Genomic DNA, 72,089 nt, shown 5'->3' on the forward strand with positions numbered 1-72,089 from the left:
TCCAATTATTTTAGGTGTGGATTTTCCCATAACTGTTTAAGATAGAAAGGTTGCAAAACTCATCTTATGAAACTTGTACAGTCTTGATACCCAAACTAAGAAAGAACACGAAACAAGAAAAATTATAGACCAAACACCCAAATATAAATGTCAAAATCCAAAATAGAATTTTGGCAAGTCTATGTCAGCAGATTTAGTAACAAAAAATCTGGAGCAAGTAGGGTTCATTCCAAGAATGTAAGGATGCTTTAACACTAAAAAAAACTGGCAGCTTAATCACCACATTAACAGATAAAGAAATACATAATCATTTCAGTAGATACAGAAAAAAATATTTAATAAAATTCAATGCCTATTCATGATTTTGGGGGAGGGCCCCTGGGTGGCTCAATTGGTTGGGCATCTGCCTTCAGCTCAGTTCATGACCTTGAGTCCCACGTTGGGCTCCCTGCTCAGCAGAGATTCTGCTTCTTCCTCTGCTCCTCTCCTTGCTCATGCTCTCTCTCTCTCTCTCTCTCTCTCTCTCCCTCTCTCTCTCTCTCCTCTCTCTCTCTTTCTCTCTCAAATTAAAAAACCCTCTTTTTTGGCAAACTAGGAATGAAGTGAACCTTTATTTAACATGATACAGGATATCAATTCAAAGCCTAAAGAAAATATCATACTTAATGGTGAAACTGTAGAGGTCTTCTCATTAAAATAAAAAACAAGGAGCCCCTGGTTGGCTCTATTGGTAGAGCATGTGACTCTTGATCTTGGAGTTAAAAGTTCTAGCCCCATGTTAGGTGCAGAGATTATTTAAAAATAAAATCTTGGGGCACTGGGGTGATGTCTGACTCTTGATTTCAGCCTAGGTCATGATCTCAAGGTTGTGAGATCCAGCCCAGCATAGGTCTCTTCACTCAGTGTGGAGTCAGCTTGAGATTCTCTCCCTCTCCCACTGCCTTCCCTAACCCCACTCACACACTTGCTCTCTCTCTCTCAAATAAATAAATCTTTTTAAAAATATTTTTTAAAAAAGGCAGGGATACCCACTAGGATTGCTTCTATTCCCCATGGTGCTGGAAGTTCAGGTGACTACAATTAAGACAAGTAGGTGCACCTGGGTGGCTCAGTCAGCGGATTATGTGACTCTTGATCTTGGGGTTGAATGTTTCAGCCCCTCTTTAGGTGTAGAGATTACTTAAAAAATAAAATCTTTAGAAAAAATACTAGCAAAGAAGTAAAGTGCATAAATTAGAAGGGTTGATACCGTTATTAGGAGATAATATAATTAGATTGTCGAAGACAATCTAAGATACCTACAGACAAACAAAAGTGAGCTTGACAAGTGCTGGGTATAAGCTCAATATACCAAAATTAGAAATGAAACAACAACAAATCAGAAATTATAGGAAGAAAAGATACATATGGAGAAAATGAAAAAACATGAATAAATAAAGGAAGACCTAAATAAATGGGAAAATATACTGTGTTTATGGAAGAAAAGGCTTAATATTATAAAGATGTCAATTTCCCCCAAAATGAGTCAATAAATTCAGTGTAGTTATAATAATAAACCCAATGTGGGATGATAAAAGAGCCTGAAATAATCATAACTTGACCATAAAGTTATGATAAACACAACAAATTTTCTTTTATTTTTATTTTAATTCCAATATATATTTAATTTAATTCCAGTGTTATATTAGTTTCAGGTGTACAATATAGTGATTCCAGAATTCTATACATTACTCTGCACTCATCATGATAAGTGTACTCTTAATCCCCTTCACTTATTTCATCCATCCCCCCAACCACCTCCCCCTCTGGCAACCATCGAATTGTGAAAACACTTTAGATGGATTAAAGGACTATTCATGTAAAGCAAAACTTTGCGGTGCCTGGATGGTTAAACATCTGCCTTAGGCTCAGGTCATGATCCTGGGGTCCTGAGATTGAGCCCTGTGTCAAATCCCTGCTTAGCACGGAGCCTGCCTCTCCCTCTTTTTCTGCCCTTTCCCTCTCCCCATCCCCACTTTGCCCCTCCTCTCCTCTCCCCTTCTTCCACCCTCCCCTTCTCCCCCTCTTGTGCTCTCTCTTAAACGCTCTCAAATAAAAAAATAAAATCTTTTTTAAAAAGCAAAACTTTGAAACTTTTGGTAGACTCTAAAGGAAGATACCTTTATGATCTCAAGGTAAGGGAGGATTTTTTTAACTTTCTTTTTAAAAGATTATTTATTTATTAATTTGTGAGAGACACACAGAGAGAGGCAGAAACACAGGCAGAGGGAGAAGCAGGCCGATGTGGTCCAGGACCACAGGATCATGCCCTGAGCACATGGTAGATGCTCAACCACTGAGCCACCTTGACGTCCCAGTATGGAAGGACTTCTTAAACCAAACACAAAAAGTCAAAACCAAAAAGAAATTTTTGATACATTTTAGTTAATTATATTTTAAAACTATTATAAAACAAAATACATCAGAATATGGACAATTCACAGACTGACAGACAATTCACTGCACAGCAATGTATATGACTAAGAAAGGATTAGTATACAGAATATATAATAAGTATAAAAGAAATTAGTAAAGCAAAAAAGAAAACCCCAAGTGAGGATAGAGGAAAGACACATTAACAGGTGACTGATTCACAGAACTGGAAACCTAAATAGACAATAATCATGAGAAAAGATGCTCATCTCCATTATTCACCAAGGAAACGAAAATTAAAGCAGCAACAAGATACCTTTGAACACTGATTGGATTGGGAAAACATTTTTAAAACCCACAGCACCAAGTGTTAGTGGTGATACGTGGAAATGGAACCTCATGCTCTGCTAATAGCAGTGACAGTTTGCAAAACTATGTTGAAGCATAATTTAGCGATATCTAGTAAAGCAGAAGATGTACATCAATGAAGAGCTTGTGATTCTGCTTCCTCATCTCTCACACTGTGTGGAAGAGATGGTCTAAAATTGATATGTCAAGAAAATGGGTCAGATAAAAGTATACTGTCTATCCCGGAGCTTCTCAAGCTTCCACGTGCATACAAATCGCCCGTGGATCTTGTTAAAATGCAAGTTCTGATTCAGCAGGTCTGAGATGGGGCCCAACACTCTATTTAAAAATAGCTTCGGGATCCCTGGGTGGCGCAGTGGTTTGGCGCTTGCCTTTGGCCCAGGGCGCGATCCTGGAGACCCGGGATCGAATCCCACATCAGGCTCCCGGTGCATGGAGCCTGCTTCTCCCTCTGCCTGTGTCTCTGCCTCTCTCTCTCTCTCTCTCTGTGACTATCATAAATAAATAAAAATTAAAAAAAAAAATTTAAAAAAAAAAAATAAATAAAAATAGCTTCTTAAAAGAAGCTCCAGATGATGCCAAAACTGCAGATCCAAAACTTTGAGTAACGAAGAGATAAAGCTTAGGTTGCCAACTCAAATGCCTGAAGAGTCCAGGCAGGGAGCAGAGGCGTAAAGCTGATTAGGTAGGGAACACAGTGAATTACAGAGTGCCTACCCTGAATAAAGAGGGCAGCTTCTATCCAGCTCAGGCTGCATGATGCAGGTTCAGAGGTTCTAATTTCTCCAGAAAGACTGGAAATTTGGTTTCATGTGAAATCTTCCTATTTTAAAAGGTTAACAACTCTTTAGAGGAGAATGGAAAACACTATGTGAGTTAGACACAATGTATCTTTGGGCAAAATATCACCCACTGGCCTGCAGTGTGCAATCTCTGATCTAGACTTAACGTGGTAACCTATAGGAAACCTAAAATCAAGCTGTTAAGAGGTTGCCTCTGGTATGTAGACCTGGGATGGGGAAGGGAGAAGCAGGAGACTTGTTTCTCATCATGAGATCTCTATTGTTTGGTCTGTTACTACATGGGCATAGCTTTGTTTTGTTTTTTTTTTTAATGTTTTGACATAAAAACAGTTACGATTAAATGTATAGTTGTTCCATATTTGCTTTACCCATTCTAACTACAGTTAAGTTCAAGCTTAATCAGAACATAGCATTTAATTATGGTGTTGCTCTTATAGGAACCCATTAACCTACTTTATCACGATCCTTCTGTAATATGATTTCTAGGAATACAACATAGTGAGAAGTAAAGATGACCTGAAGTGAGGGTGTAAAATTAATTAAATTCCATCAACACCCTTCTCACGGATCTTGCAATCAGTCAGTATTTCAGGAAACAAAGAATTTGAGATCCCAAAGCTGGAAGATCACAGATGTTGTCTTGTTCAACACGCCACTGGCACTTAAACCCAGTATTTCCTTAACTTACCTTGTTCTATGTTTCTGATTTCTTTCAGATCATGGATAGTGTAGAATACTGGGTCCAGATCTTAAAATATTTTTTATTAACAATAACAATATTATAATAGTAGAAATAATAACAATAGTAGAAATCATAATAGGAAAAATAACAAATATGGTGCCTAACATTTTTTTGTATACTTACACCATGCCAGGCATTGTGCCCCATGCTTGATGTTTATCATCTCATTTGATTCCAATTGATAGCTCCCTATAAATGACTAGTTACTTACAAAAGGAAGATGTGTCCTTCTCATCTCAGTGCATTGTCTCTGTGGTATTTTTGCCCATAATATGTAATCTCATTTTAATCAAAAAATAACAACAAATGTTTTTGTGAAATAACCGAGGAGCACTTTTTAAATATGTCAGTGTCATAAGCTGCAAATAAAGACTGAAGAATTATTACAGAGTGGAGGAGATTAATAAAGCATGGCAACTGAATTCAGGGTATAATTTCATTTTGGGTTCTGAACCGGGAAAAATAGCTACAAAGGGCAATATTCATTAAAATGACAAAACCAATATGTATTATAGATTAGATGACAGTATCGTATCAATTTTAAACTTCTTGATTTAAATAAATGTACTGTGGTTATGTAAGAGAATGTCCTTGTTCTTACAAAATATACACTGAAGTATTTAGGGATAAAGGGGAATGATATCCTCAACTTGCTCCCAAATGGTTCAGGAGAAAAATACATACACACACACACACGCACACACACACACACAAAATGATAAAAATAAATGAAGTAGATTTGGTAAAATATAAACACTTGCAAGTCTGAATTAATATCAAAACAAAATTTACAAAAAATGAAATCAATGCTACTACTATCCTATACTACAGATGAAGAAAATGAGGATCAGAAAGCTAAATAATTTATACAATTAGTAAGAGGTAGAATCTGAATTCAAACCCAGAGTTACTGATCCCAAAGTCCATACTCTTAACTACTGTGGTATATTGTCTCAAGTTAGCAATTTGTTTTGTTTTGAGGACATAATGTGTACTTTTGAATCAGTATGTGTACTTTTAAATCAGTGCTTTCTTTTTTTAAGATTTTGTTTATTTATTTGAAAGCGAGAGAGCATGAGTGGGAGGAGAGGCAGAGGGAGAGGGACAAGCGGACTCCCCCACTGAGCACAGAGCCCTGATGTGCAGCTTAATGTGATGTGGGGCTCAATGCGGGGCTTGATCCCAGGATCCTGAAATCATGACCTGAGCTAATGTCAGATGCTTAGCTGACTGAACCTCCAGGTCCCCCAAATCAGTGCTTTCTTTAAAGCAACCATCTTAGAATGCTATATACTCACTCAGTTGATGCTCTTGCTGCCATGAGTTCTCTCTTTTTAAATACCAGCGAAGATCAGTTTGCTAGTCACATACATGATACTTCACCTTAATTTTTCACCTCTATCCCCCATATCTCAGTGATATTCCCAAAATGACTACTTTGAAGGGACTACATAAAGTATGTTGTATCTGTTTTCAAACTTGTCACATGACTTTATAGATGTTTCTATTTAATCTTTTCCAGCCCTTTAAATACATCAAGAACAATAATTGCTTTTAAGCTGGTGTGGGGTGACAAGATAATTTGATGCAGAAAGAATAGTCTTTTCAATGGATGGTGCAGGTACAATGGAATATCCACATGCAAAAAAAACTGAAGTTGGACCCCCTACCTCATACCATATACAACCGTTCACTCAAAATGGATCAAAGGCCTAAATATAAGAGCTAAGACTAAAGAACTCTTAGAAGAAAACAGGGAAAAATAATTTTGACATTGGATTAGGCAATCATTCCTCAGATATGAGAGCCAAAGCACAAACAAAAGAAAAAGAGACAAAGGGGACTTCATTAACACTAAAAATATTTGTGCTTCAAAGAACAATGTTGGTGTGCCTGGGTAGCTCAGTCAGTTGAGGATCTGGCTCTTGATTTCGGCTCAGGTCACGATCTCAGGGTCCCAGGATCGAGCCCCATGTTGTACTCCATGCTCAGCAGGGAGTCTGCTTGTTCCTTTCCCTCTGTCCTTCCCCCCTGCTTATGCTTGCTCACTCTCCTCTCTCTCTCTCTCTCTCTCTCTCTGTCTTAAATAAATAAATAAATAAATAAATAAATAAATAAATAAATAAAATCTTTAAAAAAGGACAATGTTAAGAAAGTGAAAAGACAATTCACAAAATGGGAGAAAAATATTTGCAAGTCACATATCTCACAAAACTTAGATCTAGAATGCATAATGAACTCTTACCACTGAATAATGAAAATATAAATAACCCAATTTAAAATTGGCAAAGTAATTGAGTAGATAGTTCTCCTAAGAAGATATGGAGATGGCCAATAAACACATAAAAAGATGCTTAACATCATTAGTCATTAGGAAAATGCAAATCAAAACCATTTTACACCCACAATAATGGCATTAATCAGAAAGACAGTAACAAGTATGGGTAAAGATATGGAGAAGTTGGAACACTTATGCATTGCTGGCAAAAATATAAAATGATGCAGCCCCTTTAAAAAACAGGGTGGCAGTTAATCAAATGGTTAAACATAAAGTTACTATATAACCCAGCGATTCCACTCATAAGTATATACCCCAGATCACTGGAAACATAAGCCCACCCAAAAACCTGCATATGAATGTTTACAGCAGCATTATTCATAATAGCCAAAAACTGAAATACACCAAATATCTGTCAACTGATGGATGGATAAGCAAAATGTGATATATCCATATTGTGGAATATTAATTGGTCATAAGAAGGAATGAATACTGGGGTGCCTGGGTGGCTCAGTTGGTTAAGCATCTGACTCTTGTTTTAGTCTCGAGTTATGATCTCAGGGTTGTAAGATGGAGCCCTGTGCTGCATTCTGCCCTCAGTACGGAGCCTGCTTGGGATTCTCTCTCTCCCTCTTCATCTGCTCCTTCCCCTGCTAGTACTGGCTGGCTCTCTCTCTCTCTCTCTCTCAAATAAAAAAATAAATCTTAAAAAAAAAGGGAAGACAGAATGAAGTACTGATAAATGTCTCAACATGGATGAACCTTAAATACAGTATGCTATGTGGAAGAAGCCAGATCATAAAAAGTCACATATTATACATGTGATTATATGATTCCATTTATATAAAATTTCCAGAATAGGAATGTTTATAAAAACAGAAAAGAGAGTAGTGGTTGCCAGAGGTGGAGGGGAGTGAGTGCTAAGACACATGGGATTTCTTTTTGAGGTGATGAAAATTTTCCGGTGTTAGGTAATGGTGATCAAACGCACAATTCTGTCTATATAGGAAAAACCACTTTAAATAGTGGATTTTACAGGGTACCTGGTTGGCTCAGTCAGTTAAGTGTCTGACTCTTGACGTCAGCTCAGATTATGATCTTGGGGTCCTGGGATTGGGCCCCTCGTCGGGTTCTGTGCTCAGTGTGGAGTCTGCTTGAGGATTTCTCTGCCTCTCCCTTTGTCCCTCCCCTACTTCTCTCTCTCTCTCAACTAAATAAATATATATCTTTTTACCTTCTGAGTTCCCCGTTGGATTCGAAGAGACCCAGGATTTGGACATTCCATTCTCAATTGTTTCAGCGATGGACACATATCAAGCCAGTTAGTATCAATGAGACCAAATTTAGGGACCCTTACTGCTCTACCAAGGAAGGGAATGCTGTCATTGTATTAGGCATTGTAAGATGGAAGTTTCCAGGAGTTTCTGCTAAGAGTCACAAAATAGAAACCAATCCCAAGAAAGTAGCTCTGACGGCTCCTGATAAACAATTTATGCTCTGCATTGAGCCATGCATGAAGTTGGCTCTACCTCTAACATTTGAGCTTATAATGAATTATACATTGACTGTTATGCTTAAGCCACTTTAGGTCTTTTTATGTATTTATTTTTGGCCACTGGCAGTGAAAGAATCCTATATGAAATGGGCTGTTTTCCCAGACTCCCAACCCTATGGCATCATGATTTCAAATCTTCACTCTCACAGAAGGACACTGCTTGGTAAACCTTTCCTATCAAAAGAGGGATAAGTTCCTGCCTGTCCAAGGAGGGACGCCAGGCATTTCCAATGCCAGAACACAAGTAAATTTCAGCTCTTGTGTAACACACAAATAAATGAGTCTCAGTTGTTCCTCTTCATCTGCAAAGCTGGAAAGAAAGTGGTAATGGTACAATGCAGTACGGTGGTTCTGGATTCAGGGGATATTCTCTTCCTATCCAAAAGTCAGAGAGGTTTACTGCCCATAAGGGGAGGGTATACAAAGAGCATGAAGGCCTCAATAACCTGGAGAAAGGATAAATAATTAGTCTGGCTTCCGATAAACTAGTAAAATCCCTACACGAGGAACATCATGAGCTGTCTTTGAGTGTCAACCAGGAAAGTGACTGCTAATAGGTGGCTTAAGGTTTGGAAACATGCAGAACTCCAATTAAAGTAGTCACTTCAGAATAATCAAGATGAAATGTGATGGTAATTAAGTAATCTGAAGCCTAAGTATATAGACTCTTCTGCACCCAGCCTTATGCTCAGCAATCACAGTGTCATTGAATGGTGTCCAATAAATGAATAGATCTGAATGAACAAAAGGGTCAACACACCAGAGGGAAATCGGTTTTTTTTTAAGATTTTATTTATTGGGAGGAGGGGCAAGATGGCAGAAGAGTAGGGTCTCCAAATCACCTGTCCCCACCAAATTACCTAGATAACCTTCAAATTATCCTGAAAATCTATGAATTCAGCCTGAGATTTAAAGAGAGAACAGCTGGAATGCTACAGTGAGAAGAGTTCGTGCTTCTATCAAGAGTTACAAAATCTGGATTACAATTCAATGTCAGAAAGCCAATTCAGAAGCACTATTACACAGCTACTGGTGGCTCTAGAAAAAAGCATAAAGGACTCAAGAGACTTCATGACTGCAGAATTTAGATCCAATCAGGCAGAAATTAAAAATCAATTGAATGAGATGCAATCCAAACTAGAAGTCCTAATGATGAGGGTTAACGAGGTGGAAGAACGAGTGAGTGACATAGAAGACAGGTTGATGGCAAAGAGGGAAACTGAGGAAAAAAGAGACAAACAATTAAAAGACCATGAAGATAGATTAAGGGAAATAAACAACGGCCTGAGGAAGAAAAACCTATGTTTAATTGGGGTTCCCGAGGGCGCCGAAAGGGACAGAGGGCCAGAATACGTATTTGAACAAGTCATAGCTGAAAACTTTCATAATCTAGGAAGGGAAACACGCATTAAGATCCAGGACATAGAGAGATTCCCCCCATAAAATCAATAAAAAACCGTTCAATACCTCAACATTTAATAGTGAAGCTTGCAAATTCCAAAGATAAAGAGAAGATCCTTAAAGCAGCAAGAGACAAGAAATCCCTGACTTTTATGGGGAGGAGTATTAGGGTAACGGCAGACCTCTCCACAGAGACCTGGCAGGCCAGAAAGGGCTGGCAGGATATATTCAGGGTCCTAAATGAGAAGAACATGCAACCCAGAATACTTTATCCAGCAAGGCTCTCATTCAAAATGGAAGGAGAGATAAAGAGCTTCCAAGACAGGCAGGAACTGAAAGAATATGTGACCTCCAAACCAGCTCTGCAAGAAATTTTAAGGGGGACTCTTAAAATTCCCCTTTAAGAAGAAGTTCAGTGGAACAATCCACAAAAACAAGGACTGAATAGATATCATGATGACACTAAACTCATATCTGTCAATAGTAACTCTGAACGTGAATGGGCTTAACGACCCCATCAAAAGGTGCAGGGTTTCAGACTGGATAAAAAAGCAGGACCCATCTATTTGCTGTCTACAAGAGACTCATTTTAGACACAAGGACACCTACAACCTGAAAATAAAAGTTTGGAGAACTATTTACCATTCAAATGGTCCTCAAAAGAAAGCAGGGGTAGCCATCCTTATATCAGATAAACTAAAATTTACCCTGAAGACTGTACTGAGACATGAAGAGGGACACTATATCATACTTAAAGGATCTATCCAACAAGAGGACTTAACAATCCTCAATATATATGCCCCGAATGTGGGAGCTGCCAAATATTTAAATCAATTAATAACCAAAGTGAAGAAATACTTAGATAATAATACACTTATACTTGGTGACTTCAATCGAGTTCTTTCTATACTCGATAGGTCTTCTAAGCACAACATCTCTAAAGAAACGAGAGCTTTAAATTATACGCTGGACCAGATGGATTTCACAGATATCTACTGAACTTTACATCCAAACTCAACTGAATACACATTCTTCTCAAGTGCACATGGAACTTTCTCCAGAATAGACCACATACTGGGTCACAAATTGGGTCTGAACAGATACCAAAAGATTGGGATCGTCCTCTGCATATTCTCAGACCATAATGCCTTGAAATTAGAACTAAATCACAACAAGAAGTTTGGAAGGACCTCAAACACGTGGAGATTAAGGACCATCCTGCTAAAAGATGAAAGGGTCAACCAGGAAATTAAGGAAGAATTAAAAAGATTCATGGAAACTAATGAGAATGAAGATACAACCATTCAAAATCTTTGGGATTCAGCAAAAGCAGTCCTGAGGGGGAAATACATCACAATACAAGCATCCATCCAAAAACTGGAAAGAACTCAAATACAGAAGCTAACCTTACGCCTAAAGGAGCTGGAGAAAACACAGAAAATAGATCCTACACCCAGCAGAAGAAGAGAGTTAATAAAGATTCGAGCAGAACTCAACGAAATCGAGACCAGAAGAACTGTGGAACAAATCAACAAAATCAGGAGTTGGTTCTTTGAAAGAATCAATAAGATAGACAAACCATTAGCCAGCCTTATTAAAGAGAAGAGAGAGAAGACTCAAATTAATAAAATCATGAATGAGAAAGGAGAGCTCATTACCAACACCAAGGAAATACAAACAATTTTGAAAACATATTATGAACAGCTATGCGCCAATAAATTAGGCAATCTAGAAGAAATGGACGCATTCCTGGAAAGCCACAAACTACCAAAACTGGAACAGGAAGAAATAGAAAACCTGAACAGGCCAATAACCAGGGAGGAAATTGAAGCAGTCCTCAAAAACCTCCCAAGACACAAAAGTCCAGGGCCAGATGGCTTCCCAGGGGAATTGTATCAAACGTTTAAAGAAGAAACCATACCTATTCTACTAACACTGTTTGAAAAGATAGAAAGAGATGGAGTACTTCCAAATTCGTTCTATGAGGCCAGCATCACCTTAATTCCGAAACCAGACAAAGACCCCACCAAAAAGGAGAATTACAGACCAATATCCCTGATGAACATGGATGCAAAAATTCTCAACAAGATACTAGCCAATAGGATCCAACAACACATTAAGAAAATTATTCACCAAAAAAAATAAAAGAAAAGAAAAAGAAAATTATTCACCATGACCAAGTAGGATTTATCCCTGGGACACAAGGCTTGTTCAACACTCGTAAGACAATCAATGTGATTCATCATATCAGCAAGAGAAAAACCAAGAACCATATCACCCTCTCATTAGATGCAGAGAAAGCATTTGACAAAATACAGCATCCATTCCTGATCAAAACTCTTCAGAGTGTAGGGATAGAGGGAACATTCCTCAACATCTTAAAAGCCATCTACGAAAAGCCCACAGCAAATATCTTTCTCAATGGGGAAGCACTGGGAGCCTTTCCCCTAAGATCAGGAACAAGACAGGGATGTCCACTCTCACCACTGCTATTCAACATAGTATTGGAAGTCCTAGCCTCAGCAATCAGACAACAAAAAGACATTAAAGGCATCCAAATTGGCAAAGAAGAAGTCAAACTCTCCCTCTTTGCTGATGACATGATACTCTACATAGAAAACCCAAAAGCCTCCACCCCAAGATTGCTAGAACTCATAAAGCAATTTGGTAGCGTGGCAGGATACAAAATCAATGCCCAGAAATCAGTGGCATTTCTATATACTAACAATGAGACTGAAGAAAGAGAAATTAAGGAGTCAATCCCATTTACAATTGCACCCAAAAGCATAAGATACCTAAGAATAAACCTAACCAAAGAGGTAAAGGATCTATACCCTAAAAACTACAGAACACTTCTGAAAGAAATGGAGGAAGACACAAAGAGATGGAAAAATATTCCATGCTCGTGGATTACAAGAATTAATATTGTGAAAATGTCAATGTTACCCAGGACAATTTACAAGTTTAATGCAATCTCTATCAAAATACCATGGACTTTCTTCAGAGAGTTGGAACAAATCATCTTAAGATTTGTGTGGAATCAGAAAAGACTCCGAATAGCCAGGAGAATATTAAAAAAGAAAACCATAGCTGGGGGCATTACAATGCCATATTTCAGGTTGTACTACAAAGCTGTGGTCATCAAGACAGTGTGGTACTGGCACAAAAACAGACACGTAGATCAATGGAACAGAAGATAGAATCCAGAAGTGGACCCTGAACTTTATGGTCAATTAATATTCGACAAAGGAGAAAGACTATCCACTGGAAAAAAGACAGTCTCTTCAATAAATGGTGCTGGGAAAATTGGACATCCACATGCAGAAGAATGAAACTAGACCACTCTCTTGCACCATACACAAAGATAAACTCAAAATGGATGAAAGATCTAAATGTGAGACAAGAGTCCATCAAAATCCTAGAGGAGAACACAGACAACACCCTTTTTGAACTCGGCCACAGTAACTTCTTGCAAGATACATCCACGAAGGCAAAAGAAACAAAAGCAAAAATGAACTATTGGGACTTCATCAAGATAAGAAGCTTTTGCACAGCAAAGGATACAGTCAACAAAACTAAAAGACAACCTACAGAATGGGAGAAGATATTTGCAAATGACGTATCAGATAAAGGGCTAGTTTCCAAGATTTATAAAGAACTTATTCAACTCAACACCAAAGAAACAAACAATCCAATCATGAAATGGGCAAAAGACATGAAGAGAAATCTCACAGAGGAAGACATAGACATGGCCAACAAGCACCTGAGAAAATGCTCTGCATCACTTGCCATCAGGGAAATACAAATCAAAACCACAATTAGATACCACCTCACACCAGTGAAAATGGGGAAAATTAACAAGGCAGGAAACCACAAATGTTGGAGACGATGCGGAGAAAAGGGAACCCTCTTACATGTTGTTGGGAATGTGAACTGGTGCAGCCACTCTGGAAAACTGTGTGGAGGTTCCTCAAAGAGTTAAAAATAGACCTGCCCTATGACCCAGCAATTGCACTGTTGGGGATTTACCCCAAAGATTCAGATGCAATGAAACACCGGGACACCTGCACCCCGATGTTTCTAGCAGCAATGTCCACAATAGCCAAACTGTGGAAGGAGCCTCGGTGTCCATTGAAAGATGAATGGATAAAGAAGATGTGGTTTATGTATACAATGGAATATTACTCAGCCATTAGAAACGACAAATGCCCACCATTTGCTTCAACGTGGATGGAACTGGAGGGTATTATGCTGAGTGCAGTAAGTCAATCGGAGAAGGACAAACATTATATGTTCTCATTCATTTGGGGAATATAAATAATAGTGAAAGGGAATATAAGGGAAGGGAGAAGAAATGTGTGGGAAATATCAGAAAGGGAGACAGAACATAAAGACTCCTAACTCGGGGAAACGAACTAGGGGTGGTGGAAGGGGGGAGGAGGGCGGGTGTTGGAGGGGAATGGGTGACGGGCACTGAGGTGGACACTTGACGGGATGAGCACTGGGTGTTTTTCTGTATGTTGGTAAATTGAACACCAATAAAAATTAATTAAAAAAAATACTATAATAAAAATACACAAAAGGGTTATATAGATCATAGCATAGACAAAATAAAATGTTTCAAATATCAAAAAAAAAAAAAAAAAAACTCCTAACTCTGGGAAACGAACTGGAGGTGGTGGAAGGGGAGGAGGGTGGGGTTGGGGGTGAATGGGTGATGGGCACTGAGGGGGGCACTTGACGGGATGAGCACTGGGTGTTATTCTGTATGTTGGTAAATTGAACACCAATAAAAAATAAATTTATTTAAAAAAATAAAAAATAAAAAATGTAACACCCTTTGTGATAAAAACTATCAGCAAACTATGAATATAGTGGGAAAAAAATATTTTATTTATTCATGAGAGACACAGAGAGAGAGAGGCAGAGGGAGAAGCAGGCTCCATGCAGGAAGCCTGATGCAGGACTCTATCCCAGAACTCCAGGAACAGGCCCTGAACCAATGGCAGATGCTCAACTGCTGAGCCACCCAGGCATCCCATTCCAGAGGGAAATCTAAGGAGTCTCAAATAGGCAGTGTTCATCCCCATGAAGTCCAGGGTACAATGGTATCTTATGTAGGTAGAAACAGAGGAGCATGAATATGGATATGGTTTTCAAGGCAGTAGAGATATAGACAGAGACCTAGCTCTGTGGGCTTGATGAACGTGCATTCACCAATGGACTATAGACCTACTCACAGTGTGGGGCCCAACCTTGGACTCTATTGCATTGAACAAGGTAAATTTCACCTACTGTGGCTCCTTGGCAGCCAGCCACCTGGCTTTCATCTAGGGATAACCTCTGCATCTGTCATGTGCTAAGCTAGCCCTAGCGTTGCAACTACTTGAAGCTAGGTACCAAGCATGAAAAAGCTGACCATTGCATGGGGGAAATTTTCAAAAAAGCAGAAACCAGGCTGGCTAATCAGTGTATATAATTTTTTGCTCTGTGATTCCTCTTTCTACAATCTTCTTACATAGGGAGCACTTGAAAGAGGATTGGGTGAGAACATCACCCATGCAGAAATAATTCTAGGCCCTTTGTGGCCCCCCTAGAGAAGGTCCAGAGGGCCTCCCCCCATCTCCACTGGGCACACCACCTTCACATAGGCACTGCTGCATCCCCCGTTCTAGATAAAAACACATTCCAGATAAACCAAAAACAAAAACAATCTTTCTATTTCCAACCCTACTAGGGCAATGCCAGGCCTTACTTTGCTCTTTTGTGTGGTTACACTTTCTTATCAAAGGAAAACAGGGGCCTCATTGAGCTCTATGTGTCAGTTAAACTAGAGAAAGGGAGTGTGGTCCCCCCTCATTTATTCTTTTTTTCCCTTTTTTTGATGAAAAGGTCAACAAAAAAAAAATGTTTGCTCAGAGAGAAAGGATATTATGTAAATAATTAGCCCATTCCAAGATTATGTTGTGCATATATATAGTACAGTAGAGAGCTGAAAGAGGACTAGCATTTGCAGCAGGACTGGACAGTTTATGACTTTGAGAAGTAGGAACTCTCTGTAGCTCTGCTTATCTGGAATGCATGCAGAATGGCTTGTACTGGCTTAATGGAATGAGGCCCCCAGCCTCGATCTAGATCTTCAACTTGGGAAGAATCAGGAATCGGTGAAGGAGGTCTCAACTGCTATTGCCATACTGAACGGAACAGAATCTCTTCATCGATTAACAAGGAGGCTGTGTTACCTAATTAGGTAGGCTCTCCGGGTGGCTGGCATATGTACCAGTGCCTCCGCATGGGAACAAAAAGAGAGAGCTCGAGAAGAAACTTGGATAAAGCATTTCTGGAATAGTCAGGTTGAATCAGCTTGAACCAACACCCCGGGGGAGTCTGGCCGGGCTAACTTTGATGATGCTTTCTTTCTCTGCTTTTATAGGCTCAGCTACAGCTTTCTCATCTATGCTTTGGGTCTTCTGAGATTGTCCGAAGCATCGAAAGGTAACAATACTGAAGTCCATACCTGACTGTTAACCCATGTCTCTCTAGGTGAAAACGGGAATATTTATCCAAAAGTCTTTGTGGTGTTGTTGTTGTTGTCTCTCAGGGTTGTCCTCTCCTGCCAGAGAAGACAGTGCTGATATCGAAGGCCAACGAAGACTGAAAACTGGGTCATCCATCAGTGTTTCGAGGGCATCCAGAGTCGTAGATTTGGCACTGCATCCGTGAGCCAGCCGCCAGTGAGAACAGGTGTCTGACACCCCCCCCCCCACCTTGTCCACGGCCTCCTGGACCTGCGCCGTCCCTAAACTCTTCCAGGTATCCTTGGGGTCTAATGTCAGTTTCAGTTCCCAGACCTGTTGCTTGATACCCTCCCTCCTTCAAGGAGGAGCTTTTTGCTAGCCTCAGCTCAACTCACACTGGCCCTCTGGGATCACTTCTGCTCTCTCTGCTCCAGGTCAACTCATCACCCGATCCCGAATCGAAAGCACAGAACATTTGGAGAGGGAGGAATCATGGAAAAGGACATTGTAAGTCACAAGGAGGCTCTGGTGAGCCAAGCAAGCAACACAGACCCAGGCACCGCAGCAGCAGAGGCAGGACCCCTGCCCGAGGCTGAGAATCCACCTGAAGGTGCCCCAGCGGCTGCAAGTAGTGGGGTCGATGTGGGGCAGGAAAGCACCGGGCTGGGAGAGAATGAGGAGATGCAGGATATGTCTGTTGTTAGTATGCCTCCCATCGTGGAGGCTGATGGTGGCCCGTGCCCAGAGGGAGTTCTGGTTCCAGGCGACGTGACCCCACAGGGGGCTAACCCCGAGGGAAATGCAGGGAAGCCAGGCAGCGGGAAAAGGAGGAATAGAAAGCGGAGCACGATCGTGTATCTGCCCTGGCCTCTGACACTGCAGACTCGAGCGTCTTCTGCAGCCCGCATGCTGGGCCAGACTCGCATCCTGGGGTCTCTGTCGCTGGCTGATACTGAAGACGAGGTAGTGTATGAAACCAGTGAGCCAGGTGGGGACAAGGAGGCAGAGAACACAGCCGTTCTCTCTCAGCCTCAGGAGGCACCTGCTGATGCCCTGTGGCCAGCAGCAAGTCCCGTTGAGCCCCCTCTTGAGGATGCATCCCTGGCAGCCAATGAGGAGATAAACAAAGGGCGGAAAAATAGACGGAAGGGGAGAAATAAAAAGAACAGAAGGATCATGGCTAGTCCTTGGCCTCTGACGGTCCAGGCTTGGGCATCGGTCACAGGCTCAGATCAGGCAGAGACAGCTTCAGCAGGGGATTCATCACTTGATAATGATGGGACCAGTGTGGAGGAGCATAAAAGCCAGGGTCCAGAGGGTGAGGAGGATAACCCATCAGCCAAAGCTCTTTATCAAAGTGCACAGGAGGAGGCCCCAGACTCATCTGCCAATCTGGAGCAGGCCTCAGGGGAGGAAGGGGAGTCCCTCATTGTGGACAGCGAGGGAGATGGAGAGCAGAGCGGACACAAAAGGAGTACTAGCAAGGAGAAAAGTGTCTTAGCTCACCCTTGGCCTCTGACAGTACAAGCCTGGGCATCATTCAGAGCAGCAGATTCAGTTCAGGCTCAGCCTCAGGAGGAATCTTCTGCTGCAAGTATAGGGGTGGCTGTGGGGCAGAAAAAACAGCCTCAACTGGAGAACAGTAAGGAGGAAGCAAAGTCTGCTTCTCCTTGGCCTGTAAGGGCCCAAGCTAGTGCCCCCTTCTCAGAGTCAGCTCAGAGGCAGGTTTCATTGATGGGGGCTCCTTCACAAGACCCCCAGTCAAAGGTGAGCCAAACCGGGAGGGGGTGCCAGGGGAGGTGTAAGGAGCAAGTTCAGGGCGATGCAGAGCAAACTGTGGAATCTGGTCAGGAATGGAGAAGCACCGAGAGATATCCAGAGGATCAGGACTTTTGGGAATGCACAGTGGTGAATTTTGCTAGGCAAGTCGATTGTCGCTATTGTGGGGAGCTCTGCTCACAAGAGCGGATGGAGTCTTTGACTGTGACCAAAACCCACACCCACATGGGTACTTGAGTGATGAGAATGCAGGGACCAGAGAGGGAGAGGGCTGAATCTCAGGCAGTCTAGATAGGTAAATGGGGAGGGTTCTGAGATGCAGAGGAGAAAAGAAAGAGACCTAAGATCACTTTGGGTCCTGCAAGGGCCACCATCTACATCTGTTGGGAGAGAGGTATTTAAAATGCTACATTTTGAGAAAAGGCAGGCTCAATTTGGTAAATTTCCCAATTGGTAAATTTCCCAGTGACATGGCAATTTTATTCTCTGGATGGATGGGGAGTTTCTTCCCAAAATAAGTTTTAGGTTTCTGGAGAACTGACACACACAGGGTCACACTTCAGAGAAGCAAAAATGCTTTTTTCTCTTCTTTCCTGTAACACTTTCAACATTGATAGGAAAGGTGTGCTACCTGTAGCTGATAAACAGTATTAGAGTCTAGAAAATAAACCAATGACATGTGTATTGGAGCCTGAGAATACTTGGAAAATAGCATTGTATATTGCATGTTAGATTGTAAACTGACTTAATGATTGCATTTAGTTCTAAGACTGATCAGTTTACAGTTGCTGAGAATGCAGGCTCTAGAGCCACAATGCCTGGGATCAAAACCCAGCTTTGCCACCCACTATGCATTGTTCCTCTGAGCAAGTTATTCTTCCCTTCTGGGCCTCAGTCTATCCCATGGGGTTAATAATAGCACCTGATTCATAGATTGCATGATTCAATGAGTTAATACATGTGAAGCACTTAGACTAGTATGTGGCATATAATAAACCCTCAGACACTAATCACCTATGATTGCTCTAACTTTCAGCACTAAATGTCATGAAAGGGTCTGGCACTGTGTATTATGTATCTTGAAATTTATACAAATGGCAGTTCATATGTGAGGCAGAAGGCAGAAGACAATGCCTCCATCTACAACGGTGGTAACAGAGTCTTAAAGCCACGGAGCAAAATGCTACTCAAGGGGGAGAAGCAGACAATAAAATGATAGCTATCTTTCCGAGGTGTAGGATCTCAACCAGGGCAGGGCAGCGTGCAGCAACAAAGGCCGGGAGAGAACATGCTCCTGCGTTAATATCTGTTACTGCGGGAGGGTGGGATCGCACACGGGCCACCTGCCCGTGTTGCCGCCTCCTGATCTGTTTCTGTAACTTCCAAGGGCCTACATCACCGCGTCATCAGCAAATAATCAAAATTCATGAAGGTGGGCAACAAGGACAGGGAGACTTCTCCTCAGTGGACTTGGAGGAGTCACCCAACGTGGGAGGCGCTCAGGGGGCTGGACAGTCCTCCCCAGGGAGGACTCCCCAGCCCCCGGCTGCTGGAAGGAGGAGAGGCCCAGGTGCCTTGGCCTGGGGCTCAGCCCACCAAGAAGCAAGGGGGAGGGACTTGCATTTTTCTCCAACAACCTGTGGGATCAAAGGTGGGAGCTTACTCTTCTGCTCTAACCTACCCTTGCCTGATTTGGCAGGGACCTTGCCGCTCTGCCTGTACTGTTGCTACCACCTGCCACGTTTGTTGAAACCTTCCCTGGAAGCTTCACTGGACGATGCAGCTGGGCCTATGCTGAGAGTAGAGTAGACTTTTGTAGTGGCCCTTTGGATAGTTTGGCTTTGGGGTGGATTTAGTTAAAATAATATCCTGATGCATCCCCTGGCAACATCGCTGGGGTAGAGCTATATTCGTGGCAGGCTCTCAGGGGGACCGAAGTGCCCCTTTTATGTGCCCTAGATGCTCTAGCAGGCTCTTTGGGAACTTTTGGAGAAGCGTCTTTGTGAAGGGGCAGGAGGGACTTTTCTGATGCCTGATTATCTTCCTGCCCCAAGGGATCCAGCTACACTCTAATCTCACTTGAAGGGGAGAGTTGTACCCCCTAGTTGGGCTACATGCCTTGCTATGAAACCCAGAGCCTTAAAGACGAGAGACTGTATATATGTATGATTTGGGGCCTCAGAGCCTCTCTACCCCCCCTCTCTGAGACCTCAGGGCAGGGCTCTCTGCTATGCATCAAGGTTAGAATATGGGGAATGAAAGAACTCCAGTGAAGTGGAGCTTTGGGAGAACAGGCACAAAGGAGTCCATGATCTCTTTCTCCCAGGTGAGTCCTCTCCTCTACTTCTCCAACGTTAGTTGTAAATTCCAGGCAGGAGGGCTACTCTGGGCAAGGGGATGAGCAGGGGAAAGGGAATAAGGAGAAGCTGGTTTCCCAGTTCTTGGGCTGGTCTAAGTGCAAAGCTAAAAGAGAGGGTAAAGGGGGTCTGGGTTCCCTTCGTTGTCCAGCTCAGCTCACCAGGGTAAGAGAGTCAAATTGGATTTGGATCAGAAGCGCCGATAACTGTAAATAAAGATTGCATTTGTCTGAACCACTTCCTGTGTCATATGAGTCTTGGGATACTTTAAGTGTGATGGTAGGCAACTGACAAGAGTCTGGCTCGAGTGTTGTGGAGGAAACCCAAGCATCTGAGAAGCACAACTGGTCTTGTAGCTGTCCTTCATCCTACCACTACCATAGCTGGTTCTTTAAAAAGGTAGCAGCCAGGAGAAGCAGGGTGGTCCGAACAGTCCCCAGTGAAATTTACAAAGGCAATATGATGGAGTCGCTCACCAAGAGACAAGCCTTTTAACTGAGATCTCTTGGCACAACACCTTATTTTCCCTGTTCCAAAAGGAAACCATTCTGCCTGCCTTTCTTCCCTAAGAAGACTTCACATTTCCAGCCCTGTCTCCCATCTGCCCCAAAAGAGACCTAGTGTCCCCCCAAACACTCCGTGGACATCCTCACCTGCAGGTTTTCCACAAATCCTCCCCTATGCCTAGCCTGCCTTTGTCTCCTGGAACATCATTCTCGCCCCATTTTTGAATGCAAAGCCCTACCAGACTTACTTCCAGCCCAGGGATGCATTTTTCGTTCATTCATCTGGGGCTTTCTTTTGCACCTGAACCAAAGCTGCTTACACTGTTGCTTCAGGGGCTCGGTGAACATTTGTGTTAAGTATTCTTGCGGAATCTATATTGTTCTAAAACTCAGGCAGCCACTTGGAGGTCACTTCCTATATACATGAAGTGGGCCAGGTGCCCAAGGGCATCTTTGATCTCATAGCTGGGTAAAGAAATTGCTGGACATCATTTACTTCCCATAAAATAAATGCTCCCTGGGGGTGGGGGAGAGGGAATCTGGTGAAACACAATGGCTCTTTCATGGCATTTACCTTAACTAATATTCCTGAAGTACCCAGAGTTTATATAGTTCTTAACTCCCAAGAAGTTCACAGTGTTCCTTGATATCAAAGCACCTGCTTGGCTCAGTCCATAGAGCCTGCGACTCTTAATCTCAAGGTCATGAGTTTGGGCACCATGTTGGGTATGGAAATTACTTCAGTAAAATAAAAGAAGGGATGCCTGAGGGGTCTACCTTTGGCACAGGGTGTAATCCCAGGGTCTCGGGATCAAATCCTGCATCGGGCTCCCCACAGGGAGCCTGCTTCTCCCTCTGCCTATGTCTCTGCCTCTCTGTGTCTCCTGAATAAATAAATAAAACCTTTAAAAAATAAATAGAAGATAATAAAATCTTTTTAAAAATTCATGCTATCCTTAGTATATGAACATGACATCAATGACCCATTAGAGTAGCATGGTCTTTGGAATTGTTTTGCCACTAAGGATAAGGCTACACCCAATCTTTAAGTCTCTTATTCTTTGTTGACCATGGGCAGCCATCTTCCAGCCAGGATTGGACCTCGAAGGGAGCAAATCTAATTGAGCCACAAAGTCCTCTTCCATGTCCCCAAGGTCTAACCACCTCAGCTCACCAGCCAGAAGTACTTCTCTCTCTCAGGGCTGTTAAGTTTTTCAATTCCTCACATGACTCCAGGAACTTGAGCTCTTGACTCTGACCATCTGAATTCAAATCCAGACTTCTTACTAATTTGGGCAAATTACTTAACCCTTCCATGCCTCAGTTTCTCTATTTATAAAATGAAACTAACAATAGTGCCTATCTTCTAAGATTGGTGTGAGGATTTTTTTAAAGGATTTTATTTATTTATTTGAGAGAGAGAAAGAGAGAGTGCAAGAAAGAGAGCACGAGTGGGGGTTGGGGTGGAGGGAGAGGGAGAAGCAGACTCTCTACTGAGCAGGGAGTCTGATGGGGTGCTCAATCCCAGGGATCCAAGATCATGACCTGAGCCAAAGGCAGGTACTTAACCGACTAAGCCACCCAGGTGCCCAAAGATTGTTGTGAGGATTAAAAGGGAAAATGTGTCAAGTGTCTGGAGTAATGCTGGCCTGTGTTTAAGTTTTCATGTTGGCTACTACTCTTATTCAGTATTCTCTAATGACGAAAACAAGAGCAGAAGTATTTTGCCCTGAGGGTTTTGGTTTGCCCTATACCCTGGTGCCAAGCTCTTCCCCATCTTCATTTGGTTGTCAAAATAGGTTCCTTGACAATCATGTAATGCCCAGCCCCAGCCATCACCCCTTCCCATCCTGACAACATTACTCAAGTGCTTTTGGGGGGATTGGGCACTGCCATGCTGCAAAGAAACATCAAAGAAATATTGTCTCTTCCCTCGATGAGCTCAATATTTACCTTAGGAAATGAGCCAAAAGGAAGTCTTTGGCACCATACATGCCTTATCACAGTGAGCACAGCCAAAACCCACTGGGCCTAAGCAGATGCAGGTACAGCCCCAGAGCGTGATTTTTACCCAAAGATAAGAAAGCCACAATAAGGGACGCTTGGGTGGCTCAGCAGTGGGGTGTCTACCTTTGGCTCAGGTCATGATCCCAGGGTCCTGGGATTGAGTCCCACATTGGGCGCCCTAAGGGGAACCTGCTTTCCATCTGCCTATGTCTCTGCCTCTCTCTCTGTGTCTCTCGTGAATAAATAAAATCTTTTTTTTAAGCCACAACAAAAGGTCTGGGAGATATCTTAGAAGACATTCCTAGTTTTGTTTTGTTTTGTTTTTTGAATGAGGGATCTGGTTTCTTAACAAAGTGAGAAAAATCCACATTTATTAATTACCCCTAAATTATGCTGGATACTGTGAGAATACCTCTACACTTATTTATCTACCTACCTACCTATTTCTTGTTTCAGCAGGGTGCTGGGCCCTTGAAAAGTTTCCAATCTAACAAAAGTCTTCAAATAATTTTTTAATGTGACAAAAGGACAAACTATTGCATGACTGCACTCATACGTGGCATCCAGAACAGTCAAATTTATGGACAGAAAGTAAAATTATGATTACCAGGCACTGGGAAAGGGGGTAGGGAGTGTTCATGTTTAAAGGATACAGAATTTAAATTGGGGATAATGTGGGACACCTGGGTGGCTCAGTGGTTGAGCATCTGCCTTCAGCTTGGGTCATGATCCTAGAGTCCTGGGATCCAGTCCCATATCGGGCTCCCCACAGGGAGCCTGTTTCTCCCTCTGCCTACATCTCTGCCTCTTTCTCTGTATATATGTCTCATGAATAAACAAATACTCTTTAAAAAAACAAAACAAAGGTTAGGAAAGGAATGCTTGAAAGATCAGTCTGTTAGGTGTGTGCATCATGGTTTGAAAGGCGACAACGTGGAGACATAATGAGAAGTTATTCCAAGCAGATCTTTCTTCACCTACACATGGTTCATTCAGAAAAGGGGTTGGCCCTTGGTCAATAAGACTCACTCCTGCTGTTCAGTCAAGGAGAAAAATTTGAATGTATTACATCTAAGAGCCAAACATTGTGTATTGCTGGATGAAGATGTTTGATCTTGGAAGTTTGGAAATAAGAGTGATTTTTGTATGGGTGCCTGCATGATTCAGTTAAGTGTCTGACTCTTGATTCTGGCTCAGGTCTTGATCTCAGGGGTGTGAGATGGAGTTCCATGTGCGGCTTGCACTGGGTATGGGGCCTGCTTAAGAGTCTCTCTCTCCCAGGACTCCTGGGTAGCTCAGCAGTTGAGCATCTGCCTTAGGCTCAGGGTGTGATCCTGGGGTCCTGGGATAGAGTTCCCGTATAGGGCTCCCTGCAGGGAGCCTGCTTTTCCCTCTGCCTCTGTCTCTCTCTCTCTCTCATGAATAAATAAATAAAATCTTTAAAAAAAAAAAAAGGAAAGAAAGAAAAAAGTTCCATGCAGGCAAGCAACTTTTGTCCTGCTTTTTAAGAGGAGCAGGATTTACCACTTCAAAATACATCACTTGGCATGAGGATTGTTTGAGCTACAGGCGATCACAACCCAGCAGATTCAGGAAAAGCTTTCCCTCCCCCTCTACCACTGAAATTTCCATCAGAAAGGGGGCCTGTAGCAGGGAGTGAGCTCTCACCAGAAACATTTTTTTACCTAAAGCAACTTACCTACACACCAGGGCAAACTTTGTTTTACAAACATCCTCTCTTGTCTTCCTGGCCTTCCTCTCCCTCAGTATCCCCAGACTTCTTCCCCCTTCCTTATATCAGGATGTTGTAGGGCTCCCCCTGTATGCACATAATTGAATTTGTTTTTCTCCTGCTGATCCGTCTTAAGTCAATTTAATGATTAGACCAGCCAAAGAACCTAGAAGAGAAACAGGGACAATGTTTCTGCCCCTCCACATTTCTTTTCAGAAAGCAAAGGTTGGTTGGAGTGGATAAGGGGTGAAGAGGCAGGGGTTAGGGTGTATCCTTCCAGATCATCTCTCTCCATGGGTGGTTAGCCCATCCTCCCTCTGCTCACCCTCTCAGCTGACGGGGGACCACCTCGGGACCATGTCGTTAGAGCCCCTAGGACTAAATCCCACTAGCTGGCTTCAGCGGGTTGCCCAGATGCAAACCAAAGGAGTGGGGGAGGGTGAAGAGAAGGCACTGGTAGCTCTTCCTCCCACCCCCGCCCCCTGTTCATGTTCCACTTGGCCTTTCATGCCTTTTGTGCCCTGCATTTCCATTTGGGTTCTTCCTTCAGGATTCCTTTCTGAGGGGACAGGAGCGGGGTGGGGGGCGGGGGGGCTCCTGCTGCCAGAGGTTTGTTCCCAGTCTCCCACAGCAGCTCGTCTCCTCAATGCCTCCGAGGTAGCTCAATTATCTCGGTTGTTTCAGTTTGGGCTGCAGAATGAAACCAGCGGGTCATGAATACACAGAGGATTTATCACTTAATAGCTGAACCGCTTGGGTCATTAAGGAGGAGGAGAGAAACAGCGAAGTGATTGTTAATCTTGCAGAAAATGTAACATGGAGATGGACATTTGCTTCCAGTTGTATCCTTGAAGGCTCCCCTCTGTGAAAGGAGGTCTTTTGTTTGGCCTCTTTGGCCTTGGGGATCCGAAACACGGTTTGGGGCTTCTGCTGGTTGGGGGCGGAGGATGGGGCAAGACCAGACCAAATGGTTTGGAACTGTAGACACCAAGCTGTGTACTTGGTTTGGAACTGTAGACACCAAGCTGTGTACTTTTGGTTTTTGCATACCCCCTTTGGACTAGCCTCCAGCAAGGCCTGCTCCGAAGGTATTTGCATTCCTGAAGAGAGGCAGAGACATAGGCAGAGGGAGAAGCAGGCTCCCTGTGGGGAGCCCGATGCAGGATTTGATCCCGAGACCCTGGGATTACACCCTGTGCCAAAGGTAGACCCCTCAGGCATCCCTTCTTTTATTTTATTTTATATACCCAACATGGTGCCCAAACTCATGACCTTGAGATTAAGAGTCGCAGGCTCTATGGACTGAGCCAAGCAGGTGCTTTGATATCAAGGAACACTGTGAACTTCTTGGGAGTTAAGAACTATATAAACTCTGGGTACTTCAGGAATATTAGTTAAGGTAAATGCCATGAAAGAGCCATTGTGTTTCACCAGATTCCCTCTCCCCCACCCCCAGGGAGCATTTATTTTATGGGAAGTAAATGATGTCCAGCAATTTCTTTACCTAGCTATGAGATCAAAGATGCCCTTGGGCACCTGGCCCACTTCATGTATATAGGAAGTGACCTCCAAGTGGCTGCCTGAGTTTTAGAACAATATAGATTCCGCAAGAATACTTAACACAAATGTTCACCGAGCCCCTGAAGCAACAGTGTAAGCAGCTTTGGTTCAGGTGCAAAAGAAAGCCCCAGATGAATGAACGAAAAATGCATCCCTGGGCTGGAAGTAAGTCTGGTAGGGCTTTGCATTCAAAAATGGGGCGAGAATGATGTTCCAGGAGACAAAGGCAGGCTAGGCATAGGGGAGGATTTGTGGAAAACCTGCAGGTGAGGATGTCCACGGAGTGTTTGGGGGGACACTAGGTCTCTTTTGGGGCAGATGGGAGACAGGGCTGGAAATGTGAAGTCTTCTTAGGGAAGAAAGGCAGGCAGAATGGTTTCCTTTTGGAACAGGGAAAATAAGGTGTTGTGCCAAGAGATCTCAGTTAAAAGGCTTGTCTCTTGGTGAGCGACTCCATCATATTGCCTTTGTAAATTTCACTGGGGACTGTTCGGACCACCCTGCTTCTCCTGGCTGCTACCTTTTTAAAGAACCAGCTATGGTAGTGGTAGGATGAAGGACAGCTACAAGACCAGTTGTGCTTCTCAGATGCTTGGGTTTCCTCCACAACACTCGAGCCAGACTCTTGTCAGTTGCCTACCATCACACTTAAAGTATCCCAAGACTCATATGACACAGGAAGTGGTTCAGACAAATGCAATCTTTATTTACAGTTATCGGCGCTTCTGATCCAAATCCAATTTGACTCTCTTACCCTGGTGAGCTGAGCTGGACAACGAAGGGAACCCAGACCCCCTTTACCCTCTCTTTTAGCTTTGCACTTAGACCAGCCCAAGAACTGGGAAACCAGCTTCTCCTTATTCCCTTTCCCCTGCTCATCCCCTTGCCCAGAGTAGCCCTCCTGCCTGGAATTTACAACTAACGTTGGAGAAGTAGAGGAGAGGACTCACCTGGGAGAAAGAGATCATGGACTCCTTTGTGCCTGTTCTCCCAAAGCTCCACTTCACTGGAGTTCTTTCATTCCCCATATTCTAACCTTGATGCATAGCAGAGAGCCCTGCCCTGAGGTCTCAGAGAGGGGGGGTAGAGAGGCTCTGAGGCCCCAAATCATACATATATACAGTCTCTCGTCTTTAAGGCTCTGGGTTTCATAGCAAGGCATGTAGCCCAACTAGGGGGTACAACTCTCCCCTTCAAGTGAGATTAGAGTGTAGCTGGATCCCTTGGGGCAGGAAGATAATCAGGCATCAGAAAAGTCCCTCCTGCCCCTTCACAAAGACGCTTCTCCAAAAGTTCCCAAAGAGCCTGCTAGAGCATCTAGGGCACATAAAAGGGGCACTTCGGTCCCCCTCAGAGCCTGCCACGAATATAGCTCTACCCCAGCGATGTTGCTAGGGGATGCATCAGGATATTATTTTAACTAAATCCACCCCAAAGCCAAACTATCCAAAGGGCCACTACAAAAGTCTACTCTACTCTCAGCATAGGCCCAGCTGCATCGTCCAGTGAAGCTTCCAGGGAAGGTTTCAACAAACGTGGCAGGTGGTAGCAACAGTACAGGCAGAGCGGCAAGGTCCCTGCCAAATCAGGCAAGGGTAGGTTAGAGCAGAAGAGTAAGCTCCCACCTTTGATCCCACAGGTTGTTGGAGAAAAATGCAAGTCCCTCCCCCTTGCTTCTTGGTGGGCTGAGCCCCAGGCCAAGGCACCTGGGCCTCTCCTCCTTCCAGCAGCCGGGGGCTGGGGAGTCCTCCCTGGGGAGGACTGTCCAGCCCCCTGAGCGCCTCCCACGTTGGGTGACTCCTCCAAGTCCACTGAGGAGAAGTCTCCCTGTCCTTGTTGCCCACCTTCATGAATTTTGATTATTTGCTGATGACGCGGTGATGTAGGCCCTTGGAAGTTACAGAAACAGATCAGGAGGCGGCAACACGGGCAGGTGGCCCGTGTGCGATCCCACCCTCCCGCAGTAACAGATATTAACGCAGGAGCCTGTTCTCTCCCGGCCTTTGTTGCTGCACGCTGCCCTGCCCTGGTTGAGATCCTACACCTCGGAAAGATAGCTATCATTTTATTGTCTGCTTCTCCCCCTTGAGTAGCATTTTGCTCCGTGGCTTTAAGACTCTGTTACCACCGTTGTAGATGGAGGCATTGTCTTCTGCCTTCTGCCTCACATATGAACTGCCATTTGTATAAGTTTGAAGGGAGCATAATTTAATATTTTTTTATTTGAGCAAGAGAGAGCACATGAGAAGGGGGAGGGGCAGAGGGAGAAGGAGAAGCAGAGGACCCCCTGAGTAGAGAGCCCCATGTGGGGCTTGATCTCAGGCCCCTGAGATGATAACCTGAGGCATCCAGGACCCTGGATCATGATCCAAGCTGAAGGCAGATGCTTAGCCGACTAAGCCACCCAGGTGCCCTTGGGGGAGTATAATTCTTAAACGCTTTCTCTTTTCAGCACTAAATTTCATGGAAATGTCTGGTGCTGTGGAGTTATGTGTTCTAATAACCCCTCAGGTCTTTTTTGGATGCAAAAAAGTACCTCTACCCATGTGCTGAAGTTGGGAAAATGTTGAATCTGAAACATTTCCTTTGAACTGATGTTTAAAGTCGGGGCATCTTTAGCTATGTGGCTTCCAAGTCACCGATGTCACAGTGCCTACTGCAGTCTACTTCATGATCTTCAACTTAGGCAGGTTTGCCTAGGGCTTTCTGGTTTTAGTACAAAAAGTCCTGTCTCTCAGGAACTACCTCAGTCCTGGGGAAGTCCGAACGTTGGAGAGATCATCTGTTTCATCACAGAAGAGTCCTGCATCTCCAGAAACCCTTCAGTCCCAGGCAAACAGAAATGGTTGGTCACTCTCCAGAAGATTCCGTGGAAGAATTGGCTTATGGCATTCATTTCACCAAGGGCATTTGTATTTTAATAAATGTGTCTTCTAAATCATTAAGCCTTCACAATCCAAAGGAATGAGGGCTAATAATGGAATCACAGGTAAGGGACAAGCTGGTGAGAAAATGATCCCGCCCCACCTCTACCCCTACCCTTGCCTTTCAATTCTTATTCAATTGACTGCATATTTGGCCAGCTCTTTCCTGCTGGCAACCTGCAGTGCTCTATTGCAATCGTTGGGAGCCCTTACCCTCAGGGTGCAGGTCTCAAGCAGGAACTTGCATCACAGTCACCTTGAGGGCTTGTTTGTTTTGTTTTGGTTTGCCTTTTTTGTATATTTTTTTAATTGGAGTTTGACTTCCCAGCATATAGTATAATACCCAGTGCTCATTAAAAACAGATTCCTGGTGCAGTCCCCAAAGTTTCTGATTCAGGTGGTCTGTGTGGGGTCTGAAATGTGCATTTCATTTTTAAAATTTTATTTATTTATTTGAGAGAGAGAGAAAGAGCATGAGCAGGGGAGAGGAGGCAGAGGGAGAGGGAGAAGCAAACACCCTGCTGAGTGGGGACCCTGAGAGGGGGCTTGATCCCAGGACCCTGAGAGCATAACCTGAACAAAGACAGCCACTTAACCAACTGAGCCACCGGGGTGCCCCTGAAATGTGCATTTCTAAGGAGTTCCCAGGTGATACTGATGCTGGTGGTCCCTTGCCCTTACTGGGCACCATGGTGTAGGGGTTAGGAGGACAAACTGCAGGCCCACTGCCCCAATTAGGATCCTTGCTTTTAGGCGATTTGGTTTCACAGCCTCAGCTAGTTAACCTCTTGTGCTTCTGGTTCCTCACTGATAAAAATGCAGATAATAACAGGACCTCTCTCGTTGGATTTTTCTGAGATCAGGGAGCAGCACCTGCCTGTAGTAAGCTGTGTAAGTTTTTTTTAATAATTTCCCCCAGGCTTGTAAGAATGGATCAGCTATTTTTCTTCTTTAGACTCAAAGCAAGCTGCACTTTGTACTCCTACAAGCATTCCTGCCATGCCTGGCCACTGGGCTGGGTTTGCAGCTGCCCTGCTTCCACCAGATGCTGACTGCCCCTCTGGAAAAGATTGGCTGAGTTAACATTCAGTATTCTCTCCATCCCACCCTGCAGGCTCTTAGAGAGCTTCCAGAATGTTTTCCGGGAGAATGCCTAGCAGTGTATCCAGAGCAGCCCCAAGTATTTGAATAACACATGGCCCTATAAACTCTACAGACAAAGCCTGAATTGTTATGCAAGAAAGACCACTTAGTTGAAATAGACACACGTGGACTTCCTTGTCTATGGAGAGAAGTGTTTATTATAGCAGGATGCAAACATTCAATGTCTGTGTGTGTGTGTGTGTGTATGTGTGTGTGTGTGTATGCGTGTGTATGTTCCCGGTCTCCATGAGAAGGAATCATGTGGCCCATTATCAGAGAAGGGCAACCTTCCCCAGGATGAAAAGAATATTTCTTCTCTTCTTCTAAGAGGTAGAGTTAGATAACTGAGTTTTATGAACACTCCAAGGAAGATAAACCTGTTTTCTGTTTTCATAGATTCAGGCTCCAGTTTAAACAAGCCACTGAGGCTCTCCCTGGTGAGCCCTAAAGGTCTATTGCTAATGTCAGTAAGAGAGAGAAGTGGGTCTGCTGGGAATAAATTGCAAGCCAGAGAGTGCATGGCTGGGGTGAGGGTGGAAGACACCATTTAGAAGCAACACACGGGCAGTCTGGGTGGCTCAGCAGTTTAGCGCCGTCTTCGGCCCAGGTCCGTGGTCCTGGAGACCCAGGATCGGGTCCTGCATCAGGCTACCTGCATGAAGCCTGCTTCTCCCTCTGCCTGTGTCTCTACCTCTCTCTCTCTCTCTCTCTCTCTCTCTCTTTGTGTGTGTGGGTGTGTCTCATGAATAAATAAATGAAATTTTTTTTAAATGCTTTAGAAGCAACACGTTTGCCAACTAGAATTTAAACCTATGTTGCTGGATCTTAGGAGTTGGAAACAAAAAAAAAGAAGCAGCCCAAATTCCAACTTTTTTTTTTTTCACAGCAGAGGTTTTAATGGTCACTCTAAGGGATATCGTACATCATTCAGAGCCCAGCACACGCCCCCACCCCTCCTTCTGCCGAAGGAACAGCCAGGTGTCCTCAGACCCAGGTTCTGTGAAGGGGAGCCTGCCCCTGAGCCCCCAATTCCAACTTTTAACAATATCTCCTAACCCTTCCATGTTGTCAACCTGCTGTAGTCTTAAAAGAATTATCATGTGAGTCAAACAAATATGTCCACTGCATGTATTTGCTACCAGTATATGACCTCTGGGGTATAATGAGAAAAAAGACACAAGGGCTTTTAGCATGGATGGTAAATGGGGTTAGCAGCAGGAGGCAGGAGAGGCTGTGTGGTTGGGGGCGGGGAGAAGGGATCAGGAGCCCATGTACGATCCTTGCATGGAGTAAGCGCTGCTCAAGAGAGACAAGGTGAGTGGGGTCCTAAGGAGGAGCTCTGTGGGAGGCACCATCTCTACTCAAGGGACGTGTTGGATCTGAATCCTTGCCAACTGACCATTCCATCTTCAGTGGTGGGGAATAATAACAGCTAACATTTACTGAACACTCATACTGTGTCAGGCATTGCCCTGAATGCTTTGCATGTATGGCTTAATTTAATCATCACAGGGCAGTCCAGGTTGCTCAGTGGTTAGCACTGCCTTCAGCCCAGGGCCTGATCTTGGAGACCTGAGATCGAGTCCCACGTCAGGCTTCCTGCGAGGAGCCTGCTTCCCCTTCTGTTTGTGTCTCTGTATCTCTCTCTCCTTGTGTCTCTCATGAATAAATAAATAAAATCTTTTTAAAAAAATTAATCATCACACTATTTCTGAGAGACTGGTCTTCTTGTTCTCCATGTTTTCCTTCATTTCACCCATACCCAACTCTTGCCCCAGTTGACTTCATGGAGCAGGAGCTTTGCTCTGTCTGGACAAGCCCCCCACAAGCCATTGTACTGCTATGAGCAGAATGTTCAATTGGTAGCTACCATGGATTTCATGCCAATTCTAAGAAACCTAGGACTCCTAGCTGGGTGTTGCAGGGGAGCTCCCGAACCTGTTTTCTGAAGCAATGAATCAAACATGTGAGAATGCCAAAGTTGAGACAAGTGGCAAGTAGCTATACTATTATCCTTGTATCTCCTTTTGTCTTAGAAACCAACAGCAGAGTCCCAGAGGAGTGACCTACCAGAACAGTCAGCCTTGATGGGTGGGAAGGCATAGATTCTGCTCTGGAAAGTAACTTCATACGGGACATTGTGGGGAGGGATCTGGGGAGACCAAAGGACAGCACAGAGATGCTAGGGACCCAGAGCTGAGCAAACTACAAAGAAAAGCTAGAAGGAGGCAAAGACAAAGCTGGCCTGCTACGTGGCTTTTCTAAAGACCAGTTTTATATGGATGCCATTATCCTGGCTGGGAAAGAGCCACAGAAGGAAATGATCTAAATGCTGGACTAGGGCCTCCAGGCTCTCTGAACCTTTTTTTCCCCATTTCTTTGCGTAACTACAGTCACAGAAGCAGAAAAGGGGATTGTGAATCTGGCCTAAGTTCATGGTTTATCATTACCTAAATATATATTTACCGAAGGCCAACCACACAGGGCTTTTTAAAGTTCTGGGCGATGTCCTGTCTGATATTTTCTTAGGAAATGAAATTGTTGCTTCATCAAATGAGTTATTTATTGATGGAGAAAAGTAGCCAGCAGGACCATTTCCCCATCTTGCTTAGTTACTTTTACACACACTCTAAATTTGTATTTATATAACGGCTTAGGACTAGTAGTTAGTTACTAAATAACAGGAAATTCTGAAAAGGTTTCAGTATATATAGGATACCAAAACTTTTTAGCTAGAGGCAGTTTCATATTCACTTTATACTGTTGAGCTAAATTCGGTGGGTTTTCCCCTCTGAACCCCTGAATACAGGTACTTTGGACTCACACTAGTTAGTTGGTCATTCAATAGCATTTGTTGGGTACTTAGTATTGCCATCATTGTGCCTAATAGCAATAGCTACCACTTATTGAGGTGCCTGGATGGCACAGTTGGTTAAGCATCTGACTCTTGATTTCGGCTCAGATCACAATACCAGGGCCTGGGAGCTAGCCCCACAGGGCTCCCTGCTCCACTAGGAGCCTGCTTCTCCCTCTCCCTTCACCTGCTGTTCTACCTGCTTGTTCTCTCTCTCTCTCTCTCTCTGTCAAATAAATAAATAAAATATTTTTTAAAAGATGGATACAAGTGGTGCTGGCTGTCTCAGTTAGCAGAGCGTGCAACTCTTGGTTTTGTGGTCATGAGTTCAAGGCCCACATTAGGCATGGAGCCTACTAAACAAACAAGCAAAATGGAAACAATAGAGGTTTCCAGTTATGGAATAAAAGGTAGAGCATGGAGAACATAGTCAATAGTATTGTGATAGCAGTGTATGGTGATAAGTGGTAGCTTCACTTGTGGTGAGCACTATATAACATGTAGAGAAGTTGGATCACTATGTTGTACACTTGAAACTAATGTAACACTGTGTGTCAATTATGGTTCAATTAAAATTTTTTTGATTTCTTTTTTTTCATGAGAGACACAGAGAAACAAAGACATAGAGAAGCAGGCTCCCTGCAGGGAGCCTGATGGGGGACTCAATCCCAGGACCCTGGGATCACGCCCTGAGTTGAAGGCAGACGCTCAACCCCTGAGCCACCCAGGCATCCCTAAATTTTTAAAATTTAATGAGTAGGCTGGCTCAACCTGTAGAGCATGCAGGTAGAGCATGCAACTCTTGATCTCCCGGGCATGAATTTGAGCCCCACGTTGGGCATAGAGTACTTAAAATTCTTTTTAAGAAAAGAGTAAAATTTAATGAATACAATAATAGTACTTCTCACATTGGTTATTGTGAGTACTTAGTTGGTTAATATAGCAGTGCCTGACATCATCATCATCATTATTGAAATGAAATAGGACAATCCGTTTCTATCTTCAAGAAACTCGTAGTCTTACCAGCTAGATAACCAAATACAGCACAAAATAAGTTGTGAGACCCTTTGCAAACCAGCACATCAACAACAGTAGACTTGGATGCAGTCTTGTTTCTGAAAGTTTCTCATTTCCTGTTTTGGTGACTGTAAACACTCTCTTGATGCCTTCTATCAGGGATCCACAGCAGATGTGGTTTATTTGTCCTGCACAGTGTTTCATTGCTTATTTGTTTTTGTTTTTCAATTTAATATATTTAGGCAAAGCATGCACGTTCCCCCTTACCGTAGGCATCACTGTTCTCTACTACCTTGAACTTCCAATTTCTCTGCGTAGCCTCTGAAGGCCTTCGAGTTTGAAGTTGCTGCCCTAGTACCTCTACCCAGAGTCTTCATCAGGGACCAGCTTCCCTGGAGGAACTCTTGACTCTTCTATCTGTAAGCATCAGCTTGATGGTCTACCCACCCTTGGCACTGGCCTCCCATTTTAATCTCGTCTCCTATTATTCCTCAACTCATGCTCTGTGTTCTGACCATTTTGGACTCCATTCAGTTCTTCAAACAAATCATGCTCTCTCTCACCTCCTCTCACTAGCACCCGTGGTTGTCTCTGTTTGAAACAGTCTTGACCCCACTCCATCAGCTAAATTCTTCTTCATCCTTCAGGTCTTTTGCTTTGATGTCACTTTATCCAGGAACATTTTTCTGATACCTTAAATAAATATAAAGAGCTCCTCCTCTGAACCCTCATATCATCCTGCACTTCAGTGTCAGAGACTGCCTAGTTTCTCAAGAACCTCATTTCTTTCCTGGGCAGAGGGAGGTCGCATTTCTCAGCTTCTCTTGTCATCACATTGGCTTCAAGTCTCTTTCTAGTGTGGCTATAAATCATGTTATAGAGTCCATAGGCTGTCTTTGCTTATTGGCCTACAGACTGTCAAGGACCCACTGGTAGACTCTGAAGGGGGCAGTGAGTCTATGGAATAGTGAAGCCATACAACAGAAAGAGCCTGAATACTGAGTCACTACTTGGAAGACAGCTACCCAGGAGAACTGCTAGACCTGCACTGGCCGGTGACATGAATGACAAATAAACTTTTATTGTGTTGAAATTCTTAGATGTGAGGATCATTTGTTACAGCAGCTAGAATTAATTACCTTGACTAATGTATCTTTCTTATGTCATAGTACCTAATAACCCTGATTATGATTGTGTAATTGCCTATTTCTTGGCTTTCCTAGCGGCTTAAATGTAAGTTCCACCAGGGCAGAACGTTTCATCTGGTTTGTTGTCCACTATCTAGAGCGCCCAACCCTTATTAAATACTCAACAAATATTCGGTGAATAAATAAATGAATGAGCATTTTATTACTTTTAAGAGCCACATTGAAAAAGTGCAAGGAGCATACCATGCCATCAGGGCCATGCCACTCAGGGAGTAGGGATAGTTGCCTTGGAAATTGCCAAACCACCAAGTGATACATTCTGGATCACAGCTCTGGAATCAGCCTTATGAAGGTCATCCCATCCCAACTTACCTCTCTGTTAACCTCAGCCACTGTCCGTCTAGCCTTTCCACCTCAGCAAAGTCTCTTGTCAAAGTCACCGAAGACCTACATGTTACCAAAATCAGTAGTGTCCTTTTTGCCCTCATCCAACTTGACCTTCTAGCAGTGTTCAACAGAGATAACTTTCTCCCCCAAAACTCCTCTCTCAGTATCTGTGACACTGTACATTTAAAAAACTCACCTATATCTTTGCCTGCTCCTTTTTCATCTGTTTTGAAGGCTCCTCTTCTATCCAATATCCAAATTTTGGGGTGCCCTGGCACCAGTCCCTCAGGCTTCTTCTGTATCTGCACTCTCCACCTAAGCGATTTCCTCTATTACTACGGCTCTAAATATCATCTATATGCTGATTTCTTTCATGTTCATGTCCCCAACCCACAACTCTCCTCTAAATGCCAGACTCATGAGATCTCAGAGGCATTACACGTAAGATGTCTAAAATATTACTCTATCAGAGGCACCTGGCTGGCAGTAGAGCATGTGACTCTTGATCTCAGGGTTATGAGTTCAAGCCCTACATGAGGCACAGAGCTTACATTTAAAAAGAAAAATAGGGGATCCCTGGGTGGCTCAGCGGTTTAGCGCCTGCCTTTGGCTCAAGGTATGATCCTGTCCCAGGATCAAGTCCCACATTGGGCTCCCTGCATGGGGCCTGCTTCTCCCTCTGTCTCTCTGTCTCTCTGTCTCTCTCTCTCTCTCTCTCTCTCTCTCTCATGAATAAATAAATAACATATTTTTTAAAAATAAAAATAAAACATAAAAGAACTTTCCTTGCACTTTAAATGAAGTCCATACTCTTTCAATGGGCTTCAAGGCTCTGTGTAATGTGTCCTTTCCATACTTTTCCCAACTCCTCTTGAGTCACTACTTCAATCCTACTAGTCATACTGTCTCCTTTCACATCTATGAAAGAGTAAGCTCTTTTCTGTCTCAAGCCCCTAACACTTGCTGAACCTTCTGCCTAGAATGTGCTTCCTTTCCCCTACTCCTGGCTGCATTTCACCAGCCCAGCTCTTTCATAAAAGCATCTCCACAAGCAAGTCCACCTTCCCAGACCACAATTTCCCTCATTCTCCGCAATGGCTCTCCTGTGTTTTCTTCACACACTTGTCACAGTTTGAAATTCTTGATTTATTACATATTTACTTGTTGATAGTCTATCTCCCCCCCCCTACAGTACTTTAAACTCTAGAAGGGCATAGACAAGGTCCCTTGGGTGGGTCAGTAGTTGAGCATCTGCCTTTGGCTCAGGGTGTGATCCTGGAGTCCCTGGATCAAGTCTCACATCAGGATCCCTGCATGAAGCCTGCTTCTCCTCCCTCTGCCTATGTCTCTGACTATGCGCGCGCGCGTGTGTGTCGCGTGAATAAATAAATAAAATCTTAAAAAATAGAAGGGCATAGACAGCATCTGTTTTATTCTCTCCGTGTATTACGAAGTACCTAACACGATCCTTGTCATAGTAGCTACTCAATAATATAGGTCAAATGAAATAGGAAGCATTTCCACCTAGCTTGTGTGATTTGAAGAGGATGATGATAAGGTTGCCTCCAATTTCATTCTAAAAAGTTTTTTTTCTCTCTCTCCATCCCATTCAACTTTATAACAGCATGTGAAACCCCTGGGCCAAGGCACTGGCTGGTAAACTACAATCTCCTGGCTAAATCTGGCCTGCCACTGTTTTTGCGTGTCTGAACTGAGAATGGTTTTTATATTTTTTACATGATTGAAAAAGTCAAAAGAAGAATAATATTTTGTGACATGTAAAAACTACATTAAATTCAACTTACTTATTTATTGAAACACAGATTTATTGGAATATAGCCAGTCAATTCATTTACAAATTGTCTATTACTAATGTCATGCCATAGGAACAGAGTTGAATAGTTACAACAAAGACTGTATGGCCTAAGATATTTACTATTTGGCCCTTTACAAAGAAAGTATGCCACCCCTGAAATGTATTGAAGGGTCCTGTTAAAATGTACAAGTTAACTGTAAAAAGTAGCAGAGCGAGACATTGTCTATCTGCCATTGACACTCAAGCTTGAATTTGATTTTTTAATCAAATCTGGTGACTGTTTCAGTCACCCATAAAGGGGCCTAAAAAATGGGTTATCAATATAAAAAGAAGTTTTATTAGGGGAAAAGAGTAAGATAGGTCCAAAGCAAGTATCCCTTACCCTCTTTGGGGACAAGAGTTACACTGAAGTTGTCCTAAAATATGAAGTCATGAGGGAGGGCCCAGGAGAGAGGACAGTGGTACTTAGGGAGGAGCCTGATGAATGGATACTGAGAAAGTGGAGGTCTGCCCATGCTTGGTGGGAGAAAGAGAAAAGAATATCTTCTTGCCCACATCTCCTTCTCATTGCTTGATACTGGGTGTACCTGCAAGCCACAGAGAAAGTAGCCCAGCAGAGGCTAAGGCCCGGCCATGGAGTGGCTCAGGCTTTCTGCTCATGGTTTGCACCTGTGATGAACTTGGTGGGTACTTGGCAACACTCAGGCTGGGGCACAGTCTACCTGGGAGGGTGAGTAGAGGGTTGCTCAGAGGCCCATGGAGAATCAGGAAAGCCTTGAGTCCCTGGAGGACAGGGGAAGGGCAAGGACCAAATGTCTGTAGCACCGCATTCACTATTTCGCTCCTTGCTCTCCTTCATTGAAATCCTCCAGATTTAGGTGTCTAATCACCAGTATGTGAAATATCTCATTGCTGTGAAGCCCTCCGGGACTCCCCCAAACTCCAAACTTGATGGTTGGGGTTGGAGCAGAGGTTCTCTGCCCTCTCCCTGCTCCTTTGTTACACCAGGGGAATATAATGCCCCTGGGCCTCTGGGGGATTTCTCGGGAAAGCTAATGAGCTACTGCATTAGCTGAGTATAAGTACCACCCAGGCAATTGCCCTGCATGCCCACACACTGACACATCTTCCCCCCCTCTAGGCAAATTATTCCTGCTTCTCAGCATGAGTCACCACACAGTAAGAGCTACCACAAGCCAGATTTCTGCGTCAGCAGCTGCAACAGGCTGTTTTTCTTACAAAGGGCGAGGAAACAGGAGAGAGGGAAAAAGAGAAGGTACAAGCGGGGAATGGAACAAAGTGCACAGACCACAAACCAAAGGGGTGACTCTGGTCTTCTACTTCCTACTGGTGTGGAGGGGCCTTTGATGTGTTAGGCAGCCTTCCCCCTTGCTACTCAGTTTCATTTCCCTTACTCTTAATATTTTGTATGTTCCTTTGTGATTGAGGAGTTTATTTTCTGATGTGGTGTTAAGGTCTCCTCCGAAGGGACCCCCAAAACCATCGTGGAGGGGATGTAGGGAAGGAGCCCTATGAACATTCTTTCAGACCTAAATAGGTGGCATCTAATCCCGTGAAGTTAAAAGTATGGTTGAAACAATGAACACGGTAGTGAAGTCGAAGCACAGGGTGGAGAACTCACAACAGTGATGAGACAAGGCAGGCTGGAAGAGTCCCTAACCCTGATCATAATAGCATTAGTAATTATTAAAACACTTAAGATACACACACACACATATCCATATATAATGTGTTTCATATAATTTTCACAACAACACAATGATATAGGTACTGTAATTAATGCTGTACCCTAAGTGAGAAAAGCCAGAGCTCTCAGATAAAGCAATTGCCCCAGCGTCTATAGGCTACTAATACACAGAGCCAGAATTTGAGCTTAGGGGACTGGCCCTGGAGTCCATGCTGTTAGCCACTAACCTGCTAGTCAGAGAAAGCATTAAGTGCTTGAATATGAGTCAATGTGCTGACCCTAGATCTGAGAAAACCCTTTGATCAATCCTGTCTTTTCAGGGCAGACATTCTGACAGGTAGCTCTGGGGAGAAGGAGGAAAAGAGAGAAGGAAGTAGAGCATGAGATGCTGTGCATTGCCACTTGTCCCCTGCCCTACCTCCTATGCCTAGGCATGTGCTTCACTTTGGCTGGGATTGGCACAGTGGAGTCTGGCAAAAGTGTTGGAGGCTGGTACTGCAGCTTTCAAAACCTCTTGGAGTGAAAGCTTCAAGCTTCCTGTGTTTCTTCATGTCTATATCATGGATTTCTTGCTTCCTGCCATCTGCCATTCTCTCTCATGTAACATGGTTTTGTGGGCCACGCATACTCCTGGAGGACAGTATACAAAGTTTGAGCTCAGAAGGGAGGCTTTTTGGTAGAGACAGTGAAAGAGGAAGTGACTCACAAATGAAATTTTTCAGCTGCTCAGAACATTCTGTCTGATGCATTTGACCACTGATATATAGTAAGGAAGGATTCTACCACTCCCATATTCAAAAACAAAGCTGCCTGGGGCAACTATCAAGTTTTCCACTGAAACAAAGTTCACCATCAGGAACCTTCTGGGATTGACTCCTGGCCAAAATTGCAGCCATCTGTGGTCCAGAATCACATTGTAGATTGAAGCCATAATGAAGGAACTTTGCTTCACCAGCACAACCCAGGAGCTATGTTAAATATTCTATGACAGGTCAGGTCCTGGGACGCAGCCAGTCTACTTGCAAGGAAACAATAATCATTGAACACTGCCTTTCTAGCATGGAAAAATGGATGGCTGTCCCATATTCACACAGCTGCATTATGATACATTTAAGTGGGACAACCACAAGCTGAGTGGACTCAAGAAGGCTACAAAGAAGAGCCACGTTATTACTTTGAAACACAGACTGGAGTTGCCAGAGAAAAGTGCAACAGATGGAATACTAAGTATGCCATAATAGGGACCAGGGCTGCTGCTCTTCCTAAGAGCATGGAGAAGACCAAGAGACAAAGAGCTTCAGTGAAATGCTACACCAAAGGGCAACCTTCACATAGAAAGTGTGGATGATATTCATGGTTCATGGGTATGGATCTGCATACATAACTACATAAGGGATATATGTAGTAGCTTGAGAGACAAAACAGTGATTACCATAAAGAGTATCAATGGTTACCATATGGTGTAATAAAATTAAATTACGATTAAACTGAAATGCTGACTGAGCACCAACTATAGACTTTGCTAATTTCAACTTTGTCATAACAGAAATGTTACAAACCAGCTATTATTTTCTTCTTTTAAAGAAAGACTTGTGATCATCATTAAAGAGAAGGAGAGGGGCACCGGCTGGCTCAGTCAGAAGAGCATGTGACTCTTGATCTCAGGGTTGTGAGTTCGAGCCCCACATTGAGTGTAGAGATCACTCAAATAAATAAAACTTAAAAAAATAAAGAGAAGAAAGAAATAAAAAGAAAAGATGGGAACTAAGAATATGAAGCAAGGTTCTTTTATAATGAAGATTTGGGGGGAAAAAGGTAATACTTTTGACCTACATCTACCTAAAATTTTCTGCAAAGAGTGTTACAGGGTTATTGAGATATCTATCTGACAAATTGCCCTACCTCTCCAGCCTAGCATACCAGAGGTTTCAGAGGTTCTTATCCTGGGGTTTTAGAGGGCCTGTGAACCCCTTGAGATTCTCTGCAGAAGTCTGAATGTTTATGTGTGTATTTTCAGATGTGTGCCCATTTTTCTGCAAAGAAGGGTTGTTCCTCTTTTTATTTTTTTAAAGATTTTATTTATTTATTCATGAGAGACACACACAGAGAGAGGCAGAGACGTAGGCAGAGGGAGAAGCAGGCTCTCCTCAGAGAGCCCAATGTGGCACTCAATCCCTGAACTCCAGGATCAGGCCCTGAGATGAAAGCAGAGCTTAACCACTGAGCCATAGAGACATCCCTCCTCTTTTTAATATTAGTTGGATAATCTTGATGTTGGTTAATATTCTTGCCTTTGACCATAACATGTTTATGATCAGTATCACTAGGATATACACTTCTGGCCAGAATAATACCCATGGAAAAAACAAACATAGAAGATGTAGACTTAACAATTTCTAGAGTATGAAGCTGATATCTGGGTGTGTGGCTCAGTAAGAATAATTTGTCCCACTGTATGTTTCCATTTCATATCTAGTTGGGGAAGAAGATAAACCTACACCTAAAAATCACCTAATATGTGCCAGACAGTACTATTCAATTTATTGATTCAACAAATATTTATCGAGCATGTGCAATATTTATATACACTATTTTCTTTCCTAAGCCCTATATGATAAATATTATTTCCCATATTTTATGGGCAAGGAACTGAAAGTTCAGATAGGTTAAATAATTACTCAGGATCAAACAGATAATATTAGAGGAGCAATTTGAACCCTGGCCTTGTAGGACTCAAAGCATGAGTTGCTACTCTTGATTCCTTTTTACAAATGAAAAAACTGAGGCCTATATGGGCAAAATGGTTGACCAGATGTCATAAGTAACAAGGTCCAGGGAAGTATTCAGGGCTGCCTCAGGCTTCTGTTCCCCGGGTAAGACCATCTGAGAAGCCGGCACCCATAACCCAAATCTGGAGCTCTGCCAAGCAATCTGGCACTGCTCAGGTTACCTTCCCCAAAGCAACCATGCCTTTATGCTCTTGTTTCCAACAGAACTGATGCTAGTAGATTATAGGCTTCCCTGGGTGAAGTGATAAATGGTTTCTCCAGCTTGCCAGCTGTCTTACTGAATCACCCAAAACAGACTTTCCTAACAGGTCAAACTCAGAAGAGTCAGCTGTTGGCAATGCTATGGTTTGACCTACCACTAGGTTGTGATGGAGGAGTCTGGCTTTTGGCTAGCCATTCGCAATGCATAATCGATCAGTCTCTCCCCTTTAGCTGCCCTGTGGAAATGTTAGACAATGATATCTGTTGGGTTTTTTATTATTCTTATTTTCTTAAGATTTATTTATTTATTTGATAAAGAGTGTGTGTGGGCATGTAGGGGGAGGAGGGGTAGGGTAGAAGGAGAGGGATTGAGAGAATCCCAAGCAGACTCCCCACTGAGTGCTGAGTGTGGGACCCACTCGGGGGTGAGATCACGACCTGAGCAAGAGTCAGATGCTCAACCAACTGAGCCACCCAGGCACCCAGATACCTGTTGTTTGTTTGTTTCTAATTAAGGCTGCTTGTAGTCCAAGTCACTCCTCCACCCACCAGAGCTGTTAAAGGGTATAGACCTTGACCATCAAAGTTCTGTGGGTACCATTATGACCCAGGAGCCCTCATACAGAGGAAATAGGGGAGAATATTTCAGGCCTTTTCCTGAGAATATGGGAGCTTTATACTGCTTCAGAGATCAGACAGAGCTATTAGCGCCAACTTCCAGAGGCTCATGGTGAAAGGCTTGGCATAGCAATCACATATTCTGAGGATCAGAGTCACATGCCCACACTCACACCCACGCTTCTACTGCACCCATGGCAACAGTAAGGGCACTGAAATCTTCTGTCTCCTACATATGATAGCAGTTCCAATTTGCCAAGTGTTACTTCTCTGCTTTTTGCAGTCCCTGGAGTCTTCTGCCTCAGTTCTCCAAGCAAGATTCCAGGGAAATGTAGAAAGGAACTCTTGTGTCTTCACTCCTTAATATGAAATGAAAAGAGTGGGAGTTACTATGATCTGCAGAGAGTTTGCCCAGGGCACTGTGCCTCCAAAAGAGGGTTCTAAATCACAGGGCAAATAAGCAAGAAGGTAGGAGTTAGACATTTCTTGGGCTGAGGACATCACTGGCACACTTTGGAATGTTGACCAGTTACAGTATCTTTATCATCAAGGTAAAAATACTCTGTTTACTGTACCATATCCTTTTTGACTCTAAAATTCCTCAGACTCGGGACACCTGGGCGCCTCAGATTTTTAAATAAAACCTTTTTAAAAAATGTCAGAATCACCATGATATCATTGCCCAGAGTAGCTGGTTGAAAAACCAATATGCACATTATTTGACTGGGCCTCAGTTTTAAAATTAGGTGTTGGAACAACTTTATGGAGTAATGGAATCCAAGTCTCTCCTTTTCTAAAAAAAGATTTTATTTATTTATTCATGAGAGACACAGAGATAGAGAGGCAGAGACATAGGCAGAGGGCAAACAGGCTCCCCACGGGGACCCCGATGCAGGACTCCATCCCAGGACCCCTGGATCACGACTTGAGCTGAAGGCAGACACTCAACCACTGAGCCACCCAGGTGCCCCAAGTCTTTCATTTTTGAGAGGAGAAAGTCAACCTGCCTTTTAACCTCTACTTCTCCAAAGCTATGTTTCCTGCAGAGATGGAGGGGAGGGAGATTTATATATATCTTGGATGCTCTGGAGATTCTTTTTCAGCATCTCTGAATCTAGGTTTAATGGTAACTGGTATTGCATTCTATCCTGATGGCCATCTGAAGATTCCAGTGGCTAGTAAAGAGAATCAAGTTCCATTGTCTAGACTCCATTTTTAAAAGGAATACATACTCATTGTGTGTCTTCTGGATACAAGGCACATTGTCTCCTGAACATAGGTCTGCAGATATATTTGTTCTCTCTCTCTCTCTCTCTCTCTCTCTCTCTCTCTCTTTGGTAGTTCCTTTTATCTTATTTGCTCTTTCTCACAAACAGGCAAGAAGAAATAAGGATGAATGCCACTATGTGTAGGGAATATCCATTTTAACTTTCTCCTCACCATATGACTTAGAGAATATTTCATGGAAATTACCCAGGCCTCCTGGAAGAAGTAGTATTGGCTCTGATTCACAGGAGGCTTTTTAACTGAATTGTACAGTCAGTGAAACAACTATTTTTAGCATGAAAATCCAGGATTTTCCAAACCTAGATACATAAGAGTACTTTTATCTATGGTTCTGATAACATTGATCAAATACAAGAAGAGTGAGTTTTTCCCTCAGATAAATTGCATATCTGAATACTAAGTATATGTGCAATTTTAATTATGAACCCAACATTGACGTGTCTTTGTCAAAGCCTCTGGGGACATTTTACTGGAAAATATGAACCTTGAAGTCGCAATTCACATCATTTATGCAGTTGGCAGGCAGAAATTAGACTTGAAAGCCAGGAGTTCAGGAACTCTGAGTATAGCAAAGACTGCAAGCGTCTTTCAAGTAGAAGAACCTGGTGGGGCAGGAAGGTACCCACCTTGCCTCATCCTACTATTTTGCCAAGATAAGCACTTCTTTGACAATCAAGGGGAAAGGTCAAATGACTTCTGGGTAAGGTTCTCTTAGAAGTTAATTCTTTGGCCACACTCTTTGCTTTCGCAAGCTCATTGTGCAATTCCATAATTCAAGAGAGGCGGCTGTTGGAGAAATGTCATGGGACCCCACTTGAGTCTGTAAGTGTAGGAGTTCTACTTGGTGTATTCAGACCAAGTTCCAGGAAGGAAAGATGCCTTTAATTAATAGAATTCTATTAACATGTAAGCTGAGCCTTCAGGTTCAGAGGAAAAATGAGTCATGAGGCAGTGTGGACAAGATGCCAGCAGTCTTCCATGCACCGCCACCTTTCTTCTAGATTTTTTTCTTGGTAATTCCTTGGCATAAGGACTGATAAACAGACAGAAAGAGATGTCCTTGAAAGGTGTGCACCATGTCTTTGTGTGAAGCATCTCATTGCACCTCCTCCTTACTTCCTCCACTCTCAGCTATCCCCATTCTCCCCTCTCAGCTTAACCCTGAAAAATCACCTATTGGCTAAAACCATGAGTTGCTTGAAAAGCAACCCCTGAGGGGATCCTTAATGCAGTCTGATGTCAGATCAGTTAGCTCATTATTCTTAGAATGGTGGCAGACTTAGAACACTCTGCTAGGTGTTCAGACTCATCTTTCTCGGTAGCCCTGGAGCCAATACTACTCAGAGCCTGAGGCGTATCAGCTCAGGGCACCAAGGAAGTCAAGGAATCATTCATGTTCATTACACATCAGGGTCCAGGAATTTTGTTTCCTCTCTTTGTCCAAACCTACTAGCATCTGCACAAGGATAGTTCTTCACTGGTATGCCACCCCCCATGAACCGTGTGTCACATACCCTTCCCCAAAAGGAGGTGTTTATCCAAATTGAATGTGGCAAATAAACATTAAGAGGAGGATTGGGGGCCCAAGAAAGGGAGGGCTCTCATGAAGGGGTCTATGGAGCAAGAAGAGGAAGAACTCAAAGGAAGGGGAGGATGCCATATTTAAGCAGCCAACCTCAACTTAGCTACTGATTTTAATGTATTCATGGGCACATTAATCTTTTTTTTTTTAACTTCTGGCTGGTGAAGCATCCAGCTTCTTTGCCCTCACCCCACCTCCATCCCACCAACCACCTGGTCTCTGCTCCTGGGTGGGAACTCCCAGAGTGCAGGGTCAGGGCAATCATCCCATTAGCCATACCCTGGGGATGGTTTGGGTCACTGCCCTTTCAGAAAGGCAGAGCTCAAGAGAGGAAGGATTGGGGGAAGAGCCAGAGAAGATGAGAAAGAGATTAAGGGCACGGGAGGGGGATGGGCTGCCATATGGCAAAAAGGAGGCATGATTAAAAAGATTAGCTGTCTTTAGGTCAGAAAGGCTAGGGGGTGGGAAACATATTAGAGAGCTATAAAATTACAAAGTGCCTCATGGAGTGAACAATGGATTCTAATAGATTTAATAAAGGAAGAATTCCCTTTAAATTTATGAGGTGAGTTGAAGCCAAATCAAGAAAAGTCTGATTTTACACCATGGGGAGGAAATTTAGGGAATCAATTACCATGATAGATGGCACAAGTTGGCAATATAGATCATCAAAGACATAGACTCACCATTCGCAAACCCACAATGGATTATTAAAGGAATGGTGGGGGGACCCCCAAAAGGCTGACCTCAGGACTCCCTCGACCCAATTGCTGGAGCCCCTGTTAAAGATAAGACCCCTGAGCTGAAGAAGGGGGTCTGGCCCAGCTTTTTCCATTCTCAGGTTCTTGTATAACATAGTGAAGGCCTGTTTGCACTCCCAATACCTTTGGTTTCCATATTCGGGGGGAGTATCGAGCTACTGAAAATTATATCTTCTAGATAGCTTTTTAAAGATTTTCCAAATCAGGGGTGCCTGGGTGGCTCAGTAGGTTAAGTGACCAACTCTTGATCTCAGGGTCATGGGATGGAGCTCCGAGTTGAGCTCCATGCTGGGAGTGGAGCCTGCTTGAGATTCTCTCTCCCCCTCTTCTCCTCCCTCTTAAAAAATATTTTCCAAATCAGAGTTCTGCAATCTACTATGTTATAAATAGCTTTGAACTTGGAGCCATAAACATCAGTTATACAAACATCCTGGCCTCGGTCATAAAAGTGATTAATCGGAGCCCAAAATGAAATCATGGTCCAAGACATAAGAACATGAATAAAAGTGGAAACCTACAACACACTTGACTTTTGCTAAAGTGAAGGGAAGGTTTGGGGGCAATTACCTGGCTCTTTGGGAAACCCCACAGGCAAATTTGAGCCAGGCTGATTCCAGAAGATTCTCCTCAGGAAACTGTCACTTCTACAGGTCACAGGGAGATGAGTAGCAAATGGAAAGACAAGATTCTCACCTTGTCAATCTCTCTGTCTCTCTCTCTCTCTCTGTTTATCTGTCTCTCTCTCTTTTTCACACACACACACACACACACACACACACACACACACACAGATACATGGGCAGTGGGCAATGCCTGCCATGGGGGAATGATGAGAGAGGATACTCAGTGAGGAACTAACTACTTCTAGGCAGTTTAATTCTATCCTGTCATAGGTAATCCCAGAAATATGTCTGCCAGTCAATCAGACAGCACTCAGAGCTTCTGAATGGCCCCAAACACATCCACGATGGTTATGATGCCCTTTCAGGGTTGACTGAACTCTCACAGCATTTAGATGTAATGGAAGAATTTGAAGATTTTCCTTGAGACTGCTTTGAGATTGGCTAGCACATTTTTTAATCCCTTAAAGTGGCTGCCCAAGGAGATGTTAAAAATGGATGGATAGTTTTGTGTGAATTTAAGGAACCAGCAGGGGGCTGTCGAATGTGCAGTTTTACTTTGCTCTTCAGATTTATTGCCAAAGGCAATGCCTTTGCTGGGGGGCAAAACCAGTTAGTTTCCATGACTGAGACCGAGCAAGCTGTTAGGAGCAATGCCTGAATATTGTTGCTGAGAAAACACAATTTTTACTAAGAATTCCAGGAAGCCAAGATGTTTCTGGGTAATGTATAAATCACAGAGAAAACAAGTCTAGTCTTTTCAGACTAAATGGCACCTCTACGGTGATGTGATAGGTTCAGTAGACCAGGAGGCCTTGTTCTCTTCAATCTGCTTTAAATTGTCCATTTAAAGACCAAATGCTGGGTGCCTGGGTGTCTCAGTCAGTTGAACATCTGCCTTGGGTTCAGGTTATAATCCTGGGGTCCTGGGATCTAGTGCTGCTCCCTCTGCTTCTGCCCCCTCCCCCTGCTCATTCTCTCTCTCTCCCTCTCTCTCTCTCTCCTCTCTCCTTCTCAAACAAATAAATAAAATCTTTAAAAAATTAAGACCTAATACTGTATCAGAAACATCCTCTCTGAATCCCTCAAGGAATGAATAAGGGAAATAAGCTTCTATCCTTGGATCAAAGCTATTAAAGAGTAGCCTCCTTGTGACCTAGGTACTTTCTCTCTTCAAGAGGGAGTTCTTCTCTTTCTGAATGAGAAGACTTCTTGAAGCCAGCTTTCTTCCTGGCACCATGCATTACCAGGAGTTCTATGTGCAATGGGAAACACACTTCTATTAACTTCATGTCTTCCTTTCTGTTTCTGACATCTTTATCTTCATAGGTAATATGGATCCTTAAATAAAAAAAATATTACTTGTGCACACTCATGAAAACATGGAGCTATACACACAAAATAGGCACACACATAAAAAGTGTAAAGAAGAAAATTCTAAGTGGCTACACACTCACTATTACTCTAAAATTGCCACCATGTACCACACAGTGGTTTTAGTTTTTTTCAGATTACCGACTCTGCCCTTTCACATTTCTTTTCCCCATTGGGTGGCAAGCGTCCTGAAATGCCATCTCAGGATGCCTAGGTGGCACAGTGGTTGAACTAGCTCATCCCAGCTCACAAAAATGTACTGTTAAACTTTCAGAAAATGTGTTAACCAGTTGACATCACTTTGATGGCTTGAAATTGGCCAATGGGAGTGAGGAGTATTTATACAACGGAGATTCCTCCAGTGGGTTGTCAAACATTTATCAGCATACCATTGCCTCTTTGCACCAAGGGACATGGGGATAGGGACAGCAGTCTCTCCCCATCATTGCAGTTACAAAAGGCAATCTCTATTTTTTAAAGATTCTACTTATTTATTCATGAAAGACACAGAGAGAGAGAGAGGCAGAGACACAAACAGAGGGAGAACCAGGGTCCCTGCGGGGAGCCCTATTCAGGACTTGATCCTAGGACCCCGGGATCATTCCCTGAGCCAAAGGCAGATGCTCAAACACTGAGACACCTAGGCGCACCTCTGTTTTTCTTTCAATCCAAGTCTAGGTGGGTGGCTGGAGTAGAGGTGGTGATAGGGCCAGTTCAGCTGAAATGGAACGTCTATTAAGTAGCCCTAGGGGAGGTAGCTGGCCTCAACAACTGGGGATGATTAGACTGGTTTTTAAGATTTTATTTTTAAGTGATTTCCACACCCAATGTGGGGCTCTAACACTCAACCCTGAAATCAAGAGTCCCATACTCTACTGACTGAGCCATCCAGGCATCCCTACTTATATTATTTTGAATGGCCACCTACCATTTCCTTGTATCAATACACTATGCTTTGTAATCAATCTCCTCTAGGCATTTTTATTATTTCCATTTTTTCCCTATGTTTAACCATGGTATAAAGAACATACTTGGGGATGCCTGGGTGGCTCAGCAGTTAAGCATCTGCCTTGGGCTGAGGACGTGATCCCAGGATCCGGGATCGAGTCCCACATCGGGCTCCCTGTGAGGAACCTGCTTCTCCCTCTGCATATGTCTCTGCCTCTCTCATGAATAAATAAAGTCTTTTTTAAAAAGATCGTACTTGTACATAAATCTTTGTTTGACAAATAAGCCCTCAGTAAATGTTGGCTATTATTAAAATGAGGTGGTGAATATAATAATAATGACGATGATGATGATGATGATTTTAAAGTGGGCTCAGCTCAGAGCAAAGGTGATATTTTTTTCTTTTCTTTTTTTATAAATTTATTTTTTATTGGTGTTCAATTTGCCAACATATAGAATAACACCCAGTGCTCATCCCTCAGTGCCCATCACCCAGTCACCCCCACCCCCCGCCCCCCTCCCTTTCTACCACCCCTGATTCGTTTCCCAGAGTTAGGAGTCTCTCATGTTCTGTCTCCCTTTCTAATATTTCCCTCTCATTTTTTCTCCGCAAAGGTGATATTAAACAGCCCTTCACCCTTTGTCTTTCCCATCAATACCCTTAATAGTGGCACTCAGTATTCTATCCTCCAGGCAGGAAATTGAAAGACCCCTGTCTGGGGATTTAATTGGCTTAAGAGAAAAGGCCTTCAGATACTGAATGAAATGGCTAGGTCCACCTAAGTATGTAAGACCCACCAGTCAACAATTGTCCCAACACACACACCACATATGTATGTGTGCACGAGTGCACACACACACACACACACACACACAGATTTTTCTGTTGTCTCACTCCCAGTATGAATGAATAGTTAAGAATAATCAAACACTGGAGGGGGCACCTGGCCAGCTCAGTCAGGGGAGCATTGGATTCTTGATCTTGGGGTTGTGAGTTCGGGCCTCATATTGGGCATAGAGATTATAAATGGATAAACTTAAAACAATTTTAAAAAGAATAATCAAACACTGGAGAAAAATCTTTGACAGGGAAAAAGAGATTAAAACAACAGTGAAAAAAGAAACTTGAAATAGAAACAATGCAGGGAGGTGAAGAAACCACAATACTAACACTATAATTAATATCCTCAGAGAAGTGCATAGGTGCATTGTAAACATGAAACATTGACTGATGCTAGAAACATAAAGGAAACACTGAGAACAAGAATGGCTTCTTGAAAAGTCAGCCTATTAGAGTAGAATTGTTTTTCTAAAAAGTTTTTATTTTTTATTTATTCATGAGAGACAACGAGGCAGAGACATAGGCAGAGGGAGAAGCAGCCTCCCCGCGGGACTCAATTCCAGGACCCCAGGATCACACCCTGAGCCAAAGGCAGATGCTCAACCACTGAGCCACCCAGGCGCTCTGAGTAAAATTGTTTTTAATTCATTAAACAGACAATACATTTAACTACCTCTCCCTGGATGCAGAACAAAATGGCAAAGAGGTGAGAAATAGAGACAGGATAAGAGAATTACAGAACCATTATTTATCAGGATTCCCAGAGAAAAGACAGGAAAAAAACGAAGGAGAAAAAAATAATCAAAGAGAGAATAAAAGAAGTCTTTTAACTCACCTGGAAAAAAATGAGTTACTAGATTTAAGGACTAAGTATCCAGTATAATGACTATAGGACACATGCCAAAGCCCACTGTCATGAAATTTCAGAGTACCAGGGATAAGGTCTCAAATATTCCTTCTCAGGAAGCCATTAGAATATGTGCTCCAACAAGACAAGGGAGTGGTCAGAAGAACACAAGGGATCCAGGAAACAGAGGGTCAAGCAGGACACTAATGAAGCAAATTTCCAGGATGAAGATGGAGGGAAAGCCCAGGGTAGAGACATGTTAGTGAAGGGTTCTGGAAGGATGTCTCCAGGAAAAAGATGGAACTAGCAGATTATCTGATGTGTTAACCATATGAAGAAGGGTTTTAGAGGATGTTTGTTTGGTAAATTTAGGGTTGCATTTGTAGTGATAAATGCACACAAAGTAAACGATTATTAACTCAAAGAGGAACAGGAGAATTATGTATATGTCAGGAAGGAAAGGGGTTACAAGGGAACTAAGTCATTATAGTCCATAAAGGAAGTGGATAGCTCTTGTTTAAAATGGAAAAATCAAGAAATAGCAGCATTCCAGCAGAAATAGAGTACACTGTAAATCAGGAATTTAGAGACAAATAGCAAAACAAACCCCAAAACCAACCCAAAGAAATGAGAGTGGTTGCCTCTTGGAAGAGAGACACAGAAATTGGGAAGAGTGGATGTTGCTGTTTTTTTCAGTAAGGACTCCTGGTATTGATGAAATGAAGGCAGAAGAAATGTAGCTTAAAATCTCCTTACAGCACGCAGCCCACTGATAGGTCCCTGAAACATGCAGAGTGTGACCTTCCTTGAGGAACTTGGGGCTCCCTTAGTGCCTTCATGTTGAAAAGTAAACTTATGGGGGCACCTGGGTGGCTCAGTGGTTGAGCATCTGCCTTTGGCTCAGGTCGTGATCCCGTAGTCCTGGGATCAAGTCCCACATCAGGCTTCCCTCCGGGAGCCTGCTTCTCCCTCTATGTCTCTGCCTCTCTCTCTGTGTCTCTCATGAATAAATAAATAAAATCTTTAAAAAAAGAAAGTAACCTTATCTTGGTAGCAGCTGGCCCCTCAAGATCCAGAAAGCCTTGCTTCCAGATTCCTTGGAGACTTGCGCTATCCCTAACCCCCACTAATTCAAAAGTATACAATCAATCACTCCTCACAATCCCAGTATAGCTTTTTCTGCCCACAGGTCATGTTCCACGAGTCAGGGACGGGTTTGGGGGTAGGTAGGAGAGACAGAAGGCCCCCTGACTCCCCTGACTAGGCTCCAGAACTATTCCTGGCAGGTGGAGACGCTGACACAGAGCAGAACAAGAGATAAAGGAACGGACCAAGATGGCACAAGAATCTCAGGGCCACAAGCTTCTCAGTTAGTTATCAATAAAAGACTGCCATTACAAGCCTTCAGTGGCAACCCATTCAGGATCCCCCTCACTCTAGAGAGCTTTTTTCTTTCCTTCCTGCACCTTCACTTCATAAGCTTCCACTTCATTTCACCCTTTTGTGTCTGTGAGATTCATCCTTCCACTCCATGAGACAAGAACACTGTAATCCTGCAAACAGTATGATCTGTTCAACAATGCACATGTATTGCTTTGATAATAGCAATAACCACTGAGAAGGGTTTTGTGGGGTTTAAGTAATGTGACTCAGGTAAAACTCTAAGCAAACTTCTTGGAGAGTATATGTGTTCCTATCGAAACTCCCACTTACAACAGGCACTAAAATGTTTTTATTTAAGTGCCAAGTTGTATAACATTAGCTCAGAAAGCTATAATCAGGAAGGTTAATTGTCTGTACATTTGTGTTCAAGTTCGTGGGATTCTTGGTCTTTTGGCCATTTTGAATTATTAAGGCTACTTCCTATCTTCTATTCACACACAAAATTGAGAGCTTTGCCATCGTTTCCATTATTCTTTCCTCGTAAGTGCATTTTCTCTGATGCTGGAGCCAAGAAAGATATCTATGTTTTTGTTCCTCTGACATTTAGCCCCAGTAGTAAAAGACACTATTGCAAAATAAATGATGTGGCTTTGTTTTGTAGAGCATATGAGACCTTGCTTCCTTAAAGTAGATGTCTGGGGGGGGGGGGGGACACCTGGGTGGCTCAGTGGTTGAGCGTCTGCCTTTGGCTCAGGTCGTGATCCTTGGGATGGAGTCCCACATCGGGCTACCAACAGGAAGCCTGCTTCTCCCTCTATGTTTCTGCCTCTCTCTGTGTGTCTCTCATGAATAAATAAAAATATTTAAAAAAAATAGAGGAATCAAATCAAATCAAACCTAATCAAGCTGAAAGTCTCTTTGCCTATCATCCAAACTGGAAAAACAAAAGCTGAAGGAAGCCCAAAATGACCAAAAAAGACTTTTTCTGCCTTCAGCCTGGTAAAAGGAAACCTTGCGTTCTTAATCGCCTGTGGTTTCTCACTGAACCCCTGGCGCCCACTAGTGGCACGCCGCGCACAATGTCCCCAAGTTTCTCAACATTTTGAAAATAACAGTGCAGGGATCCCTGGGTGGCGCAGCGGTTTGGCGCCTGCCTTTGGCCCAGAGTGCGATCCTGAGGACCTGGAATCGAATCCCATGTCGGGCTCTCGGTGATGGAGCCTGCTTCTCCCTCTGCCTCTCTCTCTCTCTCTCTCTCTGTGTGACTATCATAAAAAAATATTTAAAAGAAAGAAAATAACAGTGCAGTTCTAATTTGAAGTGGGGGAGAATTCTTTAGAATGCAGTCGTGGTGTTTCTCTTTTATTTCTTTTTAAAGATTTTATCTATTTATTTATTTGAGATAGAGAAAGGGAGAGCAAGAGAGAGAAAATACAAGCAAGCAGGGAGAGGGACAGAGGGAGAAGTTGACTCCCCAATATAGGGTGCTATCCCAGGACCCTGAGATCATGACCTGAGTTGAAGGCAGACGTTCAACTGACTGAGCCATCCAGGCACCCCATGGTGTTTCTCTTTTAAATCATGACTCAGTTCAAGGTGCCAAATATTTTAGGTGTGTTTGTCCATAAAACCCTTATCTGGGAGTGTGCTTTAGATTGGAATTCTCTCCATAGACAGATAAAAATAAAGGGCTGAGAAGGTACCAGTAGTTACATCCTCAGAGAGTGCCAGACCACATCAATAGGAGCCACACAAGGTCTCTGAAACTCAGAGTGCAGATTGAACCAGGCAGCTCATGGATGACTTTGATGTGCAAAATGACATGTTACAGCCTGCACTTAGGGACTTCTGAGGAAAGTCATTCCGAGTTATATTAATTATTCAGCCAATCATTTTTACAAATTATTTCAAAATGAAGTCATGTAGATTGGCTCCTTCTAACTGAATGCTTGAGAAGGATTTCCAAGATGTCACAACAGCCAAATTTTTAATGAAAAGACACAGAACCCTCTAATATGGATCACCATGCCACATCTCATCTGAGGAAAAAGGAAAGAGCATTTCTAATCCCAGTAACTCCTTGTGTGAAAGTTCTGGTAAATGCTTAATCAAAAAGAATGACTCCCCTGTTGCTTCATGTGTTCCTCTATTTTTTCCTTCTAGTACTTTCCTTCTTTATATCTTTTACTATCTGTTGCCACTCCTTTCCCTATGCTTCCTTCAAACCAATTCAACTTTGTTTCACATGGGTTGGGTTTAAGGGTCAAGATTCCAAGTTTCCTGAGACACCACTCCCACACAATCAACTAATTAACATCATCAATAAATAGCATATTCCAGAGGATGTGTCGAAGTAACTAGAGTTACCATGGTTTCAGAGCTTCTAGGAAGGGAGTCGCCTTTCATGGCTCAGCTCTGAAGTATGCTCCCAAACATGCCCAATTTTGCTTTCTCCTTGGCCTACACTGTACTTACTAAAGCTCCCACTTTGCCTAGACCTCAATCAATATTATCTTGTCTACATTTCTTCATACTTGGCAAATGAATACAATAACCTATGGTATGCAATAGTGTCCTGTGCCCATCATGTGCCAAGCACAGAACACACTGGAAAGTTTTAATGAAGCACAGAGAACCATTTTAGCAGTGGGGATCATCCAAGAAAACTTTCAGCTAATGAGCTGAGGAACTTTGGGGAGCTGCTTTGGCCTTTTAAAAGATGTAACCCTCCCATAGCCTAACCAAAAAGGTCTGCTACCTCTACCTTCCATGGATCCTAATGAGGACAAACATAATCAAAAGGGAAAACCAACAGAGAAACAGAGCCCAGGTCTCCCCCAATACAACTGAAAAAACCTAGGGATTTAAAGGTATAAAACTTGCCTGTTTTGAAATCTATGCTTACTTAGAAAATATACCCACTTAAGCAAAAACTATATTTTTCCTGTGCCTTCTAAGTCTTTGATATCTTCTCCCAGAAGTGATCAGGGACAAATGAACTTGATTGGCCTTTTCCTCATTTAAAGAAAAGTAGCAGTTACTGAACTGGTTATGGAATTCTGGGATCAGGTTCAGTCTGTTCAGACTGAGGGGTCACCTACTTCTAAAAAGGTGCTGAGATCAGCTCACTTTTCTATGACTTCTACAGCACTTGAGCTGCTCTGTCTAGCAAGAGTAGAATCCTAAAGGGCTTTCGAACCCTCAAAGAAAGACTCAGCCACGCTTAGAAGTTTAATTTTGGTAATTGTCATACAGGATGCAAGTAGTCCCCAGTTTACAAATAGAACCAGTTCCAAAAATGTCTTAGGAAGCCATTATTTTGAACTCAAATCCCATTTTCCCAAGAATCAATGATATAGATGATGACTAGGTCCAAGTCCAGCACACAAGAGCTTATTGTACCTTTAATGTGGGTGGAATGCAAAATCTTGGCTAAAGAAGTTGCAGAAAAGGTGGGCTTTGCAGCCAAACCAATAATTAAGTGAAGCAGAAAGAAAATGAACAATTCTTTTTATTTTTCCTTTTTTTCTCCCTCAAATTGTAGTGCTTGAAGAACAGCAAGTCTAATTACAGGAGGATGAGGAATTTGGTAGAGATTTTTGTGGCGATTTCAGTGGGGAGTTTTCTGGGCTTCTTGAGATGCTGTGGCACTTGCTGATCCTGGTGACTATCCTGGTGATCCTGGTGATATTTTACTGTTATCCTTCCTTTAGTATTTCAGAGTTAGGTTCATGGTACTCAAGAGTTGACCCCTATTTCTTGTTGGGGCAGCTAAATGAGATGACAAAATACAAGCCTCTTGCACAGCACTGAGCCCAGAGTCTGGGCTCATCCAAGCCCAAAGTTTTCTTGGATGATCCCCACTGCTAAAATGGTTCTCTGTGCTTCATTAAAACTTTCCAGTGTGTTCTGTGCTTGGCACATGATGGGCACAGGACACTATTGCATACCATAGGTTATTGTATTCATTTGCCAAGTATGAAGAAATGTAGACAAGATAATATTGATTGAGGTCTAGGCAAATTAATGAACACGGGGTGACTCTGACCTATGGCAAAAAAAATTAATGAACACGGGGTGACTCTGATCTATGGCAACAGATATGAAGTCTGGATCTGGGCAGTATTTCCCAACAGATGGTTCACCAATCCAGGATTTTACATCATTAATGGCAGTGACAGTGCCTTTTCTCAACTTCTGTTTACAAAGTCAGTAAATTAGTGCTTTTAAAAGCACTAATTTTAGGGATCCCTGGGTGGCGCAGCGGTTTGGCGCCTGCCTTTGGCCCAGGGCGCGATCCTGGAGACCCGGGATCGAATCCCACGTCGGGCTCCCGGTGCATGGAGCCTGCTTCTCCCTCTGCCTGTGTCTCTGCCTCTCTCCCTCTCTCTCTGTGTGACTATCATAAATAAAGAAAAATTAAAAAAATATATTAAAAAAAAGCACTAATTTTAGAAGAGAACTGTTGGATAGCCTTTAGGGCAAAGCCAGTGATCCCATGTGGCAGTTAGGGGAATGGATGTTGATGCCCAGACTCGCATCGCTCAGCTAGTTTATCACTTAGCTACTCATTGAAGGCTAGACTTGTGGTTTGATCATTATGATTTTAAGTAGTTCTTTATTTTAAAAAATATTTTATGTATTTATTCATGAGAGATACAGATACAGAGAGAGAGAAGCAGAGACATAGGCAGAGGGAGAAGTAGGGCCCCTGCAGGGAGCTTGATGTAGGACTTGATCCCAGGACCCCAGGATCACGACCTGATTGATCTTAAGGCAGACACTCAATCACTGAGCCACCCAGGCACCCCTTAAGTTGTTCTTAATTATAGTCCTGTATTGGTCCATTTATACCTACTGTGGATTGTTGGCTAACAGACAAGTAGCATTAGGTAAGCTGCTGTTTGAATTAGAAGTGAGAAAGGATGATGACAATTTTGAAAATGTGTCTTTTATGGGCTGAATTGTGTTCCCCCAAATTCACATATTGAAGTCCTAACCCCCCGTACCACAGAATGTGGCTGTACTTGAAGGTAGGGTGTTCTCCAGAAGTAATTAAGTAAAAGTGGAGCCATCAGGGTGGGCCTTAATCCAGCACGACTGATGTCCTTATAAAAAGAGGAGATCAGGGGGTTCCTGAGAGGCTCAGTTGGTTAAGTGTTTCACACTTGATTTTGTCTCAGGTCATGATCTCAGGGTCTGTGCTGACCATGGAGCCTGCTTGAGATTCTCTCTCTCCCTCTCCCCCTCTACCCCCCACATACGTGTGCATTCTCTCTCAAAAATAAATTAATTAGGGATCCCTGGGTGGCGCAGCGGTTTAGCGCCTGCCTTTGGCCCAGGGCGCGATCCTGGAGACCCAGGATCGAATCCCACGTCGGGCTCCCGGTGCATGGAGCCTGCTTCTCCCTCTGCCTATGTCTCTGCCTCTCTCTCTTTCTCTGTGTGACTATCATAAATAAATAAATAAAAATTTTTTAAAAATGTAAAAAAAAATCACGTTAAAAAAATTAATTAATTAATTAATTAATTAAAAAATAAACTGGAACACAGAGGGAAGACTATGTGAAGACACAGGTAGAATATGACTGTCTACATGCCAGAGACAGGATTCAGAAGAAATCAACCCTGTGGGCACCTTGATCGTAGACTTGTAACTTCCAGAACTGTGAGAGAATGTTTCTGTTGTTCAAGCGCCCTGACCTTCCTAGTCTATGCCACTTGTTATGGCAGCCCTAGACAACTAATACATTGTCTGAAGCTGCTCTTTACTAAATTCTAAGATCACAATATCTGATCAAAACAATATGAACAGTACGTTAAGCTATCTCTCATACTTCTAAATTCAATGGCAAAACTCAAAGTATAGGGACGATTGCATACAATTTGGCTCTATGCTTTTGTGGGGGGCAAAGAATAAACACATTTGCTCTGTAATTTGTGTACAGGGTGTGGAGAAATAGCAGTGTGATTTTCTAATGTCATCACTTAGAAACAAGATACTAAAATCATATAAATAAGGGGATTTACTTTTACAGTACAAAATGCAAGAATTTTCAACATCACAGCATGAAAACCATTTTTTGTCTCATTTTGGATGCCATTACCCTTACTTAAATTGCTTTTGACATTTTCATATATATTCGGTCTCTGAAAGAAACATACTGTAATGTCATGTTTAAATGCATTTGTCAATAAATCGTGTTTTGCTTTGCATACTTTAAACAGCATGCATCATTCAAATAAGATAAATCAGTTTCCTCCCATATTTTGAATAGTATGAAAGATCACATTAAAGTGTGCTTTAAGGGGATCCTTGGGTGGCTCAGCGGTTTGGCACCTGCTTTTGGCCCAGGGCGTGATCCTGGAGTCCCGGGATTGAGCCCCACATCAGGCTCCCAGCATGGAGCTTGCTTCTCCCTCTGCCTGTGTCTCTGCCTCTCTTTCTCTCTCCGATATACATAAATAAAAAATCTTTAAAAAAATAAAGTGTGCTTTAAAATATGATCTTTGGGGATGCCTGGGTGGCTCAGCGGTTGAGCGTCTGCCTTTGGCTCAGGGCATGACCCCAGTTCCGAGATTGAGCTCCACATTGGGCTACCTGCGGGAAGCCTGCTTCTCCCTCTGCCTATGTCTCTTCCTCTTCCTCTGTGTCTCTCATGAATAAATGAATAAAATCTTAAAAAAAAATAAAATATGATCTCTGTGGTAGGAAGCCTCTGTAAAGGCCCCCAGTGACCTTCATCTCCTGATGTCCAGACTCTACTGTAATCCCCCCCCCCCTTGAATGTGACCTGCTTCCACGTAATACAATATGGCAAAAATGATGGGATTTCCCTTCCAAGATGAGGTGAGGTGACAGAGTGTGAATTCTGCCCTGCTTACTCTCACTGTATTCTTTCTCTCTCTCTCTCCCTTGCTCACTCCGAAGGAAGCCAGCTGCCTTGTTGTGAGCTATGAGTTGCCTTATGGAGAGGTTCATGTGGCAAGGAACTGATGTCTCTGCCAGCCAGAAAGAAACCAAATCCTCCTAACAATCACATGAGTAAGTTGGGAAGCAGATATTCACCCCCTGCCCCACGTTGAGCCTTCAAATGAGACCAGAGGTAATGGCCAATGCTCTGAGTGGAGCCTTGTGACACACTTTGATCCAGTGGCATTCATCCAAGCCATCCAGATTCCTATCTTACAGACACCATGACATAATAAATAATGTGTTACCTGCTAATTTGCAGGTAATTTTGCTTTGAAGTAATAAAGAATGAATACAATCTTCCATAATATAATAATTGCAAATGAAATGATTTTGCTTAGAATCACTTTTTCTTATGTATCACTGCAAGAATGAGAAAATATTTCAACAATTTTTAGAACAAATTTTAGAGATTACTTATTAATATGAAAGGGGTACAGAAAAGTTATGCTAGATGAGGCAATGCCTTCCTTCTCTGGTGAATCTTGGGACTGTACTAGCCAAGAATGATTACAAAGGGGATGGTCATTCCCCCTAGGTTAGAGTGGCTGAGAGTGCTGTTTAAAAATGCAGATTTCAAAGCTTATCAGGAATTACTGAATTAGAAAATCTGGATCACTGGATCAGAAGATCTAGTGGACTGAGCCTAGAAATCTACATTTTGACAAGTCCCACTCTGCCTAGCAAATTCAATGTGAGAATTATTGTTCAGACATGTCTGACTTTTCAAGCCTGGCTGTGAATGGAACTTAGGAGTTGATTCAACCCTCCAGACACTTTTCATCATAGTCTCTGAGGATGGGCCAGCCTGTATCATTAAGGCTGCCTAGTGTGGGGCACCTGAGTGGCTCCATGGTGGAGTGTTGCCTTTGGCTCAGGTCGTGATCCCTGGATCAGGATGGAGTCCCACATCAGGCTCCCCTCAGGGAGCCTGCTTCTCCCTCTTCCTGTCTCTGCTTCTCTCTCTGTGTCTCTCATGAATTAAAAAAACAAAAACAAAAAAAAAAGGCTTCCTAGTATGTTCTGAAGTAACTTCCTAAGGACCAGCCTGGCTTGGCCAGTAAATGTCACTGAATCACCCTTAACTTGTGCCACCCACCTGCCCTGTCTAAATACAGTCTCTTGGAAAACAGTGCTTATACCAAGTATCTCAGATCTTATCTGAGATAAGAGGAACCTGGGGTCACGTGTACTAGGAGAGAAAGCCAGAGCCTGGCTTTGGGGGAAAGTGAGCAAATTCCAAGGTAGCAGGGTAATGAACAGCACAGAAATGAATATTTGACATCCCACAGCTCTGGAGGCATCTACCGTTCAGGTCTCCTGCAGCATGGGAGAAAACAGGGACCCTGTCATAAATGGTATCTGGAAATCAATGTTCTCAAGCATGGCCTGATCAGGCCTAAGTACCAAGCCCTATGGTGTGGTTGGTAGTTGGCCCTGTCCTTTCTTTTCTTTACATATCCCAGTGAGAAGGCTAATTTGTGAGAGCAGCCATAACAGGCACCATTTCTGGAGTCTTGCTACAGTCAAGTCCTATGTTAAAGACTCAACATGCATCAATTCATTGAATACTTACAATAACCCTGTGAGCTGCATCCATCTGTGGTCTCCAATTTTCTTAAAGATCCTATTTGTTTGGGGATGCCTGGGTGACTCGAGGTTAAGCATCTGCCTTCCGGCTCAAGGAGTGATCCTGGAGTCCTGGGATCAAGTCCCACATCGGGCTCCCTGCATGGAGCCTGCTTCTCCTTCTGCCTATGTCTATGCCTCTGTGCGTGTGTGTGTGTATGTGTGTGTGTGTGCGTCTCTCATGAATAGATAAATAAAATCTTTAAAAAAATAAATGAGGAGAAAAAAAGATTTTATTTGTTTATTTGTTTGAGAGAGAGAGAGAGAACACATTGGTGGTTGTGAGGGAGCAGAAGGAGAGGGAGAGAAAGGAGGAAACACTCTCAAGTGTACTCTGTGCTGATCCTGGAGCCAGATATAAGGCCCAATCCCACAATGCCAGGATCATGACGCAAGCCGAAACCAAGAGTTGGATGCTTAACTGACTGAGCCACCTGGGCACCCCTGTAGTCTCCATTTTATACAGGATGAAGCTAATGAAGGCTCGGAGATGTTGAGTGGCTTGCCCCAGGTCATGAATCTAGGTGACAGAGCTTGGACTCAAACCGAAGTCTGTTGACCTCGGAAGCTGGGACCTTTGGCACACTATATTATTTGCATTTATAAAATGGTACCACCTCCCCTTTGGCCAAGATGTTCACCCCTGAGTCTAAAAAGAGCCACAACTAGGGAAGGAGGGCTCCCCTGGATTTGGGGATCCTCTTCTGGCTCTGGCCTGGCCCTTGGGACCTTCTCTGCTAGTTAGGGCCACAAAACTGACATTGGACACCCTGGATGCAAGGGCCCTGCCTTGCTAGCTGGGCCTCCAGGCCCCCTTGGAAGACTGCTTCTGTGAACCAAGAGATCTAAGAGCCTGGAAGAGACTTCAGGAATTCTGAGACTCTCTCATACTTGGGAGACAACAGCGTCTACGACAGCTCATTTTGTAGGTTCTGGAAGTGCTTCAGCAGGGACTGGAGGAGAGGTCCACATGACTTAGGGGACTCAACGAGTCAGATAGGCCCTGACCTGGGGATTATCTGAGACAGCACTTACCCATAACCACCTTCTTCCTGGATTCAGAAGGGGAAGGAGAATCAGGCCCCATCGCTCTGGGAGACTAGCGGACTGAACATAAAAGCCCAGGCAAGGCACGGGGTTCTTGAGACTCAGAATTAACTGGGCTCTGTCCTACCTCCTTGAGGAAGTTCTCAGGGACTGGCTTTGGAACCTCAGGGACTTAACAAAGAAATCATTGGGAGACCACAGCCATCCTGGAGAAAGCATTCTGAAAATCGGATTAGGTCAAGGGTCATAGGTCAGAATAAACATAGAAGCCAAAGCTAAACTGGCATTTCCCGGGGGTTCCTGGCAAGCTTTTGGAAAACCCAGAGAGGCTACAACTCATTTCTCAATGGTTACACTCAGCCACAGGGAAGTCTAACTTTTAGCCCTTTGGGGCCTCAGAGCTAAATCTTAGTGGCAGCCTCTAGGTTACCTCACATTCTGCACACTGGATACCCAGTTATTCACTAACTAAAGTAAGAGGAACCTCAGGAAGAGCATTTCTGAGGAAACAGCCCAGGAGGAAGGGGCTGTGGGAACTTGGCAGGTGTCTAGGGCATTGGGGGGTAAGCAGCTACTGTTTCATGTGGTAGTATTTCCAGAAATTCTGGGCTCTTCTCAAATTGCATCTGGACAGGAGGCCCCAAGTAGATGTACCACCCTACAGAGAATAAAGGAGGTGGTAGGGAAGAGGCCTTGGGGTAGCTGCATCCTGTGCCAAACCCTGTGTAATTCTGTCCCAGTGTTAGCTCAATCCAGGACTGAGAGGAAAATACAAGGAGACATTAAAGTGACCAAGGACATGTGCATGTGCATGCATGTATCTCTGTGTGTGGCCATGTTTTTAGTTTCTATCTCCCCGCCTCAGATGACAGTGATTATGACAAATCTCAGTTAAAGCAGAACCTTTAAAAAAATAAATAAATAAAAACAACAACAACAACAACAAAAGCAGAACTTTTGATTGGGGCTAGGAGCCATTTCCTACCATTTTGGATAAAACATTCAGAGCATGATTAGCCTCTCGTGTCTAACTTGTTGTTATAGATTTATGGGATTATAGGATTTGGTTATGGGGCTTGCCTGGCCTAATTAAAGTTTTAGGACTCCTAGGAGACCGGCTGTGGTTCATACAGATTGGGTCTTTAGAAATGCCTCATGAATATACTCCTGGATCCTTAGCACTGAAGACTCAGTTGTGTACACTGAATGCTCCAGAGGTCATTGTGTAGCTATGGAATTTGTTCTGTCTCAAATGCCCAGTCATCAACGCACTGGATTGCATTGGAAGACACCTCACTCCACCCACTGCCAAGAATTCAAAAGCTCATGGCCCCTGCGTGGATATGGGTTCTGCATACAGAACACCTCCCTTTGCCCTGGAAAGTAGCCACTGCTTCTGAAGGGAAGGGATGAGGTTTCTGGGAGGACCTGGAAAAAAGGCATCTTGTCACCCGGGGCTGGCATCCCCTACCAAAGGTTCACTTGGCTCTGGCCCTAGCCCTTGCCTTGGGGGAGTAAATGAAAGAAGAGACACTCCATTTGGTCCTATAGGGTCAACCAGTGCCACTTGGATCCTGTTGGTATCTCTGCCTCCATCTCTCATCCCACTTCCTGCTGGACATTCCACTCGCAAGACTCACTGGCATTCGTGTCCAAGCTGAACTTGTCACCTGTCTCCACTTAACATTCTGCCAATAGTCTGTGTTCCCTGTCTTGGTTAACAATATCACACTGACCCAAGCTGCTATCTCAGGGTCATTGTCACTTTCTCTGTCTCCTTGACCTTCCATGACACTCAGCCCTATGGTTTCTCCCTGTGGACATATCCCTGGAATGGCCCCTCTTCCCTGCTTTCACTACCACAGTCCTGGTCCAGGGCACTTGACACCTGTTGCCAGGACCTTGAGATGGCCATCCAATGGGTCTGCTTGATTTTGGCTTCTCTCCCTTCCAGTCCTTCCACACTCTGGTGCCCAGAAAGAGCTGTCTTCCTGGTCTGTCATTCCTCTGCCTTAATAAAAACCTTTGATGGTTCCCTATTGCTCACAGAACAATGTGCAAAACTCAGCTTGGCCAACAAAGCCCTGGACAAGCTGATCCCAACCACCTTTTCCACTCTCCGTCCTACTGTTGCCAACTGTGCTTCTCACACCAGTTGCCCTGCTCACCAGAACGTGAACTTTCACACAAATACTGTTCCCTGGGCCTGGATCTGGTGTTCTTCATCTGTGATGTCCCCCTGCTTCCCAAATACTAGATGATTCATCATCAGTGCCCCCATGATGATGCTATATTTCTTGACTATGGCACTCATAGGGCCATGAGCATTTATGTGGGCCTCTGTCCCTCCCACCTAGATGAAGAGGTCCCCAAAGGCTGTTTGGGACCATATTAGGTTCTCCTTTGTATTCTCAGTGCCCAGCATAATGGCTGATATACGGTAGGTGTTCAATAAATGTCTGTTGTATAATGTTCTCTTCTTCTACAATCTGGTCAAATATGCCAAACTAACCCCAAATACGTGACTCTCTGAGCCTTCGTATATGCCATTCCCCTCATCTTGATTTCCCATTTATTTCCTCTAGTTTTTTCCCCTTGTTTTCTTCTACATCCATCTCAAGCCATTTCCTCCAGGAAGATTTTTCTGATGAGTTCCACTTAACTCTGCTCCTTTCTTTTGCTCGTTTTCCACTAAGCAGTCAAATAGTTGTAACTTTTACAACAGTACACACTCTGGTAGTTCTGCCTACCAGAGCCCTGGGGAAAAGATTCTCTTTCAAAATTCCCCTCCCAGGGCACCTGGGTGGCTCAGTGGTTGAGCATCTGCCTTTGGCTCAGGTCATGATCCCGGGGTCCTGGGATTCTCCCCTCTGCCTACATCGAGCTCCCCATGGGGAGCCTGCTTCTCCCTCTGCCTGTGTCTCTGCCTCTCTGTATCTCTCTGTATCTCTCATGAATAAATAAATAATATCTTTTTAGAAAATTCCCCTCCCATGCAAATGGTGAGTCCTTAGGGGAGGAATTCCATCCCTAGTTCTATTTCAGGCTTCACCAACATTGCTCATTCTGGTTTGTAAACAGTTGCCCCAAATTAGGAGTAGCGTCTAATTTACTGACTCATGACATGCAATCTCACACAGGGAAGAACATCTTTAGCCTCTACACTGCTCCTAAACCACAAGAGTTACCTTACTGTATCTTAAAGGAAATTACATTCTTGTCACTCCTTCTAATGAGTCGACTATACACAGATCTGGGTTAAGGATGGTGGCAATAAACAAAAAGAATAAGCCACATTCCTGCCATTCAAGTTGCTGAACCTTCTTCACTAGGAGCAATGATAGCATAGTTCAATAAATGGAAGTTTAGTGGATACTCTTTAGGAGAGTAGTATATAGTGAGGTGGCTAAAGCATGGATCCAGACACAAAAGAAACCTGGATTCAAATCCTGGCTGTCCAGCCTATGGACCATATAATATTAGCCACATCTCATCCTCTCCATACCTCATTTTTCTCATCTGTAGAATAGGGTAATAACAGTTCCTATTTCATATGGGTTGTTGTGAGGGTTACCTGAGTCAATTCTTGGCAGCATCAGTGCTTTATAAATGTTAGTTATTATTATCCTCCCTCCTTGTTCTCTCCCACTTAGCCATATCTTTCCCTTATTGTGCTAAGATATATGGAATGCTGTAGGAAGCCAAGCCTGGGGAAGCTAGAGGCTCACAAAATAAAACCTGAGACACTGATGTGTCATAATCCAAGAGACAAAAGAAACAATTGTGATCGAGAGGACCAGGATACCAGATTAAGCTGAAGGATCCCACACCTTTACGAATACCAAATATTAAGAGGCCAACTAGAATAACTACAGGATATGGTGGCAATAAAAAAAAATCATGCGAATGAGTCAGCTTGCTTGCCCAGTTTCACCTGACTCCTCCTCCTCACCACCCCTTTGCAAGACTCCATCTCAAGCAAGCCTGGCACAACGGAAGGAGGTGGTAATAGTAACCTTTAACCAGAGTGTGTACAGGGCCAAGGAACCAGGGTAACTCTCTCCAGATGTGGCCCTGAAAACATGTAATATTTGCTTGCCACGGATTCTGCAAGTTTACATTATAAGGGTTGATCTTTCAAGCTGGTGACATTTGAATAAACCTGAGTGGAAGATTGAGTCATGAGTTTATAATAAATAATCTCAGGGAGAGATTCTATACTTTCTTCGCTCAATTTCTATCCCTGAGTCAATAACAACCCCACATTTCAGTCCTCGTGGTGAATTTTATTATTAGTCAATGTTGGAGTTCATTACAATGGGATCACACTGCCAAAATGGATGCTATCATTCAGTAACGGGAAAGCAGCTGCATCCAGGTGCTGGCCTACTGAGGATGGAAAGTAGTGTCATTGTCTGGTGAAATGAAGTAATGCCTGGATGTCATGTACACAGTGTCAGTACTTCTTTTCTCCACTTTATTTATTTCTCTAATTATGTTTTTAATTTTAATTCTGGTATAGTTAACATACAGTGTTATATTAATTTCAGGTGGACAATATAGTGATTCAGCAATTTTATGCATTACTCAGTGCTCTTCCTGATAGGAGTACTCAAAGGGTCGGAATTTTCTTTTATTTTCTTTGTTTCTTTCTTTCTTTTTTTTTTTGAGCCCCATACCGAACTTGGGGCTCAAACTCATAACCCTGAGATCAAGCCAGCAAGGTGTCTCAAAAGTGTTGGTACTTTGGACTCATGGTCTCCAAATAAAAAGTCATGCCAAGATCATATTTTATTCACATAATAGTTGTCTTCATATATTGGTCCTAATGCTAACTTGATGGCTGAAAATGAACACAGGTAGAATACATGTGACTCTCAGACTAACTAATTTTATTCCTCTGGTCCCTCATGCATTTTTGATGTTCTACCTCCTTTTCCTTCGGAATAAGCAATCTCTTATCTTAAAAAAAAACATTTTGATTTGAAAATTTCAAGCATACACAGAAGTTAGACAAGAATTACAAGCTCCTCACTGCCTAGTTTTTAATTTTATTTTTTATTTCTTTTTTAAAAAATATCTTGTTTATTTATTCATGAGAGACAGAGAGAGAGGCAGAGACACAGGCAGAGGGAGAAGCAGGCTCCCTGCAGGTAGCCTGATTCGGGACTTGATCCCAGGTCTCCAGGATCACACCCTGAGCCGAAGGCAGATGCTCAACCACTGAGCCACCCAGGGATCCCACTGCCCAGTTGTTTTTAAAAAAAGATTGATTGATTGATTGATTGATTGATTGATTGATTGATTGATTTAAGAGAGAGGGAGAGAGAGAAAGAGACAGAGAGCACACCTGCATGAATGGGAGTAGGGAGAGGGGCAGAGGGAGAAGGAGAAGGAGAGAAAGCAGACTCCCTGCTCAGGCCAGAGCCCCATGCGGGACTTGAACTCGGGATACTGAGATCATGACCTGAGTCGAAAACAAGAGTTGGATATTCAACCTACTGAGCTACCAAGGTGTCCCGCTCACTGCCCAGTTTTAATGATCGTCAATGTCTTGCCATTCTTTTTTTAAATATTTTATTTATGAGAGAGAGAGAGAGAGGCAGAGACACAGGCAGAGGGAGAAGCAGGCTCCATGCAGGGAGCCTGATGTGGGACTTGATCCCGGGTCTCCAGGATCACGCCCTGGGCGCTAAACCCGCTGAGCCACCCAGGCATCCCGTGAGCCACCCAGGCATTCCTCCATTCTTTTTTCACTTAGCCAATTCTCTCCTTAAATTAAAAAGAAAAAAATTTTGGAGGGAAGAAGTCTTTTTAAAGGAAAACTCATGTATTAGGTCATTTCACTTGTAAAAGAATCAGTACATATCACTAACAGCTTACATTTAAAAAAAAAAAACATAACCATGCTTCCTGTTATAAGATAAATAAGTCCTAGGGATGGAATACACAGCATGATGACTGGTTAATAATACTCTGTTATATATTTGAAAGTTGCTAAGAGTGTAGATCTTAACAATTCTTAACACAAGGAAAAAAAACGTGTGTGAGGTGATAGATTTTTTTTTGTATATTTTTTATTGGAATTTGATTTGCCAACATATAGTATAATACCCAGTGCTCATCCCATCAAGTGTCCCCCTCAGTGCCTGTCACCCAGTCACCCCATCTCCCTGCCCACCTCTCCTTCCACTACCCCTTGTTCATTTCCCAGAGTTAGGAGTCTCTCATGTTCTGTCACCCTCTCTGATATTTTCACTCGTTTTCTCTCCTTTCCCCTTTATTCCCTTTCACTATGTTTTATATTCCCCAAATGAATTAGACCATATAATCTTTGTCCTTCTCCAATTGACTTACTTCACTCACCATAATACCCTCCAGTTCCATCCACGTTGAAGCAAATGGTGGGTGTTTGTTGTTTCTAATGGCTGAGTAATATTCCATTGTATACATAGACCACATCTTCTTTATCCATTCATCTGTCGATGGACACCAAGGCTCCTTCCACAGTTTGGCCACCGTGGATATTGCTGCTATAATCATTGGGGTGGAGGTGTCTTGGCTTTTCACTGATTTGTATCTTTGGAATAAATCCCCAGTAGTGCAATTGCTGGGTCATAGGGTAGCTCTATTAACCCTTGAGGAACCTCCACACTGTTTTCCAGAGTGGCTGTACCAGTTCACATTCCCATCAACAGTGCAAGAGGGTTCCCCTTTCTCCACATTCTCTACATTTGTTGCTTCCTGTCTTGTTAATTTTCCCCATTCTCACTGGTGTGAGGTGGTATCTCATTGTGGTTCTGATTTGTATTCCCCTCATGGCAAGTGATGAGGAGCATTTTCTCATATGTTTTTTGGCCATGTGTATGTCTTCTTTGGTGAAATTTCTGTTCATACCTTTTGCCCATTTCATGATTGGATTGCTTGTTTCTTTGCTGTTGAGTTTAATAAATTTATAGATCTTGGATACTAGCCCTTTATCTGATACGTCATTTGCAAATATCTTCTCCCATTCTGTAGGTTGTCTTTTAGTTTTGTTGGCTGTTCCTTTTGCTGTGCAAAAGCTTATCTTGATGAAGTCCCAATAATTCATTTCTGCTTGTGTTTCCCTTGCCTTCATAAATGTATCTTGCAAGAAGTTACTGTGGCCAAGTTCAAAAAGGGTGTTGCCTGTGTTCTCCTCTAGAATTTTGATGGATTCTTGTTTCACATTTAGATCTTTCATCCATTTTGAGTTTATCTTTGTGCATGGTGTAAGAGAATGCTCTAGTTTCATTCTTCTGCATGTGGCTGTCCAATTTTCCCAGCACCATTTACTGAAGAGACTGTCTTTCTTCCAGTGGATAGTCTTTCCTGCTTTGTTGAATATTAGTTGACCATAGAGGTGAGGGCCCATTTCTGGGTCTCTGTTCTGTTCCGTTGATCTATGCGTCTGTTTCTGTGCCAGTAGCACACTGTCTTGATGACCACAGCTTTGTAGTACAACTTGAAATCTGGCATTGTGATGCCCCCCGGCTCTGGTTTTCTTTTTCAATAATCCCCTGGCTATTCGGGGTCTTTTCTGATTCCACACAAATCTTAAAATGATTTGTTCCAACTCTCTGAAGAAAGTCCATGATATTTTGATACGGATTGCACAGAATGTGTAAATTGCCCTGGGTAACATTGACATTTTCACAATATTAATACTGACAATCCACGAGCATGGAATATTTTTTCCATCTCTTCGTGTCTTCCTCAATTTCTTTCAGAAGTGTTCTGTAGTTTTTAGGGTATAGATCCTTTATACCTCTTTGGTTAGGTCTATTCCTAGGTATCTTATGCTTTTGGGTGCAATTGTAAATGGGATTAATTCCTTAATTTCTCTTTCTTCAGTCTCATTGTTAGTGTATAGAAATTCCACTGATTTCTGGGCATTGATTTTGTATCCTGCCACATTGCTGAATTGGTGTATGAGTTCTAGCAATCTTGGGTGGAGTCTTTTGAGTTTTCTATGTACAGTATCATGTCATCTGTGAAGAGGGAGAATTTGACTTATTCTTTGCCAATTTGAATGCCTTTTATTTCTTTTTGTTGTCTGATTGTTGAGGCTAGGACTTCTAGTACTATGTTGAATAGCAGTGGTGAGAGTGGACATCCCTGTCATGTTCCTGATCTTAGGGGAAAGGCTCTCAGTGTTTCCCCACTGAGAATAATATTTGCTGTGGGCTTTTTGTAGATGGGTTTTAAGATGTTGAGGAATGTTCTCTCTATCCCTATACTCTGAAGAGTTTTGATCAGGAATGGATGCTGTATTTTGTCAAATGCTTTCTCTGCATCTATTGAGAGGATCATATGGTTCTTGTTTTTTCTCTTGTTGATATGATCTATCACGTTGATTATTTAAACCTTGCATCCCGGGGATAAATCCTACTTGGTCATGGTGAATAATCTTCTTAATATACTGTTGGATCCTATTGGCTAGTATCTTGTTGAGAATTTTTGCATCTGTGCTCATCAGGGATATTGGACTATAATTCTTTTTGGTGGGGTCTTTGGTTTTGGAATTAAGGTGATGCTGGCCACCTCATAAAATGAGTTTGGATGTATTCCATCCCTTTCTATCTTTCGGAACAGCTTTAGTAGAATAGGTATGGTTTCTCCTTTAAACGTTTTATAGAATTCCCCTGGGAAGCCATCTGGTCCTGGACTTTGGAGTCTTGGGAGGTCTTTGATGACTGGTTCAATTTCCTCCCTGGTTATTGGCCTGTTCATGTTTTCTATTTCTTCCTGTTCCAATTTTGGTAATTTGTGGTTATCCAGAAATGCGTCCATTTCTTCTAGATTGCCTAATTTATTGGCGTATAGCTGTTCATAATATGTTTTTAAAATCGTTTGTATTTCCTTGGTGTTGGTAGTGATCTCTCTCATTCATGATTTTATTAATTTGAGTCTTCTCTCTCTTCTTTTTATCTATCTTATTAATTCTTTCAAAGAACCAACTCCTTGTTTTGTTGATCTGTTCTACAGTTCTTCTGGTCTCTATTTCATGGAGTTCTGCTCGAATCTTTATTTTTTCTCTTCTTCTGCTTGGTGTAGATTTCATTTGCTGTTCTTTCTCTAGTTCCTGTAGGTGTGAGGTTAGCTTGTGTATTTAAGTTTTTCCCAATTGTTTGAGGGATGCTTGTATTGTGATGTATTTCCCTCTTAGGACTGTTTTTGCTGTATCCCAAAGATTCTGAACGGTTGTGCCTTCATTTTAATTAGTTTCCATGAATGTTTTTAATTCTTCTCTAATTTCCTGGTTGACCCATTCATCTTTTAGCAGGATGCTCTTTAACCTCCATGTATTTGAGTTTCTTCCAAATTTCTTCTTGTGATTGAGTTCTAGTTTCAAAGTATTATGGCCTGAAAATATGCAGGGGACAATCCCAATCTTTTGGTATCAGTTAACCTGATTTGTGACCCAGTATGTTGTCTATTCTGGAGAAAGGTCCATGTGCACTTGAGAAGAATGTGTATTCAGTTGTGTTTGGATGCAAAGTTCTGTATACATCTGTGAAATCCATCTGGTCCAGTGTATCATTTAAATCTCTTGTTTATTTGATGGTTTTGTGCTTAGAATATCTGTCATTTGCAGAAAGTGCCATGTTGAAGTCTCCTACTATTAGTGTATTATTATTTAAGTATATCTTTACCTTGGTTATTAATTGATTGATATACTTGGCAGCAGCCACATTAGGGGCATAAATATTCATGATTGTTAGGTCTTTTTGTTGGATAGACCCTTCAAGTATGATATAGTGTCCCTTTTACTACAGTCTTTGGGATAAACTTTAGTTTATCTGAGGATTGCTACCCCAGCTTTCTTTTGAGGATCATTTGAATTTCAAATGGTTCTCCAACCTTTTATTTTCAAGCTGGAGGTGTACTTAGGTCTAAAATGAGTCTCTTGTGGACAGCAAATAGATGGGTCTTGCTTTTTTATCCAGTCTGAAACCCTGCACCTTTTGATGGGATCATTAAGCCCATTCACGTTCAGAGTTACTATTGAAAGATATGAATTTAGTGTCATCATAATACCTATTCAGTCCTTGTTTTTGTGGATTATTATTTCTTTGGACTTCCTTTTTTTTTTTTTTTTTTTTTTTTTTACAGAGTCCCCCTTAATATTTCTTGCAGAGCTGGTTTGGT

At 43.0% G+C, this 72,089-nt stretch overlaps 1 protein-coding gene across 2 annotated transcripts; it reads left to right on the plus strand.

Moving 5' to 3' along the window:
* Positions 1–15,320: 15,320 nt before the first annotated feature.
* Positions 15,321–20,451, plus strand: LOC140596050 (uncharacterized). 2 transcript variants are annotated; one of them, XM_072743292.1, is made up of 4 exons: positions 15,321–15,810; positions 15,994–16,055; positions 16,162–16,304; positions 16,513–20,451. In XM_072743292.1, exon 4 carries the CDS (start codon positions 16,571–16,573, stop codon positions 18,092–18,094), a length of 1,524 nt encoding a protein of 507 aa, XP_072599393.1. In that variant the 5' UTR covers positions 15,321–15,810; positions 15,994–16,055; positions 16,162–16,304; positions 16,513–16,570; the 3' UTR covers positions 18,095–20,451. The 2 variants fall into 2 exon arrangements, with proteins under 2 accessions (XP_072599393.1, XP_072599392.1); XM_072743291.1 differs by having other exon boundaries at positions 15,539–15,810; positions 16,162–16,373.
* Positions 20,452–72,089: the final 51,638 nt, after the last annotated feature.

This window comes from Vulpes vulpes, chromosome X, assembly GCF_048418805.1.
Source record: "Vulpes vulpes isolate BD-2025 chromosome X, VulVul3, whole genome shotgun sequence".
Taxonomy (NCBI): Eukaryota; Metazoa; Chordata; class Mammalia; order Carnivora; family Canidae; genus Vulpes; species Vulpes vulpes.

What these genes read in the sequence shown, in the direction of transcription:
- LOC140596050 (XM_072743292.1), top strand. Translation starts at nt 16,571, where the DNA reads ATGGAAAAGGACATTGTAAGTCACAAGGAGGCTCTGGTGAGCCAAGCA.